The following is a 60,705-nucleotide window of genomic DNA, read 5'->3' as shown; positions in this document are numbered from 1 at the left end:
GGACGTAGAATACGGAGCATTTTCTCTTAAAAGCAGAAGGAACATGCCCCAATTTTTCGCCCTGACTGAAGTTCGGTGCCGACAAGATATCTGGGAAACCATGGGTATACAGAGAACAATGCATATCTTTTACTGACGTCATTGAAAGTCATCGCTGTTAAAGCACAAGAACGAAGGGGGGTGCGACATGAGCAAGCCGACTGATTACAAGATGCGGTGGCTCTCTTAATAAAAACTGCAGCAGGAATGCAAGGGGTGGGGTGGGGGGGGGGGGGGGTCCAATGAAATCGCCAGTTTCACAACCGGAAGCACATATGCAGTGAGCTTTCGCGATGCCAGCAGTGGCTTCAGCATACGAAGGCGTTCCTATGAAAGCATCTCTCTGGATCGCGATGTCACAACCTGCGCTATACATGCATATGGAAAAAGATTTTTCATTTTGCCCAGCCACGATAGCTCCGCTGCACGGTCGCGGTTGCTGATAAATCCACACGTGGTCGATACACTGTTGCGAGAGGTTACGATAAAGATTGCTCGCGGTATAGCTTTGCTTCACACATCCGTATAAATCCGTAGATTCTGTTATGCTGGCAGAAGAGGTCTTCGCAATGTCCCCAAGCTATATGGGTGGTGCTCGAGCAATGGGGAACCGAGATGGCTAGAATTGAGGCAGTCGTTCGTGAATGTATTAATTGGTAAAGGGTCAAACAGGAATGCAAGAAACAGTTATGGCTAAAACTGAAAGCAGCGGGGAAGCAGACACTCCTTGGCTTTGTATTCCTGTGGACAGGATGAAATGTCAAAGATGAAAAGAAAGTATACAGCCAGTTCCACGTAGTGAAATCTTTTTTTTTTTTGTGCAGGATTGCCAATTCACTATAGTTTCACTATAGTGAATATATATATATATATATATATATATATATATATATATATTCACTATAGTGAAGTTCGACGTAGTGAAATCTTTTTTGTGCAGGATTGCCAATGCGGCTCATTTAGAAGTGGTCATTTACTTTCTTGAGCGTAATGGTCTTGCCTTTTCGCAACACGTGGGTGGCCTCCCGGTCTCTTTATTTCGCTTTTGTTTTTTGCCATGAACCTATTTTTGCAGCACGTGTACACTCCCATGAAAACTAAAACCGTCACTTTAATTTGGCTTTGGTCAGAAGCAAGTTTCTAACGCGTAATATAGCTGCGCGTACTCTGTCGATGCGGTGCGAGCAAAGCCGGGATTTTTAAACATTTTATGCCTATTACATTGCTTTTCGTGTTTCGTGCGTGGTCAGAGTGGCGTTTCGGCCGCGTTATCAATTGGCTTTTGTTATCAATGTCATCAGTCAGCCTTCAGAGATGGATAATAAGTGTGCCGTAGAGCGGGTAGAATTGCTGCAACGATCTGACCCCAACCCCTACCCCCACCCTCGTGGCGGCGTGCAAGGAAACAGCGTGTCCCCTGCATAGGAGACGGATACTGTAATTACTGAGAATAGGCCCATGGTATGCTTTCTCTCCTCTCTCTGGGCTTTCTTCAACTCCGTTCCCACTTCATTTCACCATGCCTACTCCCTAGTCGATGTTCAGGTGACAGCCGTCGCCAATGCAGCTGACAGCGATATTCTCTTTCCCACTTCCTTTCTTTCAGTCAACAAGCATAAATGTTTTTTTATCCAGAATCAGACGCCAGATGTCTAAGACGAACACTCCAAGTGGAAAGTCGCGACAAATGCCTCGCCCTTTGCCATGCGTTCGCAGTGTCAATGACCTGTGCGTAATTGTGAGGTCTCTGTCTGATTATCTGATTTATTTATTTTAAGTGCTGCTACGGTGGAGCAATTTCCAGCAGCAACTGCAAGGCTAATCCCACCAGTAGCCTACAACCACTCAACTCAACTCAACAACTCAAAGCTTCCTTGCAGGAACACAAAATATCCACGCGATCCACCCGCAGCGTGGTTCGCATACACACCACAGGTTTCGACAAACAATTCCAACGCCCTCTCAGTACTAAAGTTAAGGTTACTAACTATTAATTAGAGGTCTTTACTTGAAGTTTCAGCTCGGATCCGACCCCAATGGCACCTATTCAGATACATTTAAAGTGCAGAAATTCTTTTTAGCAATAACTCTTGGGCCAATGTTAATGAAATTTGTTGCGCTATCACCATCATCAGCCTATTTTATGTCCACTGCAGGGCGAAGGCCTGTCCCTGTGATCTCAAGTTACCCTTGTCCTGTGCCAACAGATTCAAGCTATCGCCTGCGAATTTCTTAATTTCATCACCCCACCTTGTCGTTTGCCATCCTCGACTAAGCTTCCCTTCTCTTGGCAAACATTCTGTAACCCTAATGTTACACCGGTTATCTAACCTACGCATTACATGACCTGACCAACTTCATTTCTTTCTCTTATTGGGCTATCCCTGTTTGCTCTCCGATTCATACCGTTTTCTTCCTGTCTCTTAACGTTATGCCTAACATTTTTCGTTCTATCGCTGTTTGCACGGCCCTTAACTTGTTTTCGAGCTTCTTTGTCATTCTGCAAGTTTTTGCCCCATATATCAGCACCGGTAGGATGCACTGATTGTACACCTTTCTTCTTAATGTTAATGGTAAGCTTGCAGTCAGGATCTGACAATACATGCCCAATGGGCTTCAACCCATTTTTATTCTTCTGTAAATTTCCTTCTCATGATCAGCGTCCCCTGTGAGTATTTCACCTACGTAAATGTACTCCTTCACGGACTCTAAAGGCTGACTGGCGATCCTGAATTCTTGTTCCCTTGCCCGGCTATTGATCATTATCTTTGTTGTCTGCATACTAATCTTCAACCCCACTCTTGCACTCTCTCTGTGAGGGTACTCAATCATTTGTTCTAACTCGTCCCCAGTCCAACACTATAGCCAATAACCAACCAGAACAGATCACGAAGTGTTTGTCACAACGAAGCAAGCATGTTTACGACGTTGAACTCAAAGTCAGTTAACAAATGCTTATTTTACGCCATTGAAGTAAGCAAATACGGCCGTGGACGTTTTTCAACTGATTTGTAGCTTCATTACTTGAAGCATGCCTTGCACCTCACAATTGCAGAGGTTTTCGCGAATCGGCAGGTAAGTTCTTTTTTTCTCCTGCTGGTATTGTCGTTCGCGCTCGAATGTGAGAAGTCATCACCGCTGAAATATAGTAGAGAGCAATCAGCTGAGACCAAACATCGTGAAGACTGAACAAATGAGCATTAGAGTTCACCTGGTAAAACTCCGCGGAGCTCCAAACAATGCTGGACAGCACGGTACCTGCAGAATAACATCGATTCTAATAATATATTCAAATAACATGATAACAGGGGCTCTTCACTGTGGGAAGGATGACACGTACGCTTACGGCCTTTGCTCTTTCAGGTCACTGTTACCTTGGCCGTGTGCGGCAGGCTGCTGAGATCATTCTGGCTTGCTTCAGTTCGTATGCCTTGTTCCAGCCCAACATCATCGTGTTCGACGCCTGATCTTCGCGCAGTGAATTGTTTCGCCTGCCGGTAAAATGGAAACGCCTCCTGGTTGTCCTACTTTTCCTGTGCTGTGCACACCGGAGCACCCGATTCGTCTTGGCTTGCACTCGATTCCCGGTCTCTGGACTTGTGACCGTTGAAGCTTGCTAATCCAGCCTTGGATGGAACTGACCTTCTCATATGATTAAGAAGGGTGTAGGACTGGGCTTGTTGATAAAACATGCTTTAAAGATTAAAAAATAGCGCAAGGACAGCAGAGTGGACAGAACAGAAAACAGAGCGCTTACTTCCAACAGTTTCTTTTCTTTTCAGAAAGCATGGCAAGTTTTATAGCCACACAATGACACACCAACCATGCGCAGGACGCCGTGACAAAGCCATACAAAATTTAGCGTGGCATCGATAGCCCGAGGTATCTGACCTCCTTGTCAGTTAGCGCGACAGTGGGGGTGCTGACCCACCCATCTTTTAAACACAGAATTTTTCCCGCTTCGATTATTTCACGCGTGACCGGATCACTGTGTTTTGCAATGATGCTACATGTTTTTTTTTTGTATCTTGGCTTACATCCGCACGTGCAGCAGTGGGCAGAAAGCCAACCCTGTTTAATGTTGTCAACATTGTACATGTGCTCTTTCACTCTTTCATTAACGCAGGGGCCCGTCTGTCAGACGTAATATTTACCACAGGAAAGGGGGATCCGATACGCTTCTGTCCTCTCTGCTATCCTTCCGCTGTTTTTTTTTTTTCAAACTTTAAAGCTTTTCATCTGGCAACATGCCTCTCCCGTCGCGATAGATGGTCTGCGCAGTACCGGGTATAAGTGTCAGTCTGTCACTAGCCAGTTTGGGCTCGACACCGGGGGAGGATGCCACATGCCACGCTTACGGCCTCTGCACTTTCAGGTTGGTCACTTGAATAACGCTTCTTGTGTAAAAGGTAGCAACCGTGTTATGTCGTGCCCGACAAAGCTTAGGGATTTATTGCAGCTACTCTTGTGTGATGCGTATGTATGTAGTACCATGCACGAAATCTTATTAATGCTAGCGAATCATGTGGAGTCAAATTTTGGTCCTATGAATAAGTCGGAGGCCGACGCATTAGCTCTGGCCCTGAATGAAATACGTGATCTCGAGAAAATTCACGAAGCTTTACTTTCTAAACATGGTTCCGCCAAGATCGAAATTAAATGGCTGAAGCGCAAAGTAGAAATGCTTGACAAAGCCGATGTTGCACGTCTTGCCGACGGGGCTGGTGGGGATGCTGGCGCTTTTCGCGTCGTGTCTGACAAATTGAAAGCGGCTGACAACGAAATTAGAAGTTTAAGTACCGAGGTGATTTCCCTGGAAGAAACCAATGCTTCTATCTGTGACCGCACTATGGTTCGGCTGATGTTCTACGTGATGTGACGAACCAGCTGTCGAGAATTACGAATAGGTGCGATGATGCGTCAAATAGGTTGCATCGCTATAACCTTCTTTTTTGACCTAGATGATGACCGCAATGGGAATCGGGCAGTCTCGGAAGATGATGTGTCGTGAAGTTTTGTTCCCGTCACCTCGGCATTTCCGTAAACAGTTCGCAATTAGAGCGAGTGCACATGCTGGACAGATTTAGCAAGGATAAACAAAGGCCCGTCATTGCCAAGCTTTTTCGATGAAAATGCGACAAGCGCGTCATAAGCTTCTGGAATACGCAAAGGCCCAAAACAAACCCTTCAAGCTATACGTGTATAGGCTTCGCATTGATACTGATGCCTACGTTTTTGATATATTTCTAGCAACGTATTGTTGTGTCTATGAGATAGCGTGAGGCTAACACGCGCAAGCGCACTCATTTAAAGTCGCCATCCTTATCTGTGTCTTTTACTAACATTCGAAGTCTACTGCCCAGGGAGTTGTGTTCTTATTTAGATGATATTGATGCTGACATATTAATACTGACGGAGACATAGCTCTATCCTGACGTGGCCAATGAAGACCTCTTCCCAGATAAGGACAACTGTAATATATCGGTGTGACCGTGTTGGTAAAAGCGCAGGCGGCGTGTTCTAATAGCTGTGAATAACGGTCTTGTCGTGTCCCCTTGACACTAACTCTACTATCGAAATACCCTTCTCCTGCACGCGTTACACATCGCGCTAAAATACATTTAGGATCAAGTAATCGCCCACCGGACGCGGATTCTTCTTTTTCTAGGGAACTACGTGACAGCATATATAGCGAGCTACACACCTGTATTCAGCTGACTTGATATACCTTTCGGCGATTTCAATTATGCGCTCATTGATTTGTCTGCCATGTCTACCACATGTCACGCCTCATCAGTTCAACAGCGAAGCTGTATACCTCGACCGTCCAAGAAACTTTTCGTGTCGCTGGCGTGGTAAGGAAAAATTCCGTTTACGTGGGCAGATCCCGGAGATAGTGCAATGGCGGGCCGACCCGCGGCGAAGGTGGTGTTCGGCATTAGGGCGCCCATCGAGCTTGGCGCATGATGGCCTTAGTTGCGTATGTGCCATAAAACACAACACAATATACGCAGCTTCGCTGGTCATCCTTCTTCAGAGTTGAAGGGCACTGCTTTTTTCTCGATTTAACTCTTGACTATAACTTAACCCAAGTTCTTAACCAATTCACCCGTGCTACTAACATATTGGACCTGATTTTTACCACTGCACCAGAGAAGACTGGTGCGATTTCTTACATAGAAGGATTTAGCGACCAAAAGCTCCTTAATATTCAAAAAATTCTACCGTTAAGTTTTACAGGTTCAGCGAATAAAATTATTCAGAAATATAACCGCGGTAGTTACGATAGATTAAACACCGAAATAGAAACTTCTTATAAAGAACCTTTTCTGCCATTGTTTGCCTCACGGACTACGAATAAGAATAGGTTATTCAAAAAAAATATTCTGATTAGTTGACAAGTATGTGCGCGTAAGCTTTATATCCAACGATAAAACTAACTTTTAGTTACGAACATTTACTTTAGAACATTATACGAAACAAAAAGAAACGTTTCTGCAATACTGCGCAATCCAAGAATTCTGCGGCCTACCGAGATGAATACGAGGATCGCTTACCAGTTTGCTGTAAAGCATTAGGCGCAGCCAAGGAGTAATATTCGTGGAACTTGGCCTCACTTATTAAAAATAATCCTTTAAAAAATCTGGCACAATAAGTATACTGGTCGCATTACAATACACGATTCTAAACAATCTCCGCTTCCTAATGAAAATTCCGCCGTTTCTTTTGAATGCATATTTTTCGTCTGTTTTCACACAGGAAGATTGTTCCAATGTGCCATTTGTTCCTGAACAACCTTTCCCTTTCATGGCTACAATCACCATCACTGCCGAAGTCGCGAATCAGTTTCTACTTCATATGACATTGATCCCACCAACTCTGATATACTGAAGAATACTACTGCTATTTGCAGTCGCTTTCTGTGTCTCCTCTTTAACCAGTCTGTATCATCGGGTGAGCTGCCTAAGGACTGAAAGACTGGCAAGTTCCCTTATTTATATCCGGTGACAAGCACTCGCCCTATAATTATCGATCCATTTCACTAACATGCATATGCTGCAAAATACTTGAACTTATTATAGCTTCTCATATCTACTCAATCATATCTATCTTCTCAATTTTTATTAAAAGGAGTTAGTATATATATATATAAACGATGACTGCCGACACTAGGGAAAAAATTCGAGATTATCGACGCGCCTACGTTACGACTGAGGCCGAGCCGAAGCAATGCAGATAAGTTTGGAACACTTATCTTGGATAACTTAACTAAACTTGGTTAGGCGTCTCGTGCAGCGTAATTCGTTGTGCTCTGTGTTCTGTTTCTTCAGAGTTTCCTGCAAATTTTGAAATGCCGCCGTTGCGGCGACAGCGTGCCTGTGTGCTCTGCGACCGGCTTCTGATTACCACGTCGGCCGTGAAAGGCACACGACCTCGCCGATTCAGCCATGTTCTCCGTCTGTGTGGCGGGACGCGAGGCTTGTCTCGCTTCTCGTAAGATCTCGCGCACCGCGAGAGTCACATTGGTAACGCGACCTCTTGGGGCCAGCGATGTTTTCGGCCGCCCCAAGAACGCAAGTAGACGTAGCTGTTTGCTCATGCGCAGTACCGCCGCCCCTAGTTCCGTACGCAAGCCCCTTGCGTCCCCTAAACTAAAACTCTCTCGGACGGCATTGCCATGTCGTGCCTTAAGTCTTCCCTCACCAGATCCTGCATGCACAAAATGAGCGCCAGTTTTAATGTGCAGGTCCGGCGCCTATTAGAAGCAGGTCATCCTAGTGTAGCGGTGGCCACTGTGGCTGAGCGCCTAAAGAAGTCGGTTTCGAGAGGGACGGACGTGATTACAGAAAGCAGTAATGACAAAAAAAGAGTAGTGGCTATTCCGTATAATCATTCAGTGTCGCACAGGCTTCAAAAAGTTGCAAGTAGATATGATGTTAATGTTGCTTTCATTGCTCCCAATAAGCTAGGTAAGATATGCGCTGCCGTACAGAATAAAAAGGAGCGGGTAAAAGGCAAACAACGAACAGATATTTGTCCAGTAAAGCACAATACGAACAACAGTTTTACTGACTGCCGTATGGGCGTGGTTTATAAAATTCCCCTTAGCTGTGGCCAGTTCTACGTAGGGCAAACGGGACGGTGTATCAATCAGAGGCTAATGGAACATAAAAGGTCGTTAACCGGTGGATCGCCTTCTAATCTTTCGCTACATTGCCGAGATTGTAACTGCCGCCAAAGTTAGATGAATGCGCGATATTGTACAGGCATAAGAATAAGAATACACGTCTTATGTTGGAGGTATGGCATATGTCTATAATGGTGGAAGTGCGTGCGTGAGTCAGCCTTCGATTACTTTACATAAGGAAGAGATAAGGTGCCTTAACAGTTATCTCTCACGTATATACCGGTACGTGTACCCGACTGACACGTGGTGTTACCATTCCTGAGCATGCGCAGATGAGTTTTGTCTTTGTTCTTTTTTCGCCTCAGTGCTCCCTTCAGTTGATAGTCGGCATTCATGTTGTCCACTTCTATACTCTTCTGTCCTGTCTGCACGCCTCACTTCTTTTGTGCATAATGACTCCTGACCAACTAGCTCAGCTTCCTGCCGTTCTAAGCGTACTGAGTCGTTATGGTTGGTCTTGGTGATCATTAAGTGACGTGTTTAAGAGTTCAGCGGAAAGCGTGTAGTTTTGTTAGGTCTTACAAATGCACATCTACCAATCGGAACGGAGCCGCTACCCCGAGTTTTCAGCCACCCCACATCAACTGACGGGTATAGACCATCTGACGATACAGGCCGAGCTACCCAGGTGGCAACGCGTCATCGATAACGTTTCAAAACTGTTTAGTGAACTGTTGCTCGTAATAGTTGGAATGTTGCTTAATTTGGTGCTATATATAAAGTCGCAGCTTCCCCCGAAACGCGAAGCATCGATTGCGACAGAAAATTAGTGGACCGCAATAGGAAATAAGCACAGTTGTTTACCTTGACGCTACGTCTCGCATCACCACGAACAAAGTCCTGAAAACACAGCACACGGCGGACTCTGTGCCCGTCACAGATGACTTTCTAGATACAGCTATTTGGGTGGGCGCGCGCGGCCGCCCGGTGTAGAAACTTTTAGGTCTAACGTAATTGAAACAATGCACCCTTCTACTGTACGTCCTCTCTTAATTTGCTCGTTAATCTTTTTTTTTTCTCTCTCTCTCTGGCGCAGAAAACAGCGATTCACGAATTCAGTGACGCCGAGGCGGGAAGCACACCTATTACGGCCTGCATGTTTAGCTTCCACCTACAAGCTCTGTAAGACGTGAACAAAAAATCGGCACGCGCTACAACGAAACGGAAATGGCGCGCAGCCGCCAGAGTCTCCCCTGCACCATGGGCAGCGACGTCCGATGCCCTTTGCTCGAGCACGAAGATGCCATCAACAAAGTTCTTCTTGGTGCCGGTTTAGAACTCTGCGAGGACAAGCGACATGCCGGTGGCGCCCGCCTGGCATTGACTCGCATTTCCACCTGCAACTACCCACTCTGGACCCAACCGGGTGACCAGGTGAAAAGCGTGGCGTTCAAGCTCGCCAGGGATCTCCTTGCGCGTCATCGCTGTTTCACTTCTTTGGAAGTGTACGCTTCCGCTTACTGCACCGGCCACGTGCGAGAAGCCCTTGGCAGTTGTCGCGCCTTGAAGAGCTTGACTGTTTACTTTCCAAATCGCAACTCTCCGCAGGATAACAATTACGTTGACGTCGGCAAGCTCATCGACTCTCTGGCATCACTAGAAGAGCTCGAGTTCAAAAGCGAGAGCCATTCGCCCCACCCGACGGTTGAACTTCTCGATGGCCGACTTCTGGCACGCGCTCTCATAGACATCACGACGCTTGATGTGAGGGTTCTGAAACTGAATCCCGAATACGCGCCTCAGTTTGTCTGGGCACTCATAGACAACGGCACCATAGCCAACCTAGCTGTAGGGGGCTGTGTGTACAAGGCTGACCTCCACGGTGCGCCTGGGCAACTATTTGCCTATTACCTGAACAAGCGTGCCGCTACCCTGAAGAAGCTAACGTTGAGTGACGACTGTGTTTGCGATAACCGTGTTCTCTGGCAGACCCTGATCGCAGCACTCTGCAGAGCCACCACATTGGAAGAACTCACTCTTGAAGTGTCCATCGGATGCGAAATCTTGTAAGTAACCACTCGGCTTTATGCAGCGAAGCTTTCTTGACCTCTTCATCCGACTTTTCCACTGCTGGTGCTATGGCTGCTGCTGTCCGGCACACCATGTCGGGTGTGGTTCAAAGCGTGTGTATACATGGCAGCAGCGTGTCAGAGAAAAAAAGCAACGCGAGAAACTCGTTTTAACCCAACCGCATTGAGAGAGACGGAGGTATTTATTATAATAGAAAAGCTAAAAGATCGGCCTGAATCAATGTTCTGGCCTGCTACTCGGTGTTGAGGCAAAGGGTGTCGAAAAATAGAGACGACGTTCATTATAAGGATGTAGATAGTTGTGAGAATCTTGCAGGCTCCAAGACTCTTCAAAGTCTCTTGTCCAGTTCGCTCTCATACAAAAAATTTTGAGAGCCTTCAGGCTGATGACAATGATCAGGTGAAGGTCCCAATAGAATCTTTTCAGTTGACGTTCCTACGGCAAATCGACAAGATGCCTGTCGAGGATTTTCTCTGTACAACAAATCGTGGGCAGATGCAAAAGAGGTGTTCTATCGTGTCACGAATGTCGCATTCCTCACCATTCGGACTCTCCAGCCCGGCCACGTCGAATGTGCACAATGCACTATGGAGCTCACTGGGCGTCGCCATATTAGCCTCTTCGCTGTAATTATCCGTGACCCCCTTCGAATGCATTGCACAAACTGCAACGCTACGCTTACTGCTAACGTGCGAGCCCAGAGAGGGCGCAGATAGAACTGTATAGAGGAGGGAGAAGAGCGCCCGTGGTGTCGTCGTCTTTCTGGTGTGTGTTGTTTCTTGGCGCAAAATCTTTTCAGTATGCAAGATCACCAGCTAGCCCAGCAGTTAACTCTTCTAGAGAAGAGGCAGTTTCCATATAAGGGCATTCCTCTATCGCACTTCATATTGCTTGCCCTCGAGCAAATAACTGTGGCATACCCTATGACATTACCGCAGTTTATTGAAATCAGTGAGTAAAATCGAAGCTGCGGTTAGTATTTTGCTGAATGCACGTCAAACGTGCAAAGCAATTGAACAAGTACGGAATCGATTAGCGCTTTCCGGGAACAAGACAAACAGGGCGGAGTCCATAAAGCGTAGTCGAGACTCGGGGGCCACGTGGTGGACAGTAATTGGGTATGCACGAGGGTAAGAAATAAAATCATGCAGAAACCGTCGACGATGATCGTTAATATAAGCGTATGGCCCGAGCGATGGAACGAATGAAGTATAGCACGGGACAGTCCCCACGTCATTCTTGCGTTGGTTGCGCAAGAACGGTTGCGCTGAGCACAGGCGGGACAGCCTGCCCCCCTCCCCCCCCCCCCCCCCCCCAGGCCTTCATCCTAACTCTTCTGCCCGAGTTGTGCGGTTGGAGCTTCGGGCTGCGACTTGGACTTGGGCAATTTGGAGCTTTATTCACAGTAGCGCGCCCCTTTACTTAAATTACGACTCTATAGCACGCATGAAATTGACACGAAATAGCATGCGCGCTTCATCACAAAATGGTTGAGAAATTAAATCTGCCTTTGTCTACGGTGTGCATCATGACCCCTTTCCACACAGCCAAATACGAGTACCCCGTTGGAAGCGTCATCTGCAAAAGTTACTTGAATAGTTCCTAGTCATATGTTGCGCTTGCCTTTCTAAGCGAATCTATTCAGCCGACGTCTAAATGTCAGTTAATCTGCAAGTGGTTTAATTCATGTTACCTTCTTCATAAGCCAACGGGGTACTCGATTTGGGCTCGCACAACCTTCTCAAGCCTCGCTTTTGATCCGTGTTTTTTCAGCACTGAAGTGACCGCTCTCTTCGCCGAAGTCGTCCTTCGCTGCCCTACCCTACGGCGCCTCCTGCTACCTTGGCCAGCACAACCTTACCGCGCCCAGTTCCTAAATGGCTCCCCACTGCCAGGATATAACGTCGCGCAGTGGCTGGAACCCTGGACCAGGGTGCTTCGGACGACTTCCAGATTGCACGAGCTGGGCATCTATTTGCCGGGCATGGGAGAAGCGCACTGTCGCACTCTATTGCAAGATGTCGCCAACAACGAGACACTGAAGCAGTTGCTAGTCCAGGAAGTGCCGCTGATCGTTAGTAGCACAGGCAGGTCTGATCTGACGTTCCTCTCCAGAAGCATTCAGGAGTTAAACCTCGGCGACCGCGTTTGCCTCATGAACGTTTTTGTGGCGTCTGAGAATGCGCTCGACATATGTCGGGCTTCCGCGTGGCTTTCCGCCTTGAAATTCAAGAACCTCCGCTTCGAGTTGAGCGCCCAACGCAACCCGAATCTTTTAAACGCATGCTGTGCGGCGCTTTCACGCCGCGGCATCTTTACCTCAATCCAGGTCTGCTGCGGGTTGACTTATCAGCCCGCGTTCGACATCTTGTTGCAGTGGATAGCGCAGTCTTCCACACTGACGCACGTGGAAATTGTCACCTGTGATCCCACACGGACAACGAGTTCTTGTGGTCCCTGCACCCGAATGTACGATTGGGTGGTCTGGGCGCTGTCGAAGAACGGCAACATTGCTAGAATAAGGTTGGTTGGCTTCACGCTAAACTCGAAACACCTCCAGATGCTCTTTCACTGCGCCTGCACTCATCGGAACCTCGTCGGGTTCAGCCTGGCTCCACCTGGCAGGGATGTCGACACGGGCAGCAGTGCGAGCGACGCGGAGTCCTACTTGGCCGCCATGAGGGTAAGATCCACCGTTCTTAAGTTTTTCTTTGTTGCGACACCAAATGTTCGGAGTCCCGTGTACTTAGATTTAGGTGCACGTTAAATAACCACAGGTGGTCAAAATTTCTGGAGTCCCCCACTACGGCGTGCCTCATAATCAAAGTGGTTTTGGCACGTAAAACCCCATGTATTATTATTAATGTTCGGAGCCTCCTCACGTGCTTGCCCCGCGGCCGCCCTCCTGAGTACAAGCCCTAAGGCATGGAAGCAGCAACCAGTGTGGCTTCGTTTATTTCGCGAGAAAATAAATTAAACAGTGCTAATAAATGACGATGTTCCCGTGATGGAATTTCCAGTAGAAGCCTCAGTGGTGATACGACTGTCGCCGTTCTCGGAGTCCTCGCAAAGCGCAGTTTCTCGCAAAAATTAATAAAGTGGGTATTCTGCCGCTATACGGTCCGTGAGAACCTGAAGACGTATGCTGTCCAATTCGAGCTTTCAAAGGCAGCCAATTAGCTTCGCTTACTTTGGTGACGTCAGCTGGTTCCGCGTGCTTAAAGCCACCGTTTCTCCGTGTACGGATTAGTCTGAGGATCACTGATTTTACTATTAAACCTGAATGTGTTGGCCAACTTTGTGGCTGACCTTGATACCGGCAGACAGAAAAGCAATGTTCCAGCTTGAAACAACGAGCTTTCATTGTCTAGTTTTCTGAGCATCCACTTTATCAAAGTAACTTAAGCAGCTTAATCGGTTTTCACTGCAGTCGGTGACAACCGACTACAGTGTCTATGGAAGCTGCAGGCACCTTGCTTCGGTCGCCATCAGAATGCGTAGTGCATGGATTTGCACTACTTTTGGACCATCTCGCTTCTCGGCTGTGCGATATGTTTGATCATTTCCGAAAAATAATGCGGGTAAATGCAACAATTCGTCATGATTATTCATGCACGTCGAGGCCTTACTTTCCTTTGGTTAGCACGATGTATAACTGCTCGAAAATGTATATGTATTAGACACGATAATCAAGTCAGAAGAACGCCGCAAGCCACGAAATACAGATTGCACTAATCCGTGCGTACCCTTAATTCCGTGGTAGCTGGACAACAAAGCTTCGCTCCAGCGAGTTCTGTGGGCAACTCTACCATAATGCATCCCGTCCTGAGGAACAAATGAGGGAGCTCTTCTGTAGTCTGTATTGATTATTTTACCTTCATTATTGGTTTACCAATCCTTCACTCGTTCAAACATTGACGTTTCTTGTATTGCAAAAGTACGACTTTCCAACTCGGCAATTTGTCTAATGATTAGCTACTTCCCAGCCGCTTGCCTTCTTAACGGGCTACTGACATGCCTTATAATTTGGTGTACACAATCTTTTTTTTTTCTTTCCTTTTGGATTAAATAGGGGTTATTAAGCTCTGCACCCTCGAAGATATATTGAGAAGCCTCTGATTTTAGGTAATAATTTTTGAAAAAATTGTTTTCTACTGTCGATTTTGGTTTCCTTTCCCGCAAGGACAGCGTCTTGTGACGTTATCACACAGTATGTGGTCACGGGGAAGCAGGACATCGCGACGCTTTGACGGCTGCTCCGACTCGCTCAGTCGTCCGCTGTGATGCTACGACGGCGCTCGCTGCGAGTAGCTGCATTACGGACGACCAAGAGAGCCGGCTCGAGTGTCAAAACGTCACACTGTTCCTAGCAAACGTCGCCGCGACGAAACGTCACTCTACCGCCTTCTGCGTCACAAAGTCGCAACACACTGTAAAATAATTTACACCCTAAAAAGTGAATAAGGGTGTAAATGTGTCTATAACTCACACCCTTAGGGTCTTATCTATATAACGGACACCCTTAGGGTGTGGTTTACACACTTACACCCTTTTTCACTTTATAGGGTGTAAATTTTACAGTGCACCGCCGAAACGAAACTAGAACTGACTGCAGAAAAGCTTTTACGATAAATCATTAGGAATGCAGTAAGCACGACCACATCTTTTCCACGTTTGAAAATTCTCGTGTCTTCAGTTGACGCAAAATAAAAAAATAGACTTCGAAATATCGTGTCAGTAACCGTGTTGGCGATATGTCGTGATCCGTGTAAGGTAAGGTTCATCTCTTAGCATGAATATTCAATTGCACCTCGGTCATAATTAAAGAACGGAAGCAGTCGGACAGCCACATATTATGTGCATCTGCTGGATCGGATTGAATATAAGTATGAACTCTTCTGTACATTTACATCCCTCGTGCAGATGTACGAGGCGCGCTACATTACCACAGGAATGCGCCTGCTTTTCAACTTGAAAAATGGTTTTAGATTCTATCCACGTGACACATACCCGCTGTGCTGTTTCAGAGACATTTCTTTAACTTTCGGAACTACCTGCAGAAACGAACAATGAAAGAGCGAGCTTTCTGTCTTGTATGTCGTTTTAACTTCTTGGCGGCAGAAAATGCTGATGTCAAACAAATTCGTGCGAGAGACTATTTTCTTTTATCTAGAAAATTATGTCCCCGCACTGCACTGGAAGGGAGCGGCCACTGACGTCATGGCCGGCGTGTTTGAACAGCTTGGAGCTAAATGCACAAAGCCCTTCTTTAGTCAGTGCAGTTTCGCATGAGCCATTCTTGCTGATGGTGTATGTACATATATGTATATATAATGTATATGCATATATGCATATATATGTGTACATGTATGTATATGTATATATGTATGTGTATATATATATGTGTCGAACGTCACAACTGGCCGATGCTTTTAAGAATAGTTATAGCGTAATAACATTCCCGTTAATACGGACCCATGTTGGGACGCATATGGCTTCCAAGGCGTCGACAGTATTTTAGCGCACACGCAGCACAGCCACCATGTAGCCTCTGAGATCAGCCTCCGTTCATATGGAGGTAGCCTTCCGAGCGAGGTGCGTTGTTGACGCGAGCTATTCGAGCACCAGCTAATTGCCGTTTCTGTACAAAATTTTGCACCCTCGCAGAGTCTGCAGGAGATCATGCGCAAGAACGCCGCTCGGTAAGTGTGGCGGCCAGGTTCCTCTTGGGCGAGGACGTCTGCAAGAGTCATCGAACCCCTGCACAACCATTCTCGGTTGCTGAAACTGGAGCGGGAACGAGCATCGGTCCCCTATGCCCAGGCCATGGCCCAGCGAGCCATGGAGCCATGGTGCGGGACTGCAGCCTTCGCGACTACATGAGGCTCACCGGCGTGGTCAAGGAGAAAGTGGGGCGCCTTGACTCCGGCCCCAGAAGGGCCCACCTCTCGGACTTGCCGGCAGACCGCTGGCTCCGCGTACGCAGAGACCTGAAGATAACGCACGTTGCACGTCCAAATCTGTGACTGGCCCACTGGGCCTGTGAGCGTGCATGAAATCTGTTTTAATGTAAAGATCTGCCCATTACCCCATTCCCTCCCCACCCGCATGCCCCGAGAAAAAGTTTGACTATGCCACTGGCTGGCCATACTGACCAATCTTCTTGGAAGTAGTGGTGTCCTTGGCTAAGTTGCGGGAGCGCGCGTGCCTATACAACAGACCCCTGCATGCATGCATCCACTAACCGACGAATGAAGATATTTTTATGTACAGACATAGGGGTCGTTATATGCAACATTTTAGAGAAATCGTGGAATAAAATATGTCAAGAGAATGATTACCGCTTCACTTCTTGAGATCGATCAAACGTGGAACCTTTTCTAACTATTCAGAATCAACACTTCCAGGTTGTGCCTAACTAGGACTCGCCGGACGCATATTACGAGGACTTATCTTCGAAAAGTTGATGGAACACGCTAGGATATTTTTTTCGTAAGTCGGGCCCAGCTGAGATAGAATACGCAGGAAACTACATATGTCATTCACTGACGTCGCTCATCATCGCCGCTCGCACTTTTGGAATAAGCAGCCACCATCACCGAGTACCTTCACTAAACACCCGGGTTCGTGGGTTACGCGCAGTACTGGAAACTGGAAGGATATTCTGTAAGTGTTCACCTAATGTACATGACCATTTAGTCTGCTGCTGAGGGTGCCAGTTTGCTTCTGACGTGCACCCCTGCCCAGCCAATCGGAACCTCAGCAGCAGACGGAATGGACATGTCCACTAGGTGGACATTTGCAGAGTACAACCTCCCCTCCCTTTCCCATAGTGCATGCATTTTGCTGTGTTTCTTTTGTCTTCCTGCCGCGATCAATAACGATTTAAGTGATATTCAGCTGTCAAAAGAAAACTAAGAATTTCGTCGAGACAGACATATGCAAGAAAACAGGCATTGGCTTGCTTCCATGGCTTTCGCAAAAGGACTCGTAGCAGTATCATTAATAAAACGAACAAAGGTTCTCTAACACAGAAACACAGAAAATTTCAAGCATCCCCGCTGAGCGCTCTTGGGGCCGTGAATCGCAATAATGCAGACAGTTGTTATAGCACCGTTTGCATTCGTGTCTGCGATGTTCTCTGGAGAATTATTAAAGCCAATCCAATATTCGCAGGAAATGCGAGTGGCTGCTTTTAGTTCTCACTTCCAAAAGCATGGAGAAGTAGTTGGCCGAGATATATTGATCTTGGTCAACTACGGCCCAATATAAATATTGGTGAGTGGTTAACTCTACTAGGCTACTACTTCATTCTACTAATAGTTGGCTCTAAATAAAGTGTTTTAGAAGAAATTATGGTTCATTGCCTGGTTAAGGAAAGGCCAAAGACCTGGTCATGGGCAGTACGTTTTCATAATTACCAGGTTATTTACCACTTTCTTTTGTTCGAGCAGCGAAGTTATACGTCGAATGCTGTCACATGCATTAGGACCAACTAAGCGGCCTCACGTACCTACTGTAGTTTTCCGGACTTGGGAGTGGGGGGGGGGAGGGGGGATGCAGAGGTCCACCTCCCTGCGCTCCACTTTATTGTCAGGCCTCGGTCACCCACATATGACGTTATTTTTTTTAGATTGTTCGCAACTTCTGACTTGTTCCTTTCTTTAAGTTAACTTCAATCTTGCTATAACATTGTTTCTATAAGGGCACTGCAGTATTTTTTCAAATACAATTTTCATTTCGCGCGAATGCTGATGATCCACGGAAAATCGCATTAAAGAAGAATTCACCAAACTAATCTTCATTTCTAATGATATATGGGCAGCTTCCACATACAGCATGAATAGGTTGCTAAGCGTTCGTATTTTCAACATTGCGCTGCAAGTATTTAGGGCGAACAACTATAGTGCGACTAGGACCACTCTAAAACGGTATATGCTTGTTTTGATGGTGCCCTGAAGAACCATGTGGTTAACGCAATTTATATTTAGGGCTTGTAATGTGCTGGTAAAGTAGTTAGTAATTCAGGACTTAGGTATAGGAGCGCAGTTGAAAAAAAAAAAACATGGACACATGCAAAAAAGCGCTGAATTTGTGTCCGTGTCTTTTGTTCAGTTCACTTCATGCCAAGGCACGCATCGCCTCGCCGGCCTGCAGATAGTGCGGTGACGCCAAGACCCTCGTGTACCTACTCTGCACCTGTCCTGCATTAGCCCAGGAGCGCGCTCAAGTCCCTGCCACCTAGACGGTGCGGACTCCCAGCTACCTCAGAAACACACCTGCTCTTCTCGGCCCGTTACCACCGTCCAGCACTGGCAAGCAAACGGGCTCCTACACCGCGACTAGATTTCGGCCTCTTATGGGCCTCTGCCTCGCTCGCCGGCCATCGCCCCTGGACGATGCTGACCGTATGCTGCCTGACACCTACTCTCGCTTTCCCCCTCTATCCCCTCATCTTTCATTCCCCGCCCCCACCACCAATACGCTGCGCGATGCTCCCATATGGGCTGCACAATTAAGCGTACTTTCCCACTCCCAAACCACGAAGAAACCCCACTACTATGCGACAACTGTTGCGAGGACACAGGATAAGCATAACTTCAAGGTACGGTACAGTACGTTGCTGCTATGTCTGAAAAATAAACGTCATGCAATTATGTCAAGCGGGCAACTTACGCGGGGCGCACTAATTAAAGCGCACCGCAGGGTCCAGAAAACACTACGGAAGCAGTCGACCATCAAATCAACAGTTCTATTCCCGCAGCGTTAGCTTTATGGCTATGGTATTGCTAGAGGTCGTGCATTTGATCGCCACTGCGGCAGCTGCATTTCGACGCGGGCGAAATAGAAAACGCACGTGCACTTAGATTTGGGGATACGTTAAAGGACATCATGGCGTCAAAATTAATCCGGAGTCCGCTACTACGCACAACAGTCGGTCAATCATTGGCGTGAGCGTCTTGTCGGTCTCGCATCGACTCAGTGTTACCGCGCCTTGAACGAATACGTGAAGTCGGGCACGTACTGCCACCGCCAGCAAGTGAGGACCGACGCTGCAAGAAGACTTCGTCGGCAACGTGACGTATTTAAGGGTCGCCTAAGTGTAGCTCACGGGTCTTTCTTTAAATTTGCTAGCCATCAATGAAAGACGGCAACCACCTGGCTCGCGGTACCGTAAGGACAACCCGGATGGTGGCCTGGCCGCTTTCTGTTTTAAAGTGGAGTTGCAGTCTTTTACGCTACCTACTCTTTCGGCACCGCACCGACGTCGCCCTACCAGTAGATGTTGAACGCGGTGTGCACGGCACGAGTGTTGGCAGCAGCGAGTATCGAAACGCATTGTTTTTTTCGGGGGACATTCCGGGACGCGGCCACCTGCGCGACCCTTCCAAAACATTTCGGGACTAGTCCGCTGGGGAAGGCCGCATGCGCCATCGCGCCATGAAGAAAGGCGGAACATCGTCACATCCGGTAGCTCGTTTTGTTTGTTTTCACTGTTTTTTTCTCCCCAGTTCACCTCCACTCTCGACTTCATGTGCGCGCCGAAAGCATTCCCCCTGCTCGTCTCCGTGGCGCCGGGAACCCGTTCTGGGGGGCAGCTAAAAACGCGTGACGTCCTCCAACATTGTTCGCCCTAACGCTGTTCGTTCAGCGCAGTACAGCAGTAACCGCGTCTGGAAGGGTTCCCGGCTGTTGCTGCGCTCGACAAGTCTCCTCAGAAACATTCCTGCGGAGAGCCTTGTTTCGGCGTACGCGCTTCCCGCTGGCGTTGAGCTGGTTGCCTGCATGCCCGCTGAGTCCTCGCCTGTGACAAACACGTCAGCACCCCTTGACAAGACCAGCTCGACACACAGCTCGATAGGAGGCCTTCAGATAGGCGCCTCTCTATCCAGTGGCGAAAGGAGGACAATCGGAACCTGGTGCGCAAGCAGGCCACGTGACTATCTGCCATGACGTCAACCTGACTGCCACGAGTCCGACATTCGCCCTCCGTCTGCGTGTGTGTGTGGTAGACCACTGGATAGACCTTATCGCTGCTCGTGAAAGGTGAGCGTTAAAATTTATTCTTTAATGCGTTTTTCCATGTCCCATAAAAGATCATAAACGTTTGTGTCGTATTTTATTGCAATCGGCACTTAAAAATAAAAGAGCACTTTTTACAAAAAGTTTGGATGAAATGCCTTACTTCACAGCGACACATATCTTTGTGCCCCATACAGCGCATGCATGCGGGGTTATGTGGCACCGCAAAAAAAAAAATATTTCACTAGCTTTTCTTTCTTGGTATTATTGCCTGACATATAGAGGAGGCAATGTGTAATCGATGTTTATCACGCATTAGCCGGCTAGCGACGTGTAATTTCCGTTATGAGACAGAACTACAATCGTGTTCACCAAAAGGAGTTTAAGGGAGGGTTTTAAACCTTTTCACGTGCAGTACCCTTCCTTTACAGTGGGGTAGAGCCACTAAAATTTCTCATTGTGCGGCGAAGTTTATTTTTTCCGTCTGGAATGAAAATGCGAGTATGGATGACAGCCGCTTTCGCGGCGGGAAAACGAGGAGCTGACCTCAATATAATTTCATTGTATATGTATCAGTATGCGACATCGTCGTATCCGAGGGCGGTCCAGGGACAACCGAGAAGAGAGCTTCGCTCTGGGCCGCACTGGGCGCTTAGTTGGGACGACGGCAGTGATAGCCTCACCAACGCCCATCCCAAGAATTTCAATACTGTGGGCTGAATAATTCTACAACACGACACGTGACTAAGGTTCGTTACAGCGCAACACAAGACAAGGACGAAAGAAGGTTTAAAATGACGACATGGCGCTGACTCTCAACTGATCAGTTGAGAGTCAGCGCCGTGTCGTCGCTTTATATTTTCTTGTGTCCTTGTCTTGTGTTACGCTGTAACGAACCTCACTGTGAATCCCAACCAGCTGGCCCAGCTTACCGTCTTGAAACGTGACTAAGCATTGACTCCTAAAGATAGCTATAGCCAGATGAAGACGCATTTCGTAATAGGGCTCCTGGTCTGTCCTCCGACGAAGCCGAGAGACGCCGACATAGCTACAAAAGGAAATGAGCCGCCACCAAAATGAGTGCCAGCTGTTTTATGATGAAAATATTTGCTCGTTTTCTCACTCGCCCAGCCTGCGGAGGCGCAGTTCACGCTCACCCACTTGAGGTGAAAAAAAAAAGCATAATGCTTCGGATGCTTTTCCACGCACACTCGAACCAGCCGCCGGTTGCAAGGGGCCACGGTGTCAGCGCTAGCGGAGACACGGCAGCTGCCATGCCGCGCTTCCACAGTGACAATGCTAGTAGAGAAACTTCCGAGAACGCGCGAGTCGTCGTCGGCGGCGATGGGGCGCCTTTCCGACTGACGCGTACTATGACCCCTGTCTTAAGAAGTAGCGCTCTTTGCCGCTTCAACACAATGGCTTTGGTCGCGAAGAATGCCTCACCCACCCCGCACCTTACCTTTCGCGAGCAAAGAGCGCCGCGGAAGCGGCATGGGCGCTGCCTGGTCTCCGCCAGCCTTGAAGCCGCGGAGCACTGCTAGTCATCCTCTTGCGGACTGAATTACGAGTTGTCTATTCGATCCAGACAGTCTGTCTTCTCAAAACTGGCAGCAAGACAAGGGAGAAGCTTGAAACCCGGATTTGGGAATCGTTGTCATGTCCATTGGTGGCTCGAGCGACAATTAGTTTATTTTTATTTTATTTACACATACTGCAGCCCGTCAGGGCTATGGCAGGAGTGGGTGTACATGCGAGGAAAACTGATTATGATATGCAGAAATAATAACATAGAAATATAAAAATGTGAAGCAACCATACATCAGTAATAGCATTTAAAATCTGAGAAATGGGTAACAAATGAACTTCGGCAGGTAACAAATTCCACTGTTCAATCATGCGGGGGAAAAAACTTTATTTGAAAGTGTTAGTGCGTGGATGGAGTGGTCTGATATTAGAGGCATGATAATATGGTAATTCTTCGCTTAATGCTGTTTTCGTTGCTTACGTACATGGCGTGTGTGTCTCCTGTTCCAACCCGAACCAAGCTTATCTTGGAGAGGGTCCTCTTTCGTTCCCTCTGGAAAGGTACAACTGGTTGTGTAGCTCGGCAGGGCCTTAAGGTGCCCTATGATACGGGAGGACTCGGAATTCCCGACGTGGGTACCGTGCCTACCGCACTACATGTCAGGTTGACCCAGGTCGCTCCTAACCCAGATATCCTCCTGACTCGAAGCTTTACTTCCTTTTCCGGAGTACCCGACTCCGTTTGTTTACGCAAAGCCATTTTCCGACTGTGTGCCTCACTCAGGTTCCCCGTCCGCCATTTATGCAGCGGCTGCCAACTCTGGTATGCCTCCGCAAGGTTCACCCCGGCATCGACGTAGCTTTCCACTCCAATCCAAGAACTAGTCGATATCCTCCCCCCAGGTCTCCCCCCGCATTGCCAAAGGTATGAGCTCTCCATCCACAGGCCAAGCTCGAAGCTCATTACGACCACTTTCCTCGACGCTAGGCGAGCTACGTTCATGTACCGCCTCGCGCGAGGGTGCCTGCCGTTGACTTACAGGCCCTCCACAGCCATCCCGGCTCGTGGAGTGTGCCCTTTTTGTGGCGGTCGTAAGGATTGGGTTCATGTCTTTACGCAGTGTTTGCTTCCCGCAGCTCTTCTCCAATGGACTGCTAGCCTTTTTAGTCTCCCAGGTGTCCCATATTGGACTGTTCGATTTTTGCACCCTTTGTCTAAGCAGGCGATCAAACAGTTCGTGCTTCTTGTCGAGTGCTCACACCAAGCTTAATTGGCACGCTGTGCTGCGGTTTTCGGGGGGCGGGGCCGGGCCTCACCCGGGAGCAGCATCATAGGGTGACAAGAATTGTTTCGAAGTGTGGGCTCGCCCTGTCATGACTTTTAATGAGTCAGGTGAAAAGCTAAACATTAAATTAAATTATGGGGTTTTACGTGTCAAAACCACTTTGTGGTTATGAGGCACGCCGTAGTGGAGGACTCCGGAAATTTCGACCACCTGGTGTTCTTTAACGTGCACCTAAATCTAAGTACCACGAGTGTTTTCGCATTTCGCCCCCATCGAAATGCGGCTGCCGTGGCCGGGATTCGGTCCCGTGACTTCGTGGAAGTTATGAATAAGTTATGATGCATGCTCCTAGGGTCACTCGACTTGGTCGTGTGTTCCATTCGGTCCACGGGGTCTTGTTTGGCTCAGTGGATCCCAGAGCCGGAACCGGTCATGCCACAACCCCGTGTGGTCGCGCTGCTCCGCGAATGGCTTTGGTGGTCGCCATGCTTGTATGCCTTGACCTCTTTTGTGGTAAGGAAATCCGAGGGTCTGTCAGGCTCGTGTCCTGTAAGACCGACATGACTGTTTGCGCGTTGAGTGCAGTAGCTCAGCGGCGCTGTACAACAGCAGCCCCCTTGTTCGGGAAGGACCGTTGACCCGTACCAAAGCCCCTCGCCCAGTCAAACCGGGTAGAGGGTGACTGCCGGGGTCAATGTGCTGAGTGGTGTTGGTTTGATAAGTACATGTAAGCTCTGTGACGCGGCACCTCCGGGTGCCAAGTCCTCTTCCCATCTGAAAACGGCGCCGAGTAACATTGGCCACCGTTGTCGGTGGGCAAGGACTGAATTGAAGCTAAACATTTTGACATAGTTGCCTGTCTGGTTAGGTTATTAGTTATTACTTTCGCGTAGGCCCAAGCCAAAATTTATACATATACCCCGCACGGTAGGAATTGACGAAAGAAGCTTTCTGTGCTGTTTGCTTTGATTGATGATCATTAGCGATATTGAAGCAGCGCACTTACATCTGACACGCACACACATAGAGGAGATACACAGGCGCTGGACTGCCACTACTGCTTTATTGCTCAAAGACTCGCCGTTTGTAGTGTCCCTCGAGTAGCGTACGTGCACTGACGGCAATGAGGGGTGTACAAGACCCTGACTGAAACATAAAAAACAAAAATCAATTTTTTTTTAAATTCCCCCTCGAGGAATAATCAAAGTCCGAGATAGCGGCGCGCTTTGTCAGTGAGCGATACTGAGGGGCAACTGATGCACCTGTCTGTCCGTTTGTCAATTTCTATTGCTTCAATAATTTCCCTTGTTTGTTATTTTTTGTTCCCTGCGCACAGCTTCCGTATCTTTATGCACAGCTTTGCAGCCACAGTCCCTCAAAAAAAAAACTGAGGGGCAACTGATGCACCTGTCTGTCCGTTTGTCAATTTCTATTGCTTCAATAATTTCCCTTGTTTGTTATTTTTTGTTCCCTGCGCACAGCTTCCGTATCTTTATGGACAGCTTTGCAGCCACAGTCCCTCAAAAAAAAACTGAGGGGCAACTGATGCACCTGTCTGTCCGTTTGTCAATTTCTATTGCTTCAATAATTTCCCTTGTTTGTTATTTTTTGTTCCCTGCGCACAGCTTCCGTATCTTTATGGACAGCTTTGCAGCCACAGTCCCTCAAAAAAAAAAAACTGAGGGGCAACTGATGCACCTGTCTGTCCGTTTGTCAATTTCTATTGCTTCAATAATTTCCCTTGTTTGTTATTTTTTGTTCCCTGCGCACAGCTTCCATATCTTTATGGACAGCTTTGCAGCCACAGTCCCTCAAAAAAAAACTGAGGGGCAACTGATGCACCTGTCTGTCCGTTTGTCAATTTCTATTGCTTCAATAATTTCCCTTGTTTGTTATTTTTTGTTCCCTGCGCACAGCTTCCGTATCTTTATGGGCAGCTTTGCAGCCACAGTCCCTCAAAAAAAAAAACTGAGGGGCAACTGATGCACCTGTCTGTCCGTTTGTCAATTTCTATTGCTTCAATAATTTCCCTTGTTTGTTATTTTTTGTTCCCTGCGCACAGCTTCCGTATCTTTATGGACAGCTTTGCAGCCACAGTCCCTCAAAAAAAAACTGAGGGGCAACTGATGCACCTGTCTGTCCGTTTGTCAATTTCTATTGCTTCAATAATTTCCCTTGTTTGTTATTTTTTGTTCCCTGCGCACAGCTTCCGTATCTTTATGGACAGCTTTGCAGCCACAGTCCCTCAAAAAAAAACTGAGGGGCAACTGATGCACCTGTCTGTCCGTTTGTCAATTTCTATTGCTTCAATAATTTCCCTTGTTTGTTATTTTTTGTTCCCTGCGCACAGCTTCCGTATCTTTATGGACAGCTTTGCAGCCACAGTCCCTCAAAAAAAAAAACTGAGGAGAGAGAGAGAGCAAATGATAAAGGAAAGGTAGGGAGGTTAACCAGGACTGAGCCCGGTTGGCTACCCTACACTGGGGAAAGGAAAAAGGGGACTGAAAGATTAAAAGAAGAAGAGAAAGTCCACTGGGGATATCGTTCGGTCACTCAGTCCGGGTCACAGACGCTGACTCAGTCCAGTAGCCTTCAAATATCGCAGCAGAGCTTTTGTGGCCTTTCGCAGCTGCGATATGCGAGGCCATGGTCCCAAGATCTTCTTCAAGGTGAACGGTGTGCTGTCTAGCTGATTGAGAGCTGTGCAGAGGTCATGTCTTTCGTTTTGAAAAGATGGGCAGTAGCACAGTAGATGTTCTATAGTTTCCTCGGCACCGCAGGCATTACAGTCGGCGCTATCAGTCATTCCAATCAAAAACGTATACGCATTGGTGAATGCGACGCCCAAGCGTAAGCGGCACAGCATTGTTGCCTCATTTCGCTGAAGTCCTGGTAACAGCCGCAGTTGCATAGAGGGGTCGAGGGAATGCAATCGTTCTTGGGTGAATTCAGGTGTATGCCACTTCTCTAATGTCATACGGTGTGCTACCTTGCTTAGGTGTTGGGCTGCGTCGGTCCGCGATAAAGGTACAGAAACAAGGGTTGCTCCTTCGTGGGCTTTCCTAGCAGCTTCGTCAGCGAGGTCGTTGCCGGAGATACCACAATGGCCGGGCAGCCACTGAAACACGACGTCGTGTCCTTTCGCTATCATACAATGGTGCATTTCTCGTATCTCCGACACTAGTTGTTCACACGACCCGCGACGAAGAGATGACAGAAGACATTGTAAGGCCGCCTTCGAATCGCAGAATATTGCCCACCGATTAGCGGGTTGGTTGTTAATGTAATCAACGGCACCTCGGAGGGCAACAAGCTCCGATCCGGTCGATGTTGTCATGTGAGAAATCTTGTATTGGATGCTAATTGATCGTGATGGTATAACCACTGCGCCGGTGGAGCTGGTCTGAGTGGAAGAGCCATCCGTATATATGTGGACTCGGTCAAAATAGAAAGTGTTCAAACAATCCAGAGCTGCTTGCTTCAGGGCCAAGGTAGGCAGGTCGGTCTTCTTTCTTATTCCTGGTACCGTGAGACGCACTTGAGGTTGTTCTAAACACCACAAAGCTGAGGTTGAACGTGCTGAGGGTGTGAAGCCCGATGGTAGACAGGCACGATGGATGCTGACCTCGTTGGAGAAGGACGCCTGCGGTCGTCGTTCTGGCAGGCAGGCAAGAGAGCTTGATTGTATGCGTGAAACATGACGAACATGGGCCCTAAGCGTGTCGATGCTAATGTAAGTCGTGATCGGATGGTCTCGAGCCAATATAATGGTTCCTGCTGTTGAGGCGCTCCGCGGAAGTCCTAGGCAAACACGTAGTGCCTGGGCTTGCACGCTCTGTAGTTCTCGAAGATTTGACTTGCATGTTTTAGCAAGCACGGGAGAACTGTAACGTAGCAATCCGATAAAAAGTGCTCGATATAACTGTAGCATGGAGCCCACTGACGATCCCCATGTTTTCCCGGCGATAAACTTGAAGACATGAACAATAGATGTGAGCTTCTTCTTCAAATGGGCAACGTGAGGGCTCCAAGAGAGGTCCCGGTCCACAATGACACCCAAAAACCGATGATTTCTCTGGTAGGAGATAGGCTGGCCATTAATGCATACTGGATAACGAGACATTGGTTTTCGTGTAAAAGCGACTAACGCACATTTTTCTGTTGAGATGGTAAGGCCTTGTGTGTGAAGATAGTGAGATGCCTGTGTTGCTGCTTTCTGCAGCCTTGCGCGAACCTGCAGACGAGTGACCGTTGATGACCAGATGCAGATGTCGTCGGCGTAGATTGAGACACTCACTGTTTCCGGTAGGCATTCGGCCAGCCCGAGAAGCGCGAGGTTGAAAAGAATAGGGCTTAGAACCCCACCTTGGGGAACTCCTCGGCATATGTAGTGGTCGGTAGTTGGACCATCTTCCGTACGTACGAACAAGGACCTTTGTGTCAAGTAGTTTCTGATCCATCGATGTACTCGCCCTCCTAGTTCAATCGTCAAAAGAGCGTCTAGAATGGGTTGATGGGAAACGTTGTCGTAAGCGCCTTTCACGTCCAGAAAGAGCGCTACTGATAATCGTTTCCATGATTTTTGCTGTTCTACAGATGACACTAAATCGATGACACTGTCAATCGATGAACGGCCTCGTCGAAATCCCGCCATAGAATCAGGGTAAATCTTGTGGTGTTCTAGGTACCATTCGAGACGCATGAGGATCATGCGTTCCATGAGTTTGCCGACGCAGCTAGCAAGTGCTATAGGCCGATACGATGCCAGTTCGAGCGGCGACTTTCCTGCTTTTAGTAGCGGTACCAGGCGGCTGCGTTTCCACTCCTGTGGGACGACACCATCTTGCCATGAACTATTAAAAAGGCTGAGGAGTTCTCTTCGTGCTTCTCGGCCTAGGTGGCGCAAAGCAGTATATGTTATGCCATCGGGCCCTGGTGAAGACGAACACCTACAGAGCGCCATAGCAGCTTCTAACTCTTCCATAGAGAAGGGAGCCTCCATACTGGTATCTCGTGGACCGGGGATGTCGCTTAAAGCCATCGCAGGGACTAAAACTGTGCCGCCGGTGATTTGCGCGCAAAATTCCTCTGCGACGTCTATCTCACGGCGGTTTTGATAGAGAGCAAGGGCGTTAAAAGGGTGTCGTTGCTGGGGTCTTGAGCAAACACCCCGTAAGGTACGCCACACACGGGACAATGGCTTGCGGGGGTCTAGTGACTCGCAAAAGCATTTCCATCTTTGATCCGCTAGCGTATCCATTCGGCGTCTTATCTTCTTTTGCATTCGCCGAGCTTCTCTGAGGTCAAGAATTGACTTTGTGCGCCTGTATCTCCTTTCAGCACGGCGACGTATTGTACGAAGCCTTTCCAATTCAATGTCATTCTCTGTACGCTTTTTCGAATGTGTGAAGCAACGCGTGCAATCTTGCATTGCGTCTGCAATTATATCTTCTAAGCTGCGTGCGATATGTTTCTTGCAAATGTCTTCTACTCGATCTTGAAAGATTGACCAATCGATTTGGCGAGATACATCCGGTAATGCGGCGTCTAGACCATTGATTCTCACATAGGTCGGAATGTGATCACTTCCATGGGTTTCAATATCAGTGAACCACTGCACGCTCGAAGTCAGGCAACGTGACACCAAAGTCAAGTCAAGGCAGCTACTATACGTTGTTCCCCGCAGAAATGTCGGACTTCCGTCATTTAGAAGACACAGGTTGTGGCCTGATGCAAAGGATATTAGTGACCTGCCCCTCGAATTTATCCTGGAGCTTCCCCATATATGGTGGTGAGCGTTGAAGTCCCCAGTTATTATCCAAGGACCGGGAGTAGTAGCCATAATATCAAACTGACTTGTTGGGGATAGGTAGACGCCAATAATAAAAAACTGAGGGGCAACTGATGCACCTGTCTGTCCGTTTGTCAATTTCTATTGCTTCAATAATTTCCCTTGTTTGTTATTTTTTGTTCCCTGCGCACAGCTTCCGTATCTTTATGGACAGCTTTGCAGCCACAGTCCCTAAAAAAAAAAAAAAAAACTGAGGGGCAACTGATGCACCTGTCTGTCCGTTTGTCAATTTCTATTGCTTCAATAATTTCCCTAGTTTGTTATTTTTTGTTCCCTGCGCACAGCTTCCGTATCTTTATGGACAGCTTTGCAGCCACAGTCCCTGTAACGAAAGGCAAATTTACCTGAATCTTTAGCCGTGCTCAGTTATCCTCGTATTCAAGTACTTGCCGGTCTGCCCAATGTATTATAGTGCGGGTACCAGTGAGGTACCCGCACTGGGTACCTCACTGGGGTACCTCACTGTGAATACCTCACTGTGAAGTACCTCACTGGGAATAAGGGGTACCAGTGAGCTACCCCTTATTCATTTCCCTTTCGCAGGTTCATGCGTCTTTATGGCGAAAAGTGGGCGTTATTTACATTTGTACTATGAAAGGTAATCCCCTCATTTGCATAAAAACCTTACCTTGTGTTACCCCCGCCTCCCCCCAAAGACATACTGTGTACGTGCCTGTTTACTTCTATGGAGTTTAGGTGGCTAAGCAGATCGCTGATTTGCGATGTACTTATAACGCAGAAACAATTATCTCTTCTGCTGATTTCTGCAGAATACTGTCACCTATATATACGTGGTTATTTGCCTCGAAATAAACACTGCTGCAATTCAGCGCCAGCGTGTGCCACGTCATTATGTGTCCTAGACTCTTTGTGCGATATTTGAAGGCTACTGGACTGAGTCAGCGTCTGTGATCCGGACTGCGTGACCGAACGATGTCCCCAGTGGACTTTCTCTTCTTCTTTTAATCTTTCCGTCCCCTTTTCCCTTTCCCCAGTGTAGGGTAGCCAACCGGGCTCAGTCTTGGTTAACCTCCCTACCTTTCCTTTATCATTTGCTCTCTCTCTTTGTGCGCTACAAACTTCACCAATGTGTAGGATGTAGCGTTGTGCGGAAACAGCCGGAAAAATATTGGATTACCGCAAGATTGTTTGTTTTCCCATCCGAAGTTTACATTAGTCTATCCAAGGCAAACACAAGGTAGCAGCAATCTGCACCGACTCCTTAAAGTGCTACTCTGGCGATTTCTCAGCAAGTCAAGGCAATCGAATATTTAGGTTCCAGAGACGCCCCTGTCACGCGCCTTGTTCGTACAGTTGTTCTGGAAATTCGAAAATCATTTTAAGTAAACAAAAACATTTCCCGGTCCGTTTGCGAGCTCCACGTAGAATGGCAAAAGTTGCAGAAATGTTCACAGCAGAGTATCCTAACCACGGACTCGTTGAAGACTCGTTTAAGTTTAAGTCTATCGTAGTTGAAGGCATGCCCCTTTCTACAACCATCTCTTAATTTGTCCGTTAATTTTTTTTTTCTCTCCGGCACAGATGACACCCATTCAAGAGTTCAAGTACTTCCTCGGTGTGGAAGCACGGCCATCATGTTGACCTGCCACCTACAAGCCCTACGTGAAAAATAGAAAAAGTCACGCGCTACAACGAAGCACAAAATGGAACCCCCCAACCTGGGTGTCCCGTGCACCAAGACCACCGACGAGAAATGCCAATTGCTTCAGCACCGAGAAGCCGTTAACGAAGTGCTCCTTGGCGCGGGACTAGAGCTATGCGAGGACTTCCGACACGTCGGAGGCTTTCGCCTGGCAGTGACTCCGATTTCCGCCTGCAAGTACCAACTCTGGGATTCGCCGGACGACTGGGTGAGAAGCGCGGCGCTCATCCTCGCCAGCGATCTGCTCACTTGCCACTCGCGTTGTTTCACTGCCTTGGAAATATACTCCACGGCCGGCTGCACCAGTCAGGCGCTATACGCACTCAGCAAGAGTGGCGCCTTGAAAAGCTTGACTGTCTGCTTGGTGGATGACGAGTCCCGATACCGCACCCACCATGCTGTCTTCGGATTCGTTCACGCTCTGCCATCACTCGAAGAGCTCGTCTTCAAAACCGAGAGCGATCAGCGCTACTCGACTATTAAATTTGGCCACGGCCATCTTCTGGGACGCGCTCTCGGAACCCTCACCACGCTTGATGTGAGCGCCCTGGAAATGAGCGCATATAACGCGCTGCAGTTGGTCAAGGCGCTCATAGCCAACCGCACCGTAGCTGATCTAGCTGTCGGAGGCTGCGTGTACAGAGCCGGCTTCAACGGCGCGCCCGGGGAAGTATTTGCCCGTTACCTGACCACCAGTGCCGCCACCCTGAAGAAGCTAACGCTGAGTGACGGCCCCATTTGCGATGACCTCGTTCTCTGGAAGACACTCATCCCAGCGTTCTGTGAAATGATCACCTTGGAAGAACTGAATCTGGAATTATCCATCGGATATGAAATCTTGTAAGTGACCACTCGACTTCATTTACTTAACGCTTCAAGGGCAACTCGGGTAATTTTTCGACGTCGACGGATCTGAATGAGATTTGCTGAGTGCGTTCTTCTGCATTTTCCCTAAAATCCTGCAACAATCAGGCTCGAGAGTTGCGCAGATTTCTATAAATTTCGCTCATTTCGTCGTACCACCTACCTTGCCTGCTACTCAGCTACTGGCCACATTGCGTTATGACCTAAAACGTGGCATACACAGAGCATGCTGGGGAATGGATGACAGGGTCGAGGAGTGAGCTAGTGATAGTTATCTAATGTTTGGCTTTAGAAGTTGCCGTCGCAAAAAGTTAGGCTCTGTGTGGGCGGGCAAGAGTGAAGAGGCATGTGATATTGCGTTGTTGGCAGCACAAACTTCAACCGTCGCCATTCGCACATACAGTTTGACCCGATGCCAATCGCGTTTAGCCGAGGTTAAGCCTATACGTCACAGCCGCGGAGTTCGTGCGGCTGCTGCTGGTGGAGCTGCGTTTCTGACGTGAACCTAATTAGGCCATTAGTACGGAAAAAAACTGCTTCTGTAGTTCAGTCTTGACGATAGCAATTTGAGAAAAACCCTCCCACATGTCGTACAGTGCACACGGAAAAAGCTGAAAGCGACTACACGGCTTGCGTCGCTGTTCTCGAAGGCAGCCCGTCGCACTCGCCAGCGCTTCCCTAAATTTATTGTGACTACGTACATGGACGTATTTTATCGTGTTAATTGTTATGCTGGCTCATTATTTAGCTTCCGAACTGCACTGTTTCCCACGTGCCCCAAATATTCAGCAAGTGCAGGCCCCTTCGATACAGCATGCAGCGTAAGGACCCGCCGCGTTCAGCTGTCAGCGGTGTCAATACTGGCATCGCGGCGTTTCGTCGAGAAAACTACGCACTCTCTAAATGAATGACCATAAGCTCAGCATCCTCATCTATGTCTACTTTACGGAACTCATTCCTTGTCTACGTTAAGACAATACGAAGAGTGATAAGTAGGCAGCGTAACAGCGCTCCCGTTCTATGGTCTCCCGCTCACTGTTTTCGAAGGTGTGTGGTAGCTCATATCAGCGCGACAATGAGTGATGCACCAGTGCTTACTTGCACAAAATCTGCGTGTTTTGATATGTTCTGACATTACCTGATGTCACCGGTTAACAGCTGGCATTAAATCTCAAGAGAACGACGGGCCGTCGCTGTACCTGCCGATGTAAACAAATGCACCGTCGGTGCTTTGAACTGTCAGCGGCGTTCCTGCGGGTTACAAACCCGGAAATACGTGTTCCACATCTCATATGCGAAGGGCTTATCTGTGAAGAGATAAAACACATAAAATAGCAAGTAGCACGTATAAAATCATTGGTTAGGGCTACTCTTGGCCTTCATGTCCCAGCGGGATACGTTGCACATGAGCGCTGGTCTGAATCAATGTTGGAATGTGCAAGTGCGACTAAACGAGGACGTAGAAAGAAGCAGACACACAAGGACAGCGATGTCTCAGGTTGTCTGCTTCTTTCTACTTCCTTGTTGAGTCACGCTCTGATATTCTATCACTGTTAATTTAGTTAGTAAGCGAACGTTTACGACTTTATACGGCCGCTTAATCGTAAGACCTTCCTTCCTAAAACCTTTTCATCGGGCGAGGAGGATAGGGCGCACGGGGTGCCTTTCCTCCTCTCTGGCATGGGCGATCCGGCGCTCCGATGCTTGAAAGTATTGCTGTCGCGTGCTGCGGAACGATTTCGAGATGTTTTAGATGGTACTTTGTGAAATTTACGCCTTGTCCGTTCATATAAGGTCGTCAGGGAGACTTTTGGGTGCATCGGTAACTACAGTAGGCGGAAATATATCTTGGGGGCGCAAAATGTGACGCGCTTTATCAGCCGCGGTGTACGCACATTATCAGTCGCGGTTGTGTGTGGTGTGTGTGTTTGTGTGTGTGTGTGTGTGTTGTGAATTATTTTGCTTATATCGGTTTTAATTCAACAAAGAAAACCGGTGTCTCTGTATTAGCAGCATGACATGATAAATCAGCTCACTATCTGATCGCTTGGCGTAGCGGGTAAAACATAAAACATAAGAGCGCATGCTCGTGCAGCGCCAACCTGAGGCAACCACGAAACATCTAAGCGGGAGGCGCTATCAAATAGTTGTGATGCGCCGGCATCGTTCTCGCGCATTTCAAGTCTAGTAGGCCTGAAATCACCATAGGTCTACGCTAGGCTTATATATTTCATATATATTATATATTCATATAATTCATGTTCGCTTCTTCATAAGCCAACAATCTGCTTGATTTGCGTTTGTACAAGCTTCTAAAGCCTCTCTTTTGACGCGTCTTTTCCAGCCCCGAAGTGTCCGCTCTCTTCGCCAAAGTGGTTCTTCGCTGCCCAACCATACGACTCCTCCAGCTACCTCGGCAAGGACAATCCCACCACGGCCAGTTCCTGAATGGCCACCGAGATCCACGATATAACGCGGCGCAGTGGATGAGAGCCTGGCTCAAAGTTCTGAGGACGACCTACAGTTTGCTCGAGCTGCGCCTCAATTTGCCAGACATGGACGAAGTGGAGTGTCAAACTCTATTACAAGCTGTCGCTAACAACAAGACATTGAAGAAGGTGGTACTCCAAGAAGTGCCCCTGATCACGAATAGCGAAGGCAGCGCCGATCTGATGGTCCTCTCCAAAATCATCCAGGAGCTCAGCCTTGGCGACCGCGTTCGCCTCATGAACCTTTCTGTGACGTATCGGAACGCACCCAAGATATTGGCATCCACGGAACTTTCCACCGTGAACTTCGACAACCTCCGCATCGAGTTCAGCGCCCAACACGACCTGGAACCTTTAAAGGCATGCTGCGAGGTGCTCTCCCGCCGCGGCACCTCAACGTCAGTCAATATCTGCTGCGATTTGATGAGTCGCATTGCGTTCGACACCGTGTTGGATTGGCTAGCCAAGTCGTCCACGCTGACCCACGCGGAAATTGTCGCCTGTGATCACGCAGGGCTAGTGGATTTCTGTGGTCGCTGCGTTGTCATGTACGACCGGGTGGTCTCGGCGCTGGCGAGGAACGCCAGCATCGCTAGAGTAAGTTTTGTTGGCGTCAAGGTACAATCCGCGCACCTTGAGACTCTCTGGGACTGCGCTCGTAAGCATCGAAATCTCATCGGGATCAGCCTGCCTCCAACTTGGAGGGACATCGACCCGTGCATCCGACTTTACAGAAATTCGCCGAACGTGAACCTCTACGTGGACTGGATGAGGGTGAGGTCCACCGTTCTACGATTTATTTCTGTTTTTGTTTTTTGGTGCAGCAAATGTACGAAAACTAGAGATACGCTAGAGACACGAACCTGGAACACGTCTGCCGACGTGTTCCAAGTGCGAAGGCTCCTGCATGGGAGGAACATCCAGCCAGTCTGCATTTATCTGGCGGATAAAAATTAAACCGGAGAGATAAATGGGAATGTTTCCGTCACGGAATTTCCAGCCAAAACCGCAGTGCTGGTGAGAGTGGCGGTAGGATGTGAGGCTCAACAAAGCGCAGTTTCCAACAAATAATTACCAGAGGGGGCTCTGACACCATGATGGGTGAGAACGTAAGAATGTACATAGTCCAACTCGAGGTCAATTTGCGTAGATGCTCCAGCCAATTAGGTTCGCTTAGAAAAAAAAACTGGTTTTAATGCAGAATCCAATATTCTTCATATCGGATTATTACATATCGGAGTGATGGCCTATATGGGTTTTTGCTATAGAGAAGTGGGACAATTCGCAGTGATTTTGCGTGGGTGCAGAGACATTACCTTGCTTTGTTCAGAAAACAATAATTGTTTTAAAATTTAGCAACATGAAACATAATAATTTGATCAGAAACACGCCTGAAGCCACGAAGATGAACATTAGACGCATCCGCCCGTACCCATGATTCCATGGTAGCTGAAAAGCAGAAGCTTCCTCCTGCGAGTTTGGTGGGAAACTCTTCTGCATTGCATTCCGTCGTGAGGAAGTTGCGAGCGAACTTCTCTGTAGTCTATATTAGAGTTGTGCACGGGCTGCAATTCTGAGCCCGGGCCCAGCCCGGGCCCTACACTACCACAGGGGGCCCGGTCCTGCCCGACGCTAAAGAAGCCTGACTTCGCCCGGCTTGGCTTTAGGCCGGTTTAAGGCCCAAGCCGGGCCCGGCCCGACCTGCAATGAGGCGACGTGTCGAGATCTGGGAGCCCGACCGGTCCGTGCGAGACATAGAATGCCTGGCCCGGGCCCGGCCCAAACCCGAGTAAGAGAACCTCCAAATGGGCCGGGCCCGTGCCGCGGGCCGAGTGCGGGCTTTCGGGCCGGCCCGGACCCATGCACAGCTCCAGTCTGTATTCATTACTTTGCCTTCTTTCTTGTCTTACAGATGCCTCGTTCGTTGAAACTCTGACGTTCGAGCTATTGCGGAAGTACAACTTTCCAACTCAGCAACACCGTTATGTCTGGCGTCGCGTTAAGCGGAATCGGCTGCGTAATATCTAACGAGCAGTAATTTGCGGACAACTTACCTGGTTCACGGGCAACTGACATGACATCAGAAACAGCCCCTTTATTTCCCCATTACATGAATATTCTGAAAACTCTACAGAGAAAAGTGACAAGCCTTGGATCGTCGTGAATAATTTAGGAATAGTTGCTTTTCTACTGCCAATTCGGTTTCTATTCCCAGAAGGATAGTGTGTTGTGAAGTCATCACACAGCACGTGGGAGAAAGACACTGCGACGCTTTGACGCCCGCTCGGTCGTCAGCTATGCTGCTACATCGGCCCTGCCAATGAGCAGCAGCATAGCGGACAACCGAGCGAGCAGGAGCGAATCTCGAAACGTCGCCATCTCCTGCTCTAAGCGTACCGCCTTCTGCGTTATGAAGTCACAACACAGAAGAAACGAAACTAGAACTCACTGCAGAAAAGCTCTTATATTAAATTACTAGGGCCGCAGTGAGGCATGCCCGTATAAAACGTTTTTAGATTGTATTCACATGGCACATCCCCGCTGTGCTCTTTCGGTGGATCTGTGATTAGGCATTACATATTCTGAAGAACGAAAGAGTGAAATAGTTATCTGTCTATCCTTTTCACTTGTTGATCTAAGAAACACTTTTGTCAAACCAGCTCGTCCCGGAGCATAGTTTTTCTATACCGAAAACCATGTTGCCACACTGCACTGGAAACAAGCGACCATTGACGGCATGGCTGACATGTTTTAACACCTAGCAGCGGAATGCACAAAGCTTTTCGTTAGTAAGTACAGTGTCCATGGGCGAACCGCTTTGCTTAGCCTTAGACTGGCCGAGGCCGATGCTCTTAAGAATAGTTCTAGCGTAATAGCATTGCTCTTAATACGGCCCCACGTTGGGCCGAATACGGCTTCCAAAGCGTCAACGGTGTTTTTTGCTGCACATGCCACCGCGTAGCCTTAGAGATCGGCCTCCATTGATGTTGAGGGAGCCTTCGCAGCGAAGTGCGATGTCGACGCGAGCTATTCGTGCACACGTTCATTGCTGTTCTCTACATAATATTGAACACTCGCAGGTGCTGCAGGGGCTCATGCTCAAGAACGCCGCTCGAATCAGTGTGGCGGCCAGGTTCGTGTTGGGCGAGGACATCCGCAAGGGTGCCAGAGTCATCGAACGCCTGCACGAGCATCCTCGGTTGCTGGAACTCGTGCGGGAAGGAGCATCGGTCACCGACGCCGAGGCCCGAAAGATGGCGCAGCGAGCCATGGAGAGGGTGCGGGACTGCAGCCTTCGCGACTACATGAGGCTCACCGGCGTGATCAAGGAGAAAGTGGAGCGCCTTGACACCGTCTCCAAAAAAGTCCACCTCGCGGACTTGCCGGCAGACGTATGGCTCCGGGTGCGCCGATGCCTGAAGATTACGCACGTTGTTATCCCGCGCGGAGTCCAAGTCTGGGAGGGCTAGCCCCCCGTAGAATCTCTGTTTAGTATGAGGCTTGCATGAGCCCCCCTTTTCTCGCTCATTTCCTTCATCCCCCTGCCCCCAAAAATATTGTTGCAACGCCACTCACTGCCCATACCGACCTTTCTTTCAATGGGCGCTGCCCCTGGCTATATAACGGAAGCGCGCTTGCCTGCACAGCAAAAACTGTATGCGCGCACTAAACGAGAAATAAAAGCATTATTATGTACCGGCAATAGCGTCGTTATGTTTTTATTCTTTGTATAGAAATGTCATAATAAAATATGTCACGCGAACGATTACCACTTCACTTCTCCAAATAGATCAAAGATGTCAACATTTCTGACTATTCAGAGTCCATCGCTAGCCATTCCAGGGTGTGCTTGACGAGGAGGACTCACGGGACGTATATTACGAGGACTTATCTTCCAAAAGCTGATGGAACATGCTATGATTTCACGCCGCTTAGTCAGGCCCAGCCCAGACAAAATACCTAGGAAACCATGGGTGTGAGAAAAAAGAAAATATTTATTTATTCATTCGCGAAAATAAAAGCACAGTAACAAGATATACGGAAGGAGGTTTCAAAGCTCAAGGCTGTAGGGGGACCTCCTGTTCTAATTAGAAATACTAAAACAAATTAGGTTAGACAAAATGCAGCAACGTTGTAAAGTTGTGTGCAAATAACTACACAGGACAGCAAAATAACTGAAACACTATATAATAGCACACAGAATTGCGTTTTGAACAAATAAAAAGTAGCAAAACAATTCAAGTTAATGCAAATACAACAAGGAGGTAGAATTGTTAACATGTATTAATGCAAGATAAGTAAACTAAAAACATGGCATAACGCTGTACAGAATTACATCTTGTACTGAATTAAAAACAAAACCAATCAGGGGAAGTGAAATTAGCCAAGAGGCACTGATCTAACATAAACTGACACAAGGAAACAAGTGGACTGAGATATAGTGAAATGTTAAAGAAATATAACGGTTTACACATAATAAAGCAAACAGAACATGTTAAATTGCATCACAGCATTCCCAAGTTGAGTAAATATGAGAATAAATGCTTTTTAAAGCTGCCTATACTAGGAGACAGCTTTATGTCCGTTGGAATACAGTTCCAGTAAGACATCGCTGTGAACGCAGAAGTGAATTTACCAAAATTAGTTCTGATTTTAGGTAATATGAAGTTGTTAGCTAATGCAAATCGAGTTTTATTATGATTAGCAAGGTGTTCAGTGCTAAAGATAATTTGGGGAATGTTTGAGTGAAGGGAATTATAGACATGGATTGCCATGTTTAATTGAAATAGTTTATGAACTGTGAGAATGCGATGCTCTTGCAAAAGAGCAGATGCACTAAATCGGGGTGACTGGAAAGTAATAATGCGGATGGCCTGGTTCTGGACGTATTCTAAAGGAACAAGATGAGAGCTATATGTGTTGCCCCAAGTCGCAATGCAGTAGGTGAAGTGAATGTGAATGAATGCATGATAAAGAGAAAGCAAGGTATGGACGTGCTTTTATAAGAATCCGGATACCATATCCAATTTATTGCTTTAGATGTGAAATATGGGTAGTACTTTAAGTTGGAATCAAGGACAACCCCCAAAAAACGTCAATGACTAGAAGGTTTGATGGGATAATTATTGATAGCTATGGTCGGAATATTTATTACCTTCTTTTGAGTGTGGTGAAACAGCATGAAGACTGTTTTACTAGGGTAATTTCTGAAGAGTTACGACGACACCAGCGAATAATCTTTTCCAAATCGGTATTGAGCTTAGAAGTTTAGAATCGTAGTGTCGTCCGCATAGAGATAAGGGTCACAAGGCGAAAGATGGGCAGTTAGGTCTATAATGTAGATAGTGAAGAGTAATGGGCCTAATATAGACCCCTGAGGAACTCCCCTATCAGTTAAGTTGAAGTTAGAAAGGTGATTACAAATGCTAACAGCCTGCTGTCTGTTATTTAAATAATCGTGAACAAAAGCGAGCGCCGGTCCTACTACACCAATTGCGTTTAATTTAGTAATTAAAATATTATGAAGAATTGAATCAAACACTTTGGTGAGGTCAATAAACACTGCTCCAGCATATTTACCTTCGTCAATGTGGTGCTTAATTCGATCAGTGAATGAAAGAAGCGCAAGAGTAGTAGAGTAACCTGCACGAAAGTCAAACTGCGTGGTGCAAAGAATGTCAAATTTTGTTAGAAACTTAGACGCTTTTCAAAGCATTTCCCTATAACTTTGCTGGAGAACTGTGCATATCTGACACTACTGACACTCTTTATTTTACCATTGACACTTTTTCGTGTAAGCAGCCGCCATGACTGGGTACCTTCACTATACATCTGGTTCTGTGGGCTACGCGCAGTATTGGGGAACTATTCTGTAAGGGTCCACCTAGTGGACATATCCATTTTGTCTGCTGCTGAAATGCTGATTGGCTGAGGGCGCATGTTTGCTTCTAACGTGCATGACAGCCCAGCCAATCAGAACTTCAGCAGCAGACGTAATGGACATCACCACTAGGTAGACCCCAGGTGGTCGAAATTTCTGGAGTCCCCCACGACGGCGTGCCTCATAATCAGAAAGCGGTTTTCGCACCTAAAAACCCATAATTTTTTTTTAATTTCAAGACTTCCCATATCACTACCTCTACGGCTGCAGAACTTGCGGCTCTCCGTCATGTGCTTCGTGTGATCAGTACATACTGTCCTGGAGAATGCGCACTGTTCTGTGATTCAAGATCGGCCTCACGATGTGGGGAGTCGTTTTTCCGACTTGGAGCTCACAATTCAACTGACGTGCGAAATCGTATAACTTATCCAACACTTGAGAGCAAAGGGCTACGGCACCTCCTTTCAATGGACACTACACAATCACGGCATCTCAGGAAATTATGACGCACATAAGGCAGCTCGGGCGGCAAATCAAGAAGACTGCTGCGTCCCCGTTCCACTCTCAAGGACAGACGCTACGATACAACTACGCATTATAATACGCACAGTTTCGTTAGCGGAGCGGAATTCCGCACTTTCAAAGTGCACAAGTTCATTTTCCTTGAGCTATGTAGTGTCACTAACAGAGACGAAACAAACAGCGCTTGTAAAAAGGACACGAAGTGACACGGGGAGTGCAAACTACCAACTGATTCATTGTTCGATCAAAATGTAGCTTTAAAAGAAGCCAACGACGCAATCCGACTGCGTGAACTATGTTTATGACCAATACCCTCAGATTGCGTTCTGAACTTTCAGCTCGTAATTATTCTACTAGTGCATTATGTGCGTGTATGCGTCCCTAGGGCAAGAATGTTTAGCAATATAGTAAGCAGGACTGAAGGCGTGCTCACGCAGTTGTCTTTTTCTTCTTCTATTTCTAAAGGGCCTCTGATTTCCCTGGTCACTGTTGGTTTCCTTTAGCTACGACAGTCATCTTGCCAAAGTTAAGCGTGTATTTGCACGTTCTACAATGCATGGCCAGAATGCTGGATGTCGTTGAGACAGCATCCCGTTTCTCCACGTTTATCTTGCCAAATGTAAGCGGAATCTTCTACACCTCATTACACTCACAGTACTTACTTCTGCGCACATTTTACGCTAGCTTTTTTTGCGCATGCATTTATCCGAGTTCCTGTGCATGCACAGACCTATATAAACTAGATCGGCGCTGAAAAGAGTACTGCTACATACCTTTCGGCCACCTTTTGAGACAGTACGTGTCAAAGGTTGGGGACGTAACGCACAATGACTGTTCGCTTATGTTTATCCTTATTCGGTTGTCAAACTTCCTCGGCCGTGTGATTCCGGTATCATTTGCTCGCGGATTTTCGCAATCATGCTATGATCGAGGGTACCAATTTTTCTTTAGTTTATCAATATTTGTGTTAGCAGGATTTCTAGATTGTTTGTTCGATAACCAATTTTGCTATTCCTTTATTTTATAACCTTGTAGAATGGTTGAAATCGTGGCGTAAGCTTTTTTTTTCTCCTCTCATTTTACATGGCCAACATGTGTGGCCACGTCGTAGGCCTACAGGTCCACGAATTGTGTTCTCGAAGCTTCTTGTAGTTCGTGTGTGAATGTAATGTCATTGTGTGCCTCCTGGAACTTGTTCACCACAGCCTTGGCACTAATATCACTAAGCTTGCTGTACTCGGTACGTACAAGATAACCACCAACATATCGGAAGCAACGGTTTACTCTCGCAACTTTGATCCTTTCTGTCAATCGCCTGTCTCCAACCACAAGATATAAATCCCACAGCACCGGTGCTCAGCACGATCGTACGTAGCAATTCGTTCTTTCTGGAAAAAAATATCCGTGCTCATATTCGATATACGCAGAGTTTATGTACGCTATTTCTAAGTACGTAAAAAGAGGTTCACAAACTATTTTTAAACGTCTTGAAACCTTGCCTATCCTGACTGCTTGACGCACTCATCGAACGTCTTGATCACAGCCTCCTTCGGTATGTAGTATATAGTAGGTCTGTGACGTGGATAGGAAAACACTAGATTGGCGGAGACATTTTGGCGAAGTCGACGACTTGCTCCGAGTTAAATTTTCGTTTTCTTTTTTTTTTTTGAATGGATCGTCAACCGGTTGCAAAAGACAGGCTTGGAGATATTTAACGAGTGCCCATTGCCAGCTTCCTCTGTAGATATCTGGGCATACATATCTGCAACATACATATCTGCGCATATGTTCCGTGTTGTTACACCCTGAGACGAGTCAATATGAGCGGTCGAACCACTTAGACTGTGATTCAGATAGACTGTGATCCAGAGGACTGGGATCCAGATACGTATATTACTGTCTGTTAATTTATGACGGATTCTCGCTTTTCTTTAACTCCGCCATACTTACAATTTTCGTGTGCCATAGAGCTTTATTAGAGAGAACTGTGCTCGCATAAGTGCTCATTTGTAGACCGTGTTGTTCTCTCGCAAAAACGCAGCGAATGCCATTGATCCACACGGCGTTGGTATAACTGAGCGCGGCGGTTGTTTGTGCCGCCGTGTACCGAATACACAGTCTCTTGTTCGCCGCTTGACGCAGAGGCAAACAATGCATCTCTGAAATCGAGAAATGTGTCGGCAAAGCAACACATGCAGGCCCACCCATATACCTAGCGAATGCCACCGACAGCCTACAGGTACGGTGACGTACAGATGTTGGCACAGCGCTGTGTCGCCGCTTATTGTGTAGGCGCCGAACGATGTGGTGCAGTTGATTTCAAATCGCTAAGGCCAGAACTAAACTATCAAAGTACTTTCCTTCGTCGTGACTTCTTACATTTCAGTTCAGGTCCGCAGGTAGCGGGTGTACGTACTCGACAGCGCTAGGTTTAAAGGGACACTAAAGGTTAATATTAGGTCAACGTGTACTGTTGAAATACCATCCCAGAAACCTCGAGACGCTTGTTTCATGCGAAGAAGAGACTTCTTTCAAGAGAAAATGCGTTCTGAAGCGTCCGCGTACCTCTAGCGCAGTTCAAATCGCCCGCCCTCCGATCGAGGAGTGGTGACGTCATGGTCTAACAGTGACGTTGCGCCATCGGTGAGCAAAACGGCGCCCGTTTTGCGCGTCTGCGCAAAACGCAAACGCGCGGCCAGAAACAGAGGCAAGACAGCCGACAGCAGCGCGAAAGCGGAACTATGGTGGCTAGCGGAAGGGAAAGCGCGCGACGATAAGCTGGTTCTTTATTTTATGACGCCAACTTTGACGCTCGTTGCAATGGACGACCCTGACACTGACACATTGGCTCGCGATACTGGGCTCGACTTCAGCGATTTAAGCACTGATGAACGAGACCTGCTGCTGAGGGCTCGCGCTGCCGGCGTCGTTGCGTACTACTACGACGGCAACTATATGTCATGGCTGTACATTTTCCTTCGTGAAAACCAAATGCGGCACTTATCGCCCTGTCTTCGACCTGCAGTTATTCCTGCGCTTCGGAGAATGCAGGCAAGACCGACGGAACAGCGTACGGGAAAGCACTGCTTTGAAAGGCACTCCACACGACTTCAGTAAGTCGGCGTTGAACTCGTAATCTTCTGGACGAAAGTGCAGCGAGCACACTATGCGATTTTTCGGCTCTTTACCATCGCGCTGTGGCAGAGGTACGGCACTTAACTACTTCGAACGGTGAGGTTCACTCGTTGGCACACAGTGATAAGTAATGTTGGATTCGCCATCCTGAAGTGTGATACGTCGCCATATGTAGAACCAATACGGAAATCAAATGTTAAAATTTCAATTGCCTGCACTTTTAAACCACATAGCAAAAGAAAATAAGAGTGACATACCTAGTACATCGCCAAAACAACTGCGTTTATTATTTGTATAATGATGTGATATGATGCTTTTCTATTTCTTTGGCTACTGTATAATCCCGTTTTCAAGTGACGTTTTATAACTCCTGTAAGTCTTTTCCTCTTAGTAGGTTGTACTCCCTTAGCCGCACGCTTTTATGCTTCCCCGTGTGATAGGGGGTCAGAGCTCCTCAAGCTGTTTTTACAGATTTTACCTGTCCTCCTCGTAACTTTCTCTTGTTACGGAATAAAATTCAATTCCATTCAATTCAACTGCCTTGACCAAGTTCCGCGGACCGTTCGCGCATCGCACGACATCACATGGACGTGGCATTCTCGCTGCTTGTTCCAAATGCAAGTTTCGCGAGCCAGCAGAACCAGCGCAGCACGACGCGATACCAAAACAACTGAAACTCCAACGCGCGCGCGGCGCAGAGTCGAGCGCGCAGAGTCGAGCGAAAACGATAACTTTCGGCCACCCATACTACTGAAGGGTAACGTCAAAATGTTATTTTTTCTTAGAAACGAACAGAAGTAGACAAGTAGCGTTTTCTTCCATCTTATAACCTAATGAAATGATCTTTTTAATACGAGTAGTTGAGTACTAGTGACGTAAATTATGATGAAGAGTGCCTTCCTCATCGAACTAGTACCGGAATGTCGCTGGGGGGTTTCAAATCGTGTCATGCATTTACCTCAATTTCTTGGTTACTGAAGCTCTGTTCGCGATTATATTGACGCCTTAGACGTTCTAGAGCATTGCTTTATCACTTTAACTTAACTTCATAGTCACCTTCAGGGCCCCTTAACCTTCGCTGAACACGATCGACATTAGCTCTAACTTCATGGGCATGGCTTGAGAGGGTTAACGCTTGTGCATTTCAACTTGGTAGGCGTGTTTGACTCATTTTGAGCAAGATTAATTATGTATACAAGCAAAAACGCTGTCACTATCCAGTTGTCGATGGTCGGCACGCCGATTTTTCCAGTGCCGTCGACCAGAGAGCCCGTCGCAGTACAACTCGCGCTCGTCGGTTGCTTCGTTGTTGACCTGGTATGATAATGTGGTTTCAGTGACGCACAATAGTCTATCAATCATTGGCGTGAGCGTCTTGCGTCTCGTATCGGCCAAGTACGTGAAGTACGACCAACTACGTCTCGTATCGGCTTTAAGGGATAGTGAATAAAAATTCTTTCGTCGAGATTTCTGTCTCCAGTGATAGCTGTCGCACCGAGAGCGACCAAAACAACAACACTCTTTCTGAGGAGAAGTGAGCGAAAAGTAAATATTTTAGTGAATATTTCTCAAATCACAGCACCTACCGGCCTCCTCCGAAAGCTCCGGCAAAACCGGATATCACGTCACGCTTACCCACTTCGAGGCCCATTGTGAGCGATCGTCCACACTGAGCGCTGGAAGGGGTGAGTTGACGTTTGCAGCAACGCGCTTTCTTTGTTCGACCGTCCTATTCGCACAGCTTCCTCGTGTGAGCTGTTCGAAAACCTCGTCTTTCATCTCGTGGTTTTGTGGTTTGATGTGTCGAGCAGCCGTGTCAACGCCGCAAAATGCCGAGGGTCTGCTGTGCGCATGGTTCTTTATTCTATGGTGCGCATGTGAAAACTTGCAGGTAGCGGTATTTTCTCGCGTACCTCTCATGAATGATTGTCCCGTGAACCGCTGGCTTGTGCACGCTGTAGTTTTGCGCAGAGGTGCCGTTTGACCATAATTTGTCGTTTGTACGACGTTCTGAACCAGTTGTTCGGCCATTTCTGCCTCAATGATTCGAAATCCGCATCGCCTGAAGCGACGGCTGACGAAAAAAAAAATCGCCGACATGAGACTGGTGGCGCCATCTCGTTTGCACCAAGGGAAGGAGTGCTGGGCTGCGATGAAACAACGGGACGCTGAAACTGCTTACCATGTACTCGTTCACTCCGTGAATAACAAGACGCTCCCTGCTTACAGAGGCGCATTTCAGTCACTGCACATGCCTGGCTTCAGTCCTCACCCGTTGCTTCATCGCACCTATTCTCAATAACAGCTACTTGCGCGCAACAAGCACCTGCCGCGCGAGAGCAGCACCACCTAGATAGCACAAGGCCTGTTTACTCCGATCCATGACGTCACGCTACCTGGCCTGAAATTTATATTGACAAGGCTGGCGTGATGAAAGCGGTGACGTCAAAATCACTGTTGCCTACTCGGGAGCATCCCCATTAGATTCTATGGCAGTCGGGCCAGGTAGCATGGCGTCATAGATCGGAGTGAAAAGGCCTTGTGCTATAGGTGGTGCTGGCGAGAGTCGGCAGCCGACTGTTATGCTCACGCCGCCGGACATAGGCAGGTTGCGAACGTAGTTCCCGCGCCTACTAGGGCGCCCCTCGCGGCGGCGAGCGCGGAACCGGCAGGATACGACCGGCCCGCTTGCGTTCGGAAAGCCTGTATGTGCATGCACTGTTTCGCGCGTAGCTGTTGCCTTTTCTGAGCAATGCCGAAGTGCAACCCCAGCTGTTGAGTAGTGGGCTGCAACAGCACGTACACCAACTCACGAGGAAGAAAGTTTTACAGGTTTCCAAGCCGACCGTATGAAGCAGAACGGCGTCAACACTGGATAGCGCTCGTCCGACGGCATAGGCTGTTTTATGTTCCGGTGTTATGCCAAGTGCGTTATAACGCTGAATTCTTTACTTTTACAGTAATGATGGCAGCAACGGGACACCTACAGTCAGTGGCGTAGCTAGCTAGGTCGTCTGGCACCCGGGGCCCATAGGTCTTCTGTCCCCCCCTCGCCCGGGTTTATTGGAGGAAGGCGAGGATACCAACAATTTCCGTGTGTCTCCAGACGTATATGACACCCCCCCCCCCTCACTGACCCCTTGCACCCGGAGCCCCCCCCCCCCCCCTTTGCTACGCCACTGCCTGCAGTGCGTACCAGGATATGCATCAAACAAAGTAGTTTGTTCCTACACTGTACCGCAGTAAAGCTGTGGAACTCTTTCCCAATCCTCTCCCATTCAAACAGCGCTAGGGCTTACTGAGAGATTTGAGGAGGGGTTGCAGCCGGCTGAGCTGGCATACTCCCTTCTGCGCCCAGCATATCAACGAAGGGGCAGATGAGATCACCAAAATTTTTTATAACGTGGTTTATTGGTTTATTGGAACCTCCCTTGCACGCACTGAAAAATCGCAACATAAAAGTTTCGCACTTCCAGTAACTTGGCGAAAATATTTTCCCAGCGTAGTCTAACACAACTGGTAACTTCATCCCCTTTTTTGTGTTGAGATGTTTTGGATTCGTATTTGCCTTCATGTATGTACAGGGAAACTACCGCGGCGTCCTTGCACTTCCCAATGATGCCAGCACGGCAATCGCAGCTCCCCGCTAGGATTTGTCTGCTGTCGCCAATCTTCAAGAATCAATTTGGCCTACAATTTCATGCGTCCACACCGTAGGTAACGAAGTAACTTACGCTGAGCTTCACGCATCTCGCTGGTGCATTATTTTTCGTTTGCGGAATAAACATAGCAGTCACTTCCAATCAGTGCGAGTTCAACACTTCCCTCACGTCGTAGACGTGCCCCACTTCAAATAGACGACTTCCTTTCTCTAAATACTTTTCACTAAAAAAGCTGTCAAGATCTTGTAATTCCCGAAACCCGGTTAAAATTAATATCGGCACGCTGTTTCGCGCCATCGCTACCGTTTGACAGGACGCCTAACACGCAGCGCGGGCTGCTGACGCCGCGAGTAATCCTACCACATTCGCGCGACTAGTCGTCAGATGGCGCTAGGGGTCGGAAAGACAGGGCGCCGCCTAGCACTTGCAACGTGCCCATACCTGCGCCGATGGCGTAGGTATAGGGAGGTCTACACGCGTCAATATCTTCAACGATTTCTACGTCATTTTTTTTATTGCGAAAGCAATACTGCTCGAGGTTTCCGCTCTTGGCCGTCGTCCCGGCGAATCCACCATTGACCTTTAGCTTGACCTATGTGTGACGTCACAGCAGCTGTGGAAAAGCGGGGCCCCAACTCGGCTCGTCGCGATCGTCCCAGCGAATCCTCCACGGTATGTCGGATGATGTGTATAAGGTGAAGCTGCAACGATGTGCTGCAGCTAAGAAGCGGCGGCGTGCGGAAGAAACGGATGAAGAGCGCGAACAACGTTTAGCTACGGCGTGCATATTATGCAGCCAGGCGAATGCGTTCGACATCTCTTGATCTGGGTGCATCTACAAGTATCATGCATGCTCTCAATGCTGACGCGACTTTGGCGACACCTGATCGTTCGACAGCAAGCCTTATGGATGCTTTAAATGGCGACGAGACTGCATCTACACGTTCGATGAGCAGTATAGAACTCTACAACCTGAACGGAAGATTGTTTTCGCAATCCACTATAGGCTTACCCAAGCTAAGCCTCTGCCAATTTTTGTACAATGTGTACTCACGGCACCTGTATCGTGCATTGGTAGCTTTCATGTTTTACGCACTAGCAGCTACCCATAACATATACAACCAAGCGGGCGGAGCAAACCGCTTTGCGCAGAACGCAGAGTAAATTCCTTACGTCGCCTGGCATTGCACAGCCTGAGGCATAAGCGTCCTCGCTCTGTTGAAACCAAACATGGCAAAGCGTTTGCGTGAGTGAATCACGCTGGGCGCACCGCCACGGATGCAACACTGTCAATGAGGCGTGCGCCTCTCATTCGTGACAGGTGCGAGCTTGCGATCCGAGCCGCAGGAACCGCGTTTATGTCTGGTTTCCACTTATGATGCCGGCCCTGATCTCTCGAGGCGAACGCGTGTACAAGGAATGCACAGTGTAAACACCGCTTTGCTGGTCCAGAGTCCCTCGGCACCGCGGAGGGGTACTGCTGCGGCGGGTCGTCGTCGTCAATTTCGCTTGACGACGCGGACGGATCGTAGGCATACGCCTTTATCGTTCGTGGTCGCTCAGTAGGCCGCTCATCCAAGTCGGAGTCACAATCTCCGCTCATGCCATCACTCTCACTAGAACTTTGCATTCGGTACTGCGCAGCGCGAGGAAAACAAAACTGCGCAGCCGGTCAGTTCGCTCCGCGGCTGCTGAGGGTAGGTGTGTGACGTCAGATCCGCCGGCTTGTTGTCGGGAGCGCTTTGCGAGTGACGCGGTTACAGTGGCTAACGCGGTGGCCGCTCATAGAGCGTCAAATATAAAGCCATCCGCTCAAAAGTAGCCCGAATAATGACTGTATATTATAGCAATCGTGTCTTAGGAATGCATCAAAAGCGTAGCAGTTTGGGCGAGTTGGTATGTCATGACTGTTTTAGGCTTGTAGCGCAGCTCGGAAGAACAAAAAAGGAAGGAGGTAGGGTTAATCAAAGGGAACGGAAAACAAAGTGTTTTCCGTTCCCTTTCATTACCCCTACCTCCTTCCTTTCTTGCTCTTCCGAGCTGCGCTACAAGCCTAAAACACTTAGGAATGCAATTGTGGGGCTTTCTGTATATTCTTCGATTTTTATTCTGTATCCCTTTAAACGAGTACGTGGAGTCGGGCACGTGCTGCCACCGCCAGCAAGTAAGGACCGACGCTGCAAGAAGACTTCGACAGCAACGTGACGTATTTAAAGCGTCGCCCAAGTCTAACACGCGGGTGTTTCTTTAAATTTGCTAGCCATCAATGAAAAACGGCAACTATTTGGCTCACGTCGATAGTGCGCGAATGTTTACAAGGGGACGTTCTACACTAAAATAATTTACACCCTAAAACGTGAAAAAGGGTGTAAATTTGTCTATAACTCACGCCCTTAGGGTGTTATCTATATAACGGACACCATAAGGGTGTGAGTTATAGACACATTTACACCCTTCACTTTTAGGGTGTAAATTATTTTACAGTGTACTCTGGCAGCTACTGCGTATGGCGCGTCCACGCGAGCTCTGTCTTGAACGCACCGAGGGCCGATAGTGTCATGTGCGCTATAGCACCTATACGCTTGCGCGTCACCCGCATTCACGAAGTGAACCGCCACTGTAACTTTTTTCGGCTGTACTTAAACCGTGAATATAAACTGACGGCAGGTTTCCTTTTGTAACGGTTCAAGCTGTGTCTGGTGTTTTGTGTATACCGTGACTCCAACAACCCTAGTATTTGTTGGTTGGTCTCGATTGTTAGAATTCCGGTTTCTTAGAAGGCAATCTTATGATCCATATCTTCTGAGCGTTCGGCTACAGGGATTTGCTGTCGGGAGAATGGTCCGACACCTTTCTTGCGTTGCTTTATTCTTTCGGTCAAGGTTTTCGTTTCGCCGATGTATGCTGCATAGATTTGATTTTGCATAGAAAGAAATTAAGCGTCACCGTCCGGTGCGCCGTCTCGCTTAAGTTCGGGAAGCGCGTCGCCTTTTGTGGTCACGTGCGCGGGGAACCATACGATCCTGGAGCTCGCGGTTTTGTATGTGCCAGCTTTGGCCAGAGTGGCCAGGGTTAATTTCCTTCGAAGTTCCCACCTTTGGCGTTGTTCTTCACTGCCGTTTGCGAGTCGCTTAGTACGACTTCCCATTCCTTATGTGTGAGGGCCAGCCCGATCGCTACTTCCTCCGCTATTTCCGATTGTTTGTTGTATACGCTGCGTGCGATTCTTATTTTGGAGTCTGTGTCTATCACTACAGCGGTGTATTTGTGGCCATTCGTATATTCGGTTGCGTCGACAAAGCGCGCTTTTCTCTCCCTGCCGAGTGAACGGAGCACGGCCTCGGCTCTTGACTTTCTTCGGCCTCGGTTGTAATCAGTGTGCAAGTTTCTTGGCATGTTTGACACCGCATCGGTGTCTCTGATATTTTGGGGGATTTGCATTTTCTGGCGCTGCTGATTGTGCTTCGTTATGCCGAGCTTGTTTATAATGGACCTTCTCGTCGTGGTGGTCGACAGGCGTCCGAGCTGCGGCATGCGTTGTGCTTCGGCTATTTCTTCCAGGGTGTTGTGTATGCCCTGCTGGGCCAGGAGCTCGATGCTCGTCGATTCCAGGAGGCCCAGGGCTACCTTGTACGTCTTCCTGATGAGGGCGGGCGACGAGGGCACTGTTGCACTTTTTAAAGGCAACATAATTGGACAAGCGGCTGTAGCCTGAACAGAACTGTGCTGTGTGGTGACGGTATGCGGTGACAGTATTTGACTGTCATTGTACGTCTGTGCTCCTCTCTTTCTTTATCTCTACTTTGCTATCACTTTACCTCACCCTCCCCTCTCTCCCCAGCGTACGTAGCGCAGCAAACCGGATCTACCCATCTGGTTTACCTCCTAGCCTTTCCCCTTTCTTCTGTCGGTCTCTCTCTCTGTTTCCTGATGACGACGGCCAGTTCTGATAGGCGGCTACGTAGCAATGTGGCTGACAAAGGAGTGGATATTTATGGATCGACGTCTTCTTATTTTAAACGGAAGTAGGTAAAACGCCGTCGGAAGTTAAGAACTATTCCGTGTGCTTTGAACGACGCTTCTACAGTTATCAGTCGAGCCGCCTGACGTAGCCACTTATGCTTATGTAGGTATTTTTCGAACCTTCCGCAGTGGGCGCAGTACGTCTAGAAACGCAGTGTCCTGTGCTCTACGCGGTGGTACGGGACTGGCGGCCACGCATCGTTGCGCAACTTCCCAAATGAAAATATGGGTCGGTTTTGGCACTTAAATTGGTAGAGCAGTAAACGAGGGATATATATTTCTCTGTTATTCTTCCACAGCTAATTCAAAAGACGCTGCTATAGTCGGATACAACTCAAATCTGCAGTAAAGCCCCGCCCACCCCCTCATAACTGCCAGCCACTGCTCCTATGCGAGGCTAAAGATAATTCGTACTCAAGACTTTTCCTGTTACCCAAATAAGGCGGTAACCACAAAAAATAAAACTATTAGCGGATAATTTTATACGTTTGTCCTCGCCTCTTATAGTGTAATGACGAAAGCCCAATTCTTTATTGAACCGAAATAAAATGCTTGACTTGGTGCAACTATTTATTGTGAAGTTCCACTTCAGTTGGGCAGTGAAGTTTCACGAGTAAGACGACGATTTATCTTGCTTCTGTGATTGGCTGGCGCAGTAACACAACCCAGTGTGGTCCATGCGCTTTGGTTGCCAACTGCTGATTTTTTTACAGCTTATTCTACTACGGTAATCTTTATTTTACACTTTCGCTTGCTTACTTGTTCTTGGCAGTATTCTTCATACGCTTCTTTCCTGCGCGAGTCCATTTGACGTGGTTCCTTGTTTGCCAAGATAAAGAGAGGTGTATCTCACAAGTGTACCTGTGCGATACACCTTATTTCATTTCCCATTTGCGGGTTTATGCGTCTTTATGGCGAATGGTGGGCGTTATTTAAATTTGTACTTGTAAAGGTACCCCCCCCTCATTTGCATAGAAAACTTACCTTAATTGCCCCCCCCCCCAAAAAACACACAAATCCTGGGTACGTGCCTGTCTACTTCTATGGCGTTTAGGTGGCTGAGTATATTGGTGACTTGCGATGTATTTATAACGCCGAAACAATTATTTTTGTGATGATTTCTGCGGAATACTGTTGCCTATATATGTGGTTTTTTTTACTCGAAATAAACCCTGTTGCACTTCAGAGCCTGTGTGTACCACGTCATTATGTGTCTTAGACTCTTCGTGTGCTACAAACTTCACCAATGTGCAGGATGCAGCGTTGTATGAAAACAGTCGGAAAAATATAAGATTGCCCCAGATTGTTTAGGTCTTCCCATTCGGCGCCTACGTTACTCTATCTATTTAATTAATCTGTCTACGGCCAACACAAGGAAGCACCAATATACACCGACTCCTTAAAGTCCTACTCGGGTGATTTCTCATCATGTTAAGGCTATGGAATATCTAGGTTCCCGAGACGCCCCTCTCACACGTTTCGTTCGTGCAGTTGCGGAAATTGGAAAATCATAAGTAAACAAAAAATGTCGCGGTCCGTTTGAGAGCTCCACGCAGGACTGCAAAATTTGGCAGAGATGTTCACAGTAGCCTATACTATCAACGGACTAGTTGACGACTCGTTTAAGTCAATCTTAATTAAAACGATGTCTGCAATCGTCTCTTAATTTGCCCGTTATTTTTTTTTCTCTCCCTCCGGCGCAGACGGCACCCATTCAAGCGTTCAAGTACGTCCTCGGTGTCGAAGCACGACCTTCATGTTGGGCTTCCACCTACAAGCCCTACGTGAAAAATAGAAAAAGTCACGCACTACAACGAAGCACAAAATGGAACCCAGCAACCTGTGCGTCCCGTGCACCAAGACCACCGACGAGAGATGCCAATTGCTTCAGCACCGAGAAGCCATTAACGAAGTGCTCCTTGGCGCGGGACTAGAACTGTGCGAGGACGTCCGACAGGTCGGTGGCGCCCGCCTGGCAGTGACTCAGTATTCGGCCTGCAACTACCCACTCTGGGCTCCACCGGACGACCCGGTGAGAAGCTCGGCGTTCAAGCTCGCCAACGATCTGCTCACTTGTCACTCGCGTTGTTTCACTGCCTTGGAAATATACTCCACCGTTGGCTGCACCCGCCAGGCGGTAGGCGCGCTCAAGGAGAGTGCCGCCTTGAAAAGCTTGACTGTCTACTTAGTGGATGGCGACTCTCGCCAGGACCACAATCACCTTCCCGTTTTCGGGGTCGTCCACTCTCTGCCATCACTCGAAGAGCTCGTCTTCAAAACCGAGAGCGATCCGCTCTACTCGACGGTTGAATTTGGCCATGGCCAGCTTCTGGGACGCTCTCTCAGAAGCCTCACGACGCTTGATGTGAGGGCTCTGGAAATGGGCACATTTAATGCGCAGCAGTTGGTCTGGTCGCTCATAGCAAAACGCACCCTACCCGATCTCGCTGTCGGAGGCTGCGTCTACAGGGCCGGCGTCAGAGGCACGCCCGGGAAAGTATTTGCCCATTACCTGACCACCAGTGCCGCCACCCTGAAGAAGCTAACGCTAAGCGACGGCCCGGTTTGCGATGACCTCGTTCTCTGGAAGACACTCATCCCAGCGTTCTGTGAAATGACCACCTTGGAAGAACTGAATCTGGACTTAACCATCGGATATGAAATCTTGTAAGTAACCGTCCAACGTTACTTTATGCTTAAAGGGCAACTCCGGCAATTTACAAGGGCAGTAATAATGACAGTGCAAACACTTTATTGTCGGTAATATTAACAATAAATGAAGATAAAGCGCACTCCATTCTCGAACAGTGTGAGGAATAAACGCATCTTGAACATATCGGTTCTTGACCTGAACTCACGCACTTTATGGTTATGATCAACCCGCTCGGACCTGTAGTGTGGATGAAAAATGTACTTCTCCCTAAATATAGCAATCCTATTTAATATATATTATGAAAAAATTTAAGCCTTAGTTTTCTCCTTCTTACTTCAAGGGGCTCCCATTCTAATTCCTGTTTTATGCCAGACACACTAATGTATCTACTATAATGCCCAGAAACATAGCGGGTCGCTAAGTTCTGGATTCTTTCGAATTTTTCTCTGTCTGTCTTAGTCGGCGGGTGCCATACAGTACAAGCATATTCCAGCGCGGACCTAATATATGTTTTAAATAGTAAATCTCTAGTCTTGCGGAAACATTCTCGTGTTACGGCGCAAAAAACCCAACATTTTGCAAGCTTTCCCAGAAACATAATCAACATGTCGATGCCAACATAGTTTTGAGGTGATGTACACACCTAAATACTTGTATTCGAGAACAGTTTCCAATAAGTGGCCGTTTATGTTATATACGTAATTAGGTACATTCTTTTTCCTCATGAAACACATGTGCACTGTTTCTTCCAAATTTACATTCATGCGCCACTGTTCGCACCACCGGTGCAATGTATTTAGGTCTTCCTGCAAAGGAAGTGAATCCTGCGAATTTTTCACTTCTGTGTAGACTACACAGTCATTAGCGAAGAGCCGCATGTAGGAAGTAATATTCTCTCATATGTCATTAATGAAGACAATAAAAAGCAACGGTCCTAAAATTGACCCTAGTGGGACGCCTCATGTGACGGAAGTTACATTTGATTTCGTTCCGTTTGCTGTGACATATATCTGACACCTTAAACTTAAGTATTCCCTAATCCATTCAACAACCTTCTCATTCACATTTAAACAACACAACTTGTGGAATAAGAGGCCACGATCTACTACGTCAAAAACCTTTTTAAAATCAATGAATATGCAGTCAATGATGCTACAACGATCCGAAGCTTCGCATACCTCATAATCAAACTCGGTTAGTTGTGTAACACAGGATGTTCTGTGCCGGAAGCCGTGCTGATTTGGATTTAATAAGGGATTCAAGATGTTGGTATATAGGATGTGCTCTAGAGTTTTGCAGGCATTGCTTATTAAGGATATATGGCGGTAATTAGAGACTAATTCCCGAGGCCTGGTCTTATGAATAGGGACCACGTAGGCAATTTTCCAATTTGTAGGGATAGAAGTGGTGAGCAAAGATTTCTTGAATGACAGAAGGCCTATGGGCCCCGGGTGCCAGACGACCTAGCTACGCCACTGTTCGTCGTAAACATTTTCTTTCATTTAGGTACAGCACATCATACTTCAGTTTTCCACGAGTGCCTTCACTCTTATGCAGCTTCGAAAAATCCCACAGGAATTTCCTTTTGCGACGTATAGCCTCAGAGAAATCTTCCGAGATACTAACAGTTTTCCCTTTCAACTTCGCTTTGGCTAAGACGCTTTGTTTTTCTTTCAAAGAAGCAAATTTAGCAATGATAGGTCGTTTTCTTCCTTCGTAGTGTTTCCATAGTCTGTGTGCTACTTTAATGTGCATGGTGGTTACACCAAGTTCAGACAATATTGCCATTACGTGTCCTTTAGACTTGTCGGGATGCTCATGAGTCTCTGTACCATAAATTCCGTAGAATAGCAAATAAGAACGCCGACTTCTGTTTTCCAGATCATCGACTTTTTTCAATAGCTTCTTCACCACAGTTTGGATGTCTTCGCATTGTTCCGTGTATGAGGTTAAGGTCAATTTAATACCTTTAAACTGTTCGATAGTTTCTTCTAAGCTCTCGATTCGCTTCTTTAGGTCATATAATGCAGTCATACCCTCTTCCTGCTTTACTTCAATGGCTTCTAATGTCGATTTCATTTCATTCTGTCCTTGCAGAAGTGTGTCTAATGTATCTTGCATATCGGGTCCTGGATTCAACTCGACATCCCCACACAACAGTAACAAGATAAAATAAAAAGCATAACTAAGCAATAGGACAAAGCGTCGCCGCTCAGAACGCTTGACACATCGTGACTGTGCGCTTGCAAACACAATCTGGGGTGGAACCGGCAAAATATGCAAATCAATGGGACACGAATCCTTAGAACAATCACCAACCTGCACAAGCAGAAAAAATTAAGTGTAACGCAAAGGCATAGCTGCGCCGTTTACACGCCCCAAGTTCACATCGACACAGAAAGAGCGAGCGAACGAGTGGCAGCCCCCCCCCCCCCCCTCATTCTCGCCATCCTCGCAAACATATAAGACTGTGCTGAGCACAGGCGCCTAAACCTTTCCCCCATCCCTCACGGCCCTCATCCTAACTCGCTTGCCCCAGTTAGTCTGTTCAGTGGTTTAGCTTTTGCTGTTAAAAAAATACTGTGCGGCGACTTCGATTTCGCCCATGTCGCACTTTCAATCCCTTCGGCACGCCGCTTACGATTCTTAAGCGTGCATGAAAATGCCGCGCTAGTGCGTACGCCCTTCATCGCCAAAAAGTTCCCAAATCAAATCCGCCTCTGCCTTCCGCGTACATCATCGCCACTTTACCCACAGCCGAATACGCTTCTGATGACGCTTCTGTTGGAAGCATCATCTGCTATAGTTGCTGGAATAGCTTCTAGTCACCATGCGCTTGTCTATCTAGCGGCTCTGTCCTGCCCACATCTACATCTAGGCTAATCTGTAAATGATATAATTCCTGTTCTCTTCTTCATAAGCCAACAATGGGCTTGATTTGCGTTTGTACAAGCTGCTAAAGCCTCTTTTGACCCGTGCTTTTTCAGCCCCGAAGTGACCGCTCTCTTCGCCGAAGTGGTTCTTCGCTGCCCTAGCCTACGACTCCTCCAGCTACCTCGGCCAGGACAAACCTACCGTGACCAGTTCCTGAACGGCTGCCGATATTCACGCTACAATGTGGCGCAGTGGATGAAAGCCTGGCTCAAAGCTCTGCGGACGAACTCCAGCTTGCACGAGCTGCGCCTCACTTTGCCAGACATGGACAAAGCTCAGTTTCGCACTCTATTACAAGCTGTCGCTGACAACAAGACATTGAAGAAGGTGGTACTCCAAGAAGTGCCGCTGATCACAAATAACGATCTCAACGCAGATCTGATGGTCCTTTCCAAAACCATCCAGGAGCTCAGCCTCGGCGACCGCGTTCGGGTCATGAACCTTTCTGTGACCTTTGCGAACGCGCCCAAGATATTGGCATCCACGGAACTTTCCACCGTGAACTTCGACAACCTCCGCATCGAGTTCAGCGCCCAACACGACCTGGAACCTTTAAAGGCATGCTGCGAGGTGCTCTCCCGCCGCGGCACCTCAACGTCAGTCAATATCTGCTGCGATTTGATGGGTCACGTTGCGTTCGGCACCTTGTTGGATTGGCTAGCCAAGTCGTCCTCGCTGACCCACGTGGAAATTGTCGCCGATGATCACGCAGGGATAACGGGTTACTGCGGTCGCTGCGTTGTCATGTACGACCGGGTGGTTCCAGCGCTGGCGAGGAACGCCAACATCGCTAAAGTAAGTTTTGTTGGCGTCAAGATACAATCGAAACACCTTGACAAGCTCCGTGACTGTGCTCGTATGCATGGAAATCTCATCGGGATCAGCCTGGCTCCCAATTGCAGAGACGTCGACTCGTACATGCCACATCACAGAAATTCGCGGAACTTGAAGCTCTACGTGCACGCCATGAGGGTAAGTTCCATCACTACGATTTTTGCTCTTGTTTTTTTGGTGCAGCAAATGTACGAAAACTCGAGATGCGCTTGCGATTCAGCCGCCGTACTCCAGGTGCTTCGGCTCAGGCACGGGAGGAACATGAATTTAGTCAACCTGCATTTATCTGGCTGGTAAAAACAATAAACCAGACAGATAAATGCAAATGTTTCCATAACGGAATTTCCAGTCGAAACCGCGGTGCTGGTGCAAGTGGCGGTGGGATGTGAGGCTCAATACAGCGCAGTTTCCAACAAATAATTACCAGAGGGAGCTCTGTCACCATTGTCGGTGAGAACGTAAGAATGTACATTGTCCAACTGAAGGTCAAATTACGTAGATGCGCCAGCCAATGACGTTCGCTTATAAAACTGGTTTTAATGTAGGATCCTATATTCTTCACATCGTATTTTTGCATATCGGAGTGATGGGGTTTATGGCTTTTGCAATAGGGAAGTGCGACAATTTGAAGTATTATCGCGTGGGTGCAGACACATTACCTTGCTTTGTTTAGAAAACAGTAATTGCTTTACAATTTAGCAACATGAAACATAATAATTAGATTAGAAGAATGCCTGAAGCCACGAAGATGAACATTAGACTAATCCGCACGTACCCATGATTCCGTGGTAGCTGAAAAGCAGAAGCTTCCTCCTGCGAGTTAGGTGGGAAACTCTGCCGCAGTGCATTCCGTCGTGAGAAGCTAGCGAAGGAACTTCTCTGTATACTCTGCATTGATTACTTTGCCTTCTTTCTTGTCTTACAGATGCTTCGCTCGTTGAAACGCTGACGTTCATGCTATTGCGGAATTACAACTTTCCAACTCAGCAGTACCATTATGTCTGGCGTCCCTTTAAGCGGAATCGGCTGCGCAAAATCTAACGAACAGTAACTTGCGGACAACTTGCCGGCTTAACGCGCAACTGCCATCACATCTTCAGCTGCTTTTTTCCCGCAGTACATGACTGTTCTGAAAACTCTAGGGAGAAAAGTGACAAGCCTTGGATTGTCATGAATAATTTAGGAATAGTTGCTTTTCTACTGCCAATTCGGTTTCAATTCCCAGAAGGATAGTGTGTTGTGATGTCATCACACAGTACGTGGGAGAAAGACACTGCGACGCTTTGACGCCCGCTCGGTCGTCAGCTATGCTGCTACATCGGCCCTGCCAATGGGCAGCAGCATAGCGGACAACCGAGCGAGCCGGAGCGAGTGTCGAAACGTCGCAATCTCCGGCTCTAAGCTTACCGTCTTCTGCGTCATGAAGTCACAACAACGCAGTAATGAAACTGGAACTGACTGCAGAAAAGATCATATATTAAATTATTAGGGCCGCAGCGAGGCCTGACTGTATATTTTTCGCGATTAATTCTCACTATGCCTTCAGTTGAAGCAAAATAAATATAAAAGAAAATCAAGACTCGAGAACATCGTGTCAGTGACCGCGTTTACGATAAAGGATAAGGTTCATCTCCAAGAATGTATGTGCAATTTTACCTGGCTCAAAACTGCAAAACGGAAGTGGTCCGGTTGCTACATGTTATGTGTCTGCTGGATCAGACTGAAAGTACGTATGGACGCATCTGCACATTTACATCCCTCATGCACATGTATAAGGCCCGCTACATCACCACTGGGATGCGCCTGCTTTGTAAGTTTAAAGATGTTCTTAGATTGAGTCCTCGCGGCACATTCCAGCTGTGCTCTTTCGGTTGGTTTGCGATTAGGCGTTACTTGTTCTGAAGAACGAAAGAGTGAAATAGTGTCCATCTGTTGTTTTCCCTTTTTTCTTTAGCAGATATTCGCCCCGGAACATAGTTTTTCTATCTCGAAAACCATGTTATCACCCTGCACTGGAAACAAACGACCACTGACGTCATGGCTGGCGTGTTTTAACAGCTAGCAGCGGAATGCACAAATTTTTTCGTTAGTAAGTGCAGTGTGGCATGGGCCAGCCGCTTTGCTTAGCCTTAGACTGGCCGATGTTCTAGCGATAGTTCTAGCGTAATAACATTCCTCTTAATACGGCCCTATGTTGGGCCGAATATGGCTTCCAAGGCGTCAGCGGTATTTTACTGCTCATGCATCACGGCCACCGCGTAGCCTTAGAGATCCGTCTCTATTAATGTTGAGGTGCGATGTTCGACGCGAGCAGTTCGTGCACACGTTAATTGCTGTTCTCTACAAAATATTGAACACTCGCAGGAGCTGCAGCGGCTCATGCGCAAGAATGAAGCGCGAATCGGCGTGGCAGCCAGGTTCGTGTTGGGCGAGGACATCCGCAAGGGTGCCAGAGTCATCGAACGCCTGCACGAGCATCCTCGGTTGCTGGAACTCGTGCGGCAAGGAGCATCGGTCACCGACGCCGATGCCCGAAAGATGGCCCAGCGAGCCATGGAAAGGGTGCGGGACTGCAGCCTTCGCGACTACATGAGGCTCACCGGCGTGATCAAGGAGGAAGTGGAGCGCCTTGACACCGTCTCCAAAAAAGTCCACCTCGCGGACTTGCCGGCAGACTTCTGGCTCCGGGTGCGCCGATGCCTGAAGATTACGCACGTTGTTATCCCGCGCGGAGCCCAAGTCTGTGAGGGCCGCCTCGGGCCCGTGCCCCTCGTGGAATCTCTGTTTAGGATGAGGCTTGCATGAGCCCCACCTCCTAAAAAAATTGTTGCAACGCCAATCGCTGCCCATACCGACCTATCTTCTTTCAATCGGCGCTGCCCTTGTCTAAGTAAGAGAAGTGCGCTTGCCTGTACAACTAACAACGTATGCACCCACTAACCGAGAAATAAAAGCATTATAATCTACAGACAAAAACGTCGTTGTGTTTTCTATATAGAAATATCGTAATAAAATATGTCACGCGGACGATTACCACCTCATTTCTTTAAATAGATCAAAGATGGCAACATTCCTAACTAATCAGAGTCAACAGCTAACA

The 60,705-nt window shown here is 47.8% G+C and overlaps 3 protein-coding genes across 3 annotated transcripts; all 3 read left to right on the top strand.

The window, feature by feature from the left end:
• Window positions 1–4,266: 4,266 nt before the first annotated feature.
• Window positions 4,267–16,465, top strand: LOC139049130 (uncharacterized). Its single transcript, XM_070524357.1, has 4 exons — window positions 4,267–4,414; window positions 9,264–10,233; window positions 12,032–12,941; window positions 15,926–16,465. Exons 2-4 carry the CDS (start codon window positions 9,395–9,397, stop codon window positions 15,962–15,964), a joined length of 1,788 nt encoding a protein of 595 aa, XP_070380458.1. The 5' UTR covers window positions 4,267–4,414; window positions 9,264–9,394; the 3' UTR covers window positions 15,965–16,465.
• A 14,026-nt stretch (window positions 16,466–30,491) lies between these two features.
• On the top strand, window positions 30,492–37,654 carry LOC139048578 (uncharacterized). Its single transcript, XM_070522996.1, has 3 exons — window positions 30,492–31,448; window positions 33,817–34,735; window positions 37,042–37,654. Exons 1-3 carry the CDS (start codon window positions 30,610–30,612, stop codon window positions 37,429–37,431), a joined length of 2,148 nt encoding a protein of 715 aa, XP_070379097.1. The 5' UTR covers window positions 30,492–30,609; the 3' UTR covers window positions 37,432–37,654.
• Window positions 37,655–53,009: 15,355 nt separating this feature from the next.
• LOC139049319 (uncharacterized) lies at window positions 53,010–60,492 on the top strand. Its single transcript, XM_070524697.1, has 3 exons — window positions 53,010–53,851; window positions 56,825–57,743; window positions 59,970–60,492. The coding sequence occupies exons 1-3, from the start codon at window positions 53,010–53,012 to the stop codon at window positions 60,408–60,410; spliced, it is 2,202 nt and encodes a 733-aa protein (XP_070380798.1). The 3' UTR covers window positions 60,411–60,492.
• Window positions 60,493–60,705: the final 213 nt, after the last annotated feature.

Source organism: Dermacentor albipictus, chromosome 8, assembly GCF_038994185.2.
Source record: "Dermacentor albipictus isolate Rhodes 1998 colony chromosome 8, USDA_Dalb.pri_finalv2, whole genome shotgun sequence".
NCBI lineage: Eukaryota > Metazoa > Arthropoda > Arachnida > Ixodida > Ixodidae > Dermacentor > Dermacentor albipictus.
This window is presented reverse-complemented; position numbering and strand designations above follow the sequence as displayed.

Excerpts from the sequence above, each read along its gene's own strand:
- LOC139049130 (XM_070524357.1), top strand. The coding sequence starts at position 9,395 with ATGGCGCGCAGCCGCCAGAGTCTCCCCTGCACCATGGGCAGCGACGTC. Across the intron at positions 10,234-12,031 it reads TCCATCGGATGCGAAATCTT|CACTGAAGTGACCGCTCTCT; the intron begins GTAAGTAACCAC and ends GTGTTTTTTCAG. Across the intron at positions 12,942-15,925 it reads CCTACTTGGCCGCCATGAGG|AGTCTGCAGGAGATCATGCG; the intron begins GTAAGATCCACC and ends GCACCCTCGCAG.
- LOC139049319 (XM_070524697.1), top strand. The coding sequence starts at position 53,010 with ATGGAACCCAGCAACCTGTGCGTCCCGTGCACCAAGACCACCGACGAG. Across the intron at positions 53,852-56,824 it reads ACCATCGGATATGAAATCTT|CCCCGAAGTGACCGCTCTCT; the intron begins GTAAGTAACCGT and ends GTGCTTTTTCAG. Across the intron at positions 57,744-59,969 it reads TCTACGTGCACGCCATGAGG|GAGCTGCAGCGGCTCATGCG; the intron begins GTAAGTTCCATC and ends GAACACTCGCAG.
- LOC139048578 (XM_070522996.1), top strand. The coding sequence starts at position 30,610 with ATGGAACCCCCCAACCTGGGTGTCCCGTGCACCAAGACCACCGACGAG. Across the intron at positions 31,449-33,816 it reads TCCATCGGATATGAAATCTT|CCCCGAAGTGTCCGCTCTCT; the intron begins GTAAGTGACCAC and ends CGTCTTTTCCAG. Across the intron at positions 34,736-37,041 it reads TCTACGTGGACTGGATGAGG|GTGCTGCAGGGGCTCATGCT; the intron begins GTGAGGTCCACC and ends GAACACTCGCAG.